At 47.4% G+C, this 72,089-nt stretch overlaps 1 long non-coding RNA gene across 1 annotated transcript; it reads right to left on the bottom strand.

Annotated features, from left to right (window-relative positions):
- Positions 1-17,766: 17,766 nt before the first annotated feature.
- On the bottom strand, positions 17,767-64,976 carry LOC119979039. The gene is made up of 3 exons (XR_005463626.1): positions 64,904-64,976; positions 18,282-18,389; positions 17,767-18,056 (listed from the first exon to the last, which is right to left on the bottom strand). It is a non-coding gene; the product is annotated as an uncharacterized LOC119979039 (long non-coding RNA).
- Positions 64,977-72,089: the final 7,113 nt, after the last annotated feature.

Genomic DNA, 72,089 nt, shown 5'->3' with positions numbered 1-72,089 from the left:
ACTAGGGGTACGGACACAGAAATAAGATCATCGCTCCCGGCGTCACAGACGACCACCGCTCCGATGTCACCAGCACCACTATGCAGGTCAAGCAGGACATTGAGGGCGCCCACTCGACTGATTGAATCAATGTGACCTACGGATGGACTTCTGGCTGCGGATGGACTCTTATGATTTTTTGTTCTTCAACTGTTAACCATTTTTCTCCCCCCCCCCCCCGATTATGCACAGTGTACATAGTTATTTCCCCGCTTCCTTTTCAACAAGGGATGAATGTGGTAGTATGACTAGGGGTACTACGGTACCTTCAGAGATGAGCTGCCATTGGTGCAGAGGACTCGCTGCCCATTGGCCCGGGTAAGCCATGTGCCTCTCAGCCGATTGGCTGAGAGGTAGGTAGCTCCACCTACAGGGCGGGATATAAGAACCCGTGTTCTCCTGCAGTCAGCCATTCTTCTGTACGTCTGCTGTCGGGCACACATCTTGTGTATGAAAGCCTTTTTTTTGGATCATATCTTCGCCTCGTGTCCAATTGACGGTGTATCAATACATCACACAGTAGACCCCATAAGATCATAAGACATAGGAGCAGAATTAGGCCACTCGGCCCATCGGGTCTGCTCCGCCATTCAATCATGGCTGATATTTTCTCATCCCCATTCTCCTGCCTTCTCCCCATAACCCCTGAACCCCAATCTATCTCTGTCTTAAAGACACTCAGTGATTTGGCCTCCACACCCTTCTGCGGCAAAGAGTTCCACAGATTCACCACCCTCTGGCTGAAGAAATTCCTCCTTATCTCTGTTTTAAAGGATTTCCCCTCGAGTCTGAGATGGTGTCCTCTGGGTCTAGTTTCTCCTACAAGTGGAAACATCCTCTCCATGTCCACTCTATCCAGGCCTCGCAGTATCCTGTAAGTTTCAATAAGATCCCCCTTCATCCTTCTAAACTCCAACGAGTACAGACCCAGAGTCCTCAAACGTTCCTCATATGACAAGTTCTTCATTCCAGAGATCATTCTTGTGAACCTCCTCTGGACCCTTTCCAACGCCAGCACATCCTTCCTTAGAAATGGGGCCCAAAACTGCTCACAATACTCCAAATGGGGTCTGACCACAGCCTTATACAGCCTCAGAAGTACCTCCCTGGTCTTGTATTCTAGCCCTCTAGACATGAATGCTAACGTTGCATTTGCCTTCTTAACTGCCGACTGAACCTGCACGTTAACCTTAAGAGAATCATGAAGGACTCCCAAGTCCCTTTGTGCTTCTGATTACCTAAGCGTTTCCCCATTTAGAAAATAGACTATGCCTAAATTGCTCCTTCCAAAGTGCATAACCTCACACTTTTCCACATTGTATTTCATTTGCCACTTCATTGCCCACTCTCCTAGCTTATCCGCATCCTTTTGCAACTGGATCTATCTTGCCAGTGTCTACGTGGCCGGCTTTATATCTTGTACAACTAGACATTGTTCAGAGATCACCTGCCCCCCTTAACGGGTGAGCTTGCATTCTGCAAGATTCACAGAGAAGTTGATTGTTCCCACCACATAAGGTACTTGACGGCTACAATATCCCTCCCGGCAGAGCCTGAGGAATCCTGTGACGTCTGTGGGGATGGAGGGCGCTGGACTCTCTTTGTGTCTGGATGGGTGTCACGTATCTAAGGTCCTGGATCAGGCGGTGTGACCTGGAAGGGAAACGTCACTTCCGAGTGGAACAGCGAGTTGATTACTCTACTGGTGGCTGCTGGAGTGCTGAATCCCCATTGGAGATTTCCGATGCTTGAGCCTCCATTTCTGATTCTGCGTCCACCACCTTAGTCATTTTGGTGTCTTGAACCCCGTGGGGCTCCGTTGCAGTTGCTGCAGCAACGGAGTCGGCTGGATGAGAACTGCACGCTCACGAGGAAACGTTCGAAGAATTAGTCACCCTGACTGAATGTGATCAAGGTGCATTCGCCTGATCCGACCTTGGGATTTATACTTGACAGGGAACTGGCCCTGTCTGGTGGAGGATATTCCCGGAGACCCACTGGGCGCCATCTGCAAAGTTTTGAATATACACCGAATCACCCGGTACAAAGCATCTGGGTGGTGGACGTCGAACAAGGCAATGTCCTTGCAGCTCCTGCTTGTGGTACACCTTCGCACCTATGTCAGGGAAAATCATACTAAGGTAGGTTCGAAGCTAACGCCCAATCAGGGTTTCAGCCGGGGCCACCCCGGTCACGGTGTGCGGAGTGGTCCTGTAGCAAATTAAGCATCGAGCCAGTCTGGTGTCCATCGAACCTGAAGACTGCTTCTTGAAGCCTCTTTTGAATGTCTGTCGCGCCCGCTCCGCTAAACCATTAGAAGCCAGGTGGTGTGGAGAGGTCCGAATGTGCTGTACCCCCATTCGCCCTCAAAAGCCTCGAGAACTCTTCACTTGTGAAGAGGGTCCTGTTGTCTGTAACAAGCACTTCAGGGATGCTGTAGGTGCAAAACGATAATCGCAACTTCTCAATGGTTCCCGGGAGGTGGTCGCCCCCCCATCCTGTGGATCTTCAGCCATTTTGAATGGGCGTCAATTATTCAGAGGGACATTGAACACTGAAATGGACCGGCAAAGACAGCACGTAATAATGCCCACGGCCGTCCTGGCTATTCGTGGTGAAGGAGCGAAGCTGGTGGGAGCTTCTGGTGCTCCTGACAGACAGAGCTTTGCTGGGCCATCTCCTCAATGACTGCATCCAGGCTTAGCACCAGGCACAACTGCATGCCAACATCTTCATTTTGGACACCCCTGGATGTCGATTGTGCAGGTCCTTCAATATCAACTTTTGGCTTTTTTCCGTAATGACAACGCACGTGCCCCATAGCACGTGCCCCATAGCACGTGCCCCATAGCACGTGCCCCATAGCACGTGCCCCATAGCACGTGCCCCATAGCCCGTGCCCCATAGCACGTGCCCCATAGCACGTGCCCCATAGCACGTGCCCCATAGCACATGCCCCATAGCACGTGCCCCATAGCACGTGCCCCATAGCACGTGCCCCATAGCGCGTGCCCCATAGCACGTGCCCCATAGCACGTGCCCCATAGCACATGCCCCATAGCACGTGCCCCATAGCACGTGCCCCATAGCACGTGCCCCATAGCACGTGCCCCATAGCACGTGCCCCATAGCACGTGCCCCATAGTCCTCCACACTAAATTCTGACAGTTTTGATGAAAACGCCCTGAACTCGCCTGGTAGCTGTTGATGTTAACCTACATGTAACAGAACATGCCGAACGTTTGTGAGAAATGGGTCTGTCCGAGTGCATTCATGGATCCGTGATGCCGTGACAGGCAGAGTCCATGATGTTTCGAGTGGTGACCACTTTGTCCGCGGTTACTTGCCCAACATTTCACTTAGGCCCCTGGATTCATCTGGAGGATGTACTGTTAACTCAACCAGTCATGTCCCAACAAACTGGGGCCTTGTCCCCTGACCATGAGAAGCGGGAAGCGCACCGATTGGTGACCATAAACCACCAAAGTCATGCAATGTCCAATGGTTCAGCGCTGCAGGTGGCCAAGTTAGCTTTGGTATTGGTTAGGACCAAATTTTGTATTCCTTGTTTAATGCAGTCGAACATACTTATCCCCACAATGGAAACCGTTGTGCCAGGGTCCAGCTGCATATCCAGCATATACCCGTTCACCTGCACTGTAACCATTATGGTGGCCACCTGAGACGCCGGCATGCATTTCAACTGCATACAGTCATCCTCTTCAGCCTCATCCAGGAGGAAGGTACGGCCTCTGGGCTGATGCCTACCTCTACCAGGGCACCTGGGTCTCTGGTCGGACTGCGCTCTCACCTGGGCTGGCGACCTCATGCCCCGCAACGACCCAGATCACCTTCAATGTCTGAGGAAGTTTCCCATCGGGATTATTCAACCTTCGCCCAATGGGGCGAGCCTTTATGGCTCTCAGTCCAGGGCAGGGTAGCGGTCTGGGGAGGGGTCCCGCACCGGGAGGGGCACACCCCAAGGCGTTCACTTCCATGCTTTGTATTGGCTGCACCCCTCACTCTGCGCTTTCCCGGGACAGTGAAATTTGTATAGTCTATTGTAGGTTAAAGGATGGTTCGGCCAATTGTTTCTATTGGGTAGCTGGATTGTTAGCACCGCAAACTAGACGGTCTCGCAACATTTCCTGCAGGGCAGTGCAATATTCACAACATTCAGCAATCTTGCACAACCTGGACAAATACTGAGCAACAGATTCACCTGAGGTTCTCTCCCTGATATTAAAAAGATAACATTCCACAACAATGGACGAAGTTAGGTTGAAGTGCTGCCTCACTTTGAAAAAAAACCAAAGAACAATACAGCACAGGAACAGGCCCCTTCGGCCCTCCAAGCCTGTACTGGTCATGATACTACCCTTGGCCAAAATCTTTGGCACTTCCTAGTGCCATATCCCTCTATACCCATCCTATCCATGTATTTGTCGAGATGCCTTTTGATCGTGCGTTAATGCATCTGCATCCACAACCTCCCCTGGCAGCGCATTCCAGGCACTCACCACCCTCTGTGTGAAAAACCTGCCTTGCACATCTCCTCAAAACTTTGCCCCATGGACCTTGAACCTACGCCCACTGGTGACTGCCCCCTCCACCCTGGGAAAGAGTGCCTGCCCATCCACTCTATCCATGCCCCTCACAATATTTTTTAATGGTTGGTTTAGCTCACTGGGCTAAATCGCTGGTTTTTAAAGCAGGCCAGCAGCACGGTTCGATTCCCGTACCAGCCTCCCTGGACAGGCGCCGGAATGTGGCGACTAGGGGCTTTTCACAGTAACTTCATTGAAGCCTACTCGTGACAATAAGCAATTTTTATTTCATTTCATATTGTAGACCTCTATCAGGTCACCTCTCAACCTCCTAATGAAAACAGTCCGAGTCTATTCAGCCTCTCCGCATAACTAACACCCTCCAGACCAGGCAACATCCTGGTAAACCTCTTCTGCACCCTCTCCAAAGCCTCCACATCTTTCTGGTAGTGTGGCGACCAGAATTGTGCGTAATATTCCAAGTGCAGCCTTACCAAGGTTCTATATAACCGTAGCATGCGGTTGCCAGTTTTTATATTTGATGCCCTGTCCAATGAAGGCAAGCATTCCACATGCTTTCTTGACTGCCTTGTCCACTTGTGTTTCCACTTTAAAAGATCTGTGGACCTATACGCCCAGATCTCTCTGACTTTCTATATTTCTAAGAGTTTTGCCATTTCCTGTATATTTCCCCTCTATGTTAGACCTACCAAAATGCATTACCTCACATTTGTCCGGATTAAACTCAATTTGCCATTTCTCTGCCGAAGTCTCTAACCTATCTATGTCCTGTTGTATCCTCTGGCAATCCTCAACACTATCTGCCACTCCACCAACCTTGGTGCCATCCTCGAACTTACTAATAAGACCAGCTACATTTTCCTCCAAAATGTTTATGTATGCTACAAACAACAGAGGCCCCAGACCAGATCCCTCTGGAACACCACTAGTCACAAACTTCCATTGAGAAAAACACCCTTCTACTGCTACCCTCTGTAATCGAGCCAGTTCTGTATCCATCTTGCCACCTCATCTCTGATCCCGTGTGACTTCACCTTTTGTACCAGTCTGCCATGAGGCACCTTGTCAAAGGCTTTATTGAAGTCCATGTAAACAACATCCACTGCCCTCCCCTCATCAATCATCTTTGTCACCTCCTCAAAAAACTCGATCAAGTTCGTTTGGCACTACCTCCCCTTCACAAAACCATGCTGTCTATCACTTATGAGTCCACTTGTTTCAAATGGGTATAAATCCTGACCCTGAGAATTCTCTCCAATAATTTACCTACTACCTACGTGAGGCTCACCGGCCTATAGTTTCCTGGATTATCCCTGCTACCCTTCTTAAACAGCGGTACCACATTAGCTATTCTCCACTTCTTAGGACTTCACCTGTAGCCAATGAGGATACAAAGATGTCAGTGATTAGTTGGTCCAAGTTTCTGTGTCTAAAACATAGAACATACAGTGCAGAAGGAGGCCATTTGGCCCATCGAGTCTGCACCGACCCACTTAAGCCCTCTCTATCCCCAGAACCCAATAACCCCTCCTCGCCTTTTTGGACACTGAGGGGAATTTATCATGGCCAATCTGTCTAACCTACACATCTTTGGACTGTGGGAGGAAACCGGAGCACCCGGAGGAAACCCACGCACACGCGGGGGGAACGTGCAGACTCCGCACAGACAGTGACCCAGCAGTGAATTGAACCAACGACCCTGGAGCTGTGAAGCCACCGTGCTAACCACTATGCTACCGTGCTGCCCAGTGGGTACTTGAGTCTCCATATCACTCCGAATATGTGTGCCCCACAGGTAGTCAGCAAGCTGAAAGTTTGGCGATCTTTCGCTGTGATATTGTTTACCCTGAAAAAGTCGCTCATTCGCTCCACATTCTGATTCCAGTCTTCCAAAGAGGTTAACCATCCGAACAGAGACATAATGAAGAGAAAATTCCAACCTTTATCCAACAGGGACCAGGAGGTGGATATTCCAATGGTGTAGCAGCATCGATAGCTATCCATTTTGACCCTCGTCGCCAGTTTATAAGGCCATGAAAGAGCCCACACCGAGTATCTCAAAGAAACTTATCTTATTTACAAGAACTATTATATACATCACACGGTAATCCCAACTGGGTCTGCCTTTCTCGTGCCTAACTGGCCGGATTTAAATGCTCTACAACCAGACATTGTTTAGAGGTCCCCCCGCACCTTTAGGGGGAAACTCATATTCTGCAAAGTTCCGGGAGAGGTTAATTGTTCCCACCTCGTAAGATACCTGTGGGTTATAACACCTGCAAACGTTTGGACTGTGGGAGGAAACTGGAGCACCCGGGGAAAATGTACAAACTCCACACATAGAGTCATCCAAGGCCGGAATTGAACCCAGGTCCCTGGCACTGTGAGGCAGCTGGGCTAACCACTGGGCCGCCATGCCACAGTTTTTAAAAAGTAACAAAATCAACCAAGGGAGAACAAAATCTTCACCTGAGGACTTGCAGCCATTGAAGATCCCATGAACTACTGAAGAAATCGAGTGGTTCTCCGACACAGCCATCTTGCATTTTACCTGGTGAGGTACAATATTTTAATCGTAGAGCCGAAAGAGAAAATTGAATGCATTTGCTACTCGACATTTTACTCAAAATCTAACACACCATTAGGAAAGTAACTTTAAGACCAAAGTGCTGCTCAAGTTTCTGGCAGTGTGTTGAATTCATTCTTTGTGCAATGTGTGTACACACACGTTCGATGACTTTCTAAATAAGCCACCACAGTTTGTTTAAGGCACAATTGATGAAGGCAACTAATTCCTCCTCGGTGTCATGACTAAAAGCTTGTAACCGTGGTGCAAGACACTCTCATCAATTTCACGCGCCCTCCTTTAAAATTGCAGACTGCCAATGCCAGATCCAGTACAACAAACAAGGAGATTAATAGCCGCTTTAAGCCTGTGTACCACAAAGCATTCTGCAAGCTACTGTTATTAATCGATTCTTGCTCACAATAACAGATTAGCTTAGGCTGTTCATTTTCTTTTTCTTCATTTGCTTGCTTGCCGTTTCCTGTGCATGGTGTTATCTTGGTGCCCTGAAACTGCTCCATGCTCTAATTTAACTCTCTCCTGCGCCTTCATCTCCCAGGCCACGTTCTGTTTGGCTGCTATTGCTCGATAAATTGTTTCTTCATTGCAGTGACTCATTTAAATATCAGTGAGCAGAGCTCTCATTTACCTTTTCCGTTTAATGTCCTGGGCAATGATTTTGAATGTCAGCAGTGGAGGAAAGCAGAGGATACCAGAGAGGTCACCCATCATATCTCTCCTCTAATTTTCATTGACTTCAAATGGGAATGAATGTTGGACTAAGAGACATTGATCCCTTGTTATCCACTCTGACCCAAAGCCAGAATTAACCCCAGCATCTTTGGTGGGAGGGACCATGAGGTGAATGTAGAGCAAAGTTCACCATACACTGGCCAAAAGATACATTTTGTCACCAATCTGTGAAAACACGTCTCGCCACACCAGTGGGACATCCCAAGGCCTCTCTGAGCTGAGAAATTCACCCCCCCCCCCTCCAAATTTATTCCCAGTGGCTTTACAAACGGACAGACATTGTTGCGAGTTGTTAGTGACCCCCTAACCCTGTCCCGGCTTCCAGCCCCCAATCAAGAGGCTTGAGGTCGGCCTGAAACTTGACCTGGAGCCTCATGAACATTTTGTGCCTCCTTCCACAGGCAGCTTATTCCTAATGCCGAATGTGAGGCCATTCATCTCACTGGCCCAAAGGCTAGGCCGGAGTACAAAGAACAAAGAACAATGCAGCTCAGGAACAGGCCCTTCAGCCCTCTAAGCCTGCATCAACCATGGTAACTGCCTAAACTAAAGCCGTCTGCACTTACGGAGTCCGTATCCTTCCAGTCACACCCTATTCATATATTTGTCTAGATGCCTCTTAAATGTCGCTATCGTACCTGCTCCCACCACCTCCCCAGGCAGCACGTTCCATATATTTACCACCCTCTGTGTAAAAAACTTGCCTCGCACATCAGTTCTAAACTTTTCCCCACGCACTTTAAACCTATGTCCCGTAGTACTTGACTCGCCTACCCGAGGAAAGAGCACCTGACTATCCGCCCTGTCCATGCCACTCATAATCTTGTAGACCTTTATCAGATCGCCTCCCAACCTCCATCGCTCCAGTGAGAACAGACCGGATTTATCTCACCTCTCCTCATAGCTAATGCTCTCCATAACAGGCAACATTGTGGTAAACCGCTTCTGTATCCTCTCTAAAGCATCCGCATCCTTCTGGTAGTGTGGCAACCAGAATTGTACACAATATTCCAAGTGAGGCCAAAGATTTGACCCTTAACCCTGCCTGGCTTCCAGCCCCCAGGCCTAAGAGAATGGAGTTGATTCTGAATGGAGAGAGGAGTGGTAGGTGACAAAATAACATTGGATAAAAGAAAATTACTGCAGATGCTGGAATCTGAAACGAAAGAGAAAATGCTGGAAAATCTCAGCAGGTCTGGCAGGATCTGTAAGGAGAGAAAAGAGCTAACGTTTCGAGTCCAATTTGACAAAGAGTCATTGGACTTGAAACATTAGCTCTTTCCTCTCCTCACACATGCTGACAGACCTGCTGAGATTTTCCAGCATTTTCTCTTTGAACAAAATAACATTATCCTTCTATTCCCCTGCCCCCTACCAAAGGCTGTTCTTAAGATTTTCTCAAGGATTATTTTTTGATTTCAGCAGGTACATTTTGGGTTTTATTCTGACCAATTCCTTTATTAGATGGTGCAGTTATTTAGTCACATTAACGTCTGTTGGCATGTGGTGTGTTTGGACTGACAGAGAAGCAGAATTAGAAGAATTAATCAATATCCTCGATAATAATAATTCCTCCAGTGAGCTTAAGGGAAAAGCATTCAAGGGAAACATTAATTTCTTTGGCACCACAGCATTTCAATTGGCACAAGTAAACAACAACAAGTTAGCAACAAAAGCTTTTTTTATTTCAAAATCACTCACACATATTCCTACACACAAAACCCATCGCCCAAACCCATGCCTTCTGCGGACTGGCGAGGTGGCACAGCTGATCCATTTTCGCTACACATGCACAAAGTGGGCAGGTTTTAATCAGCCAGTTACTTCTCCACCTCAGATCTCAATCTCTGATTTAAATGTAATAATTGATCGAGCATCAATTGCTGTTTATGGAAGAGACACCTCCAAACTTCTACCACCCTTTGTGGATGGAACTGTTTCCTAATCTCACTAACGTGGTTCTAATTTCTAGTGTTGCTCCCGAGTCCTAGACTCCCTAAAATTTGTTAATCATTCGCCATTTCCTTCATTACAAGAGTGACGTCACTTCCAAAATATTGTGTTCACCCTAAAGCACTCTGGGGTGTACTAAAGCCATAAAGAGCACTGTAAAAATTAAAGATATTCATTATTGTTTAGGCTGCATGTTTGTTTCTAACACAGCAACTTCAACTCAAATGATTCACAATACGTGAAAAACTGTGGGCTGTGATAACAGATATATGCAAATCGTTTTTATGACTTTGGGTGGAACGGTGGCGCAGTGGTTAGCACTGCTGCATCATAGCACCAAGGATCCAGGTTCGATCCCAACCCCCGGTCACAGTCCGTGTGGAGTTTGCACATTCTCCCTGTGTCTGCGTGGGTCTCATCCCCACAACCCAAAGGTCTGAAGGGTAGGTGGATTGGCCATGCTAAATTGCTCCTTAATTGGGGAAAAAAGGAATTGGGTACTCTAAAATGTTTTTTTTAATTGACATAAAACTTTTCAGTATTGAATTCTCGAATTAACAGTGTTCATTACTATAACATCCACTAAATGATCCCCCATACACGATCACTGGCTCCTGAACTTGTAGGCCTGAGGCCTGCAGGCCAGTAACTAATATTTTTTGCAACTTTTTACTTTTGCGTCTTATTTCTGCTTTTCTCCCGATGTTAAACTTTTAAAGTATTTCAAGTCATTTTGTATTACATCTTACTTGGTAAACTTGGGCTCATTTCAGCTCTGATTGTGATTTTGATTAATTAATCAATAATAGTCAGCAATGACCTGTGATGCCACACCTTGTCTCTTGTTCATACTGGTCATGTGTGGCTGGTATTTGTACGGCACCCCTGTTTTCCATTTTCAAACTCAAATACCAAAAACCGTTGCCCTTTGTGCATTAGAAGTCCTTTCTTACTGCATTCAGTGAGCCTTGGCCAGGACGCTGAGTACCCTTATGTGGGGTGGTCATCTGAAGCAGCAAAGGTTTGATTGACGAACATAACACCCAGTTGATGGTGGATGAGAAGACGCCACCAGAAGTTGAGTAGAAACATCTTAGATATTGTGAAGCCTGCACGGCCTTGCAGCTCTTGTGAGGACTGGTAAGAATTTAAATTTGTTTTCAGAAAGCCTGGAGCAGGCCTACGAAATCTGATTTAAGAGGGATGCGGTTTTGAGGGCTCGATGCTGCAGCCGTGCTGGAGAAAGGACCAGGGATAGAGAGGACAGAGTGACTGAGCACAGTATCCACCCACGTCAGAAAGTTACTCTTTTGTTTAATAAATTTAGAATACCCAATTATTTTCTTTTCAATTAAGGAGCAATTTAGCGCGGCCAATCCACCTACTCTGCACACCAATTATAATTGTCATATCATTATTATTGTTAGAATTTTAGTTCCACATTCAATAAAATTATTTAACACATTATTTGCCATAGTCGCTTATTCCTGTTACATCCAGACTACAGCTCCAAACCTGAATGAGACTCCAAAAGGGACTCTCTCAACTCCTTTCAAACTGATGCAGCCTTAACCTAGAGACTCCACATTTGGAAGGAATTCCTGACCTCAGGTACTTCAAGCTTTCCTGGATCACTATTAGCTGAATATTTATTTGTTGACATTTTAAAACTCTTAGTCGTCACAGCTTTCCCTACTGCAGTTTTCCCCCTTCAATTGCTAGGGGGCATAAGTTTAAGGTGCGAGGGGCAAGGTCTAGAGGAGATGTACGAGGCAAGTTTTTTTTTACACAGAGGGTAGTGGGTACCTGGAACTTGCTGCCGGAGGAGGTGGAGGAAGCAGGGACGATAGTGACATTTAAGGGGAATCTTGACAAATACATGAATAGGATGGGAATGTAGGGATACGGACCCCGGAAGTGTAGAAGATTTTAGTTTAGGTCGGCGCAGGCTTGGAGGGCTGAAGGGCCTGTTCCTGTGCTGTACTTTTCTTTGTTCTTTATTCTTGTTCTTTGCAGCCTCTCCTCCCCACACAGTCTCTCTCCCCTCACATCCTCTACCCCTCCATTTGTCGCCCACTTGCCCTCCCATTCAGTGCCTCCCCCTCCTTCAAAATCTGTTCCTCCTCCCATTCACACCCTGTTCCTCCTCTGCACTCCATTTCCCCCAACCTTACAGCCTCTCTCCACCGCAGCCGTTTTCTCACCTACCCTCCCTCTACCCATCCTGCAGCCTCTCTCACTGCTGCTGTTCACGCAACGCCCTCTGTGTTGTGAACACAGGGGAATGGGATATCCTGATTACAATGAATATGATGTTGGAACATCATTCCTGGTCCCAGAAATTTTTTTATTCACAATTTAAATATAGAAAAGACTTGCCTGCAATTGACGAATTCTGAGTGGGACAGTCAATAAGCTATGTGAGCGGCGAAGGGGAGGTAGAGGGTGTTAACATGGCCCCAGTTGACATATGAGCATGTTCCAATGCTTGCTGGAGGTGGCTGTGATAATGCCCATGAGGACCAAAAGGAAACCATCATTGATTTGGGCTGGCACAATGGTTAGCACTGCTGCCTCACAGGTCCAGGGACCCAGGTTCAATTCCGGCCTCGGCTGACTGTCTGTGTGGAGTTTGCACTTTCTCCCCTGCCCCTGTCTGCGAGGGTTTCCCCCGGGTGCTCCGGTTTCCTCCCACAGTCCAAAGATGTGCAGGTTAGGTGGATTGGCCATGCTAAATTGCCCCTTCGTGTCCAAAAGGTTTGGTCGGGTTACTGGGTTACGGGGATGGGGTGGAACTTAAGTGGGGTGCTCTGTGTAGTACGAGATTCCCAGATAGGGAGCAGAGGCCAATCTACCTGGAGCTCGTTATGAACTAAGATAAAAGCAGGCCCAAAACAGGGCCTGGTTAGTCCAGCCAGGATTGTACTGGGTATGTTGTACTGCCTTGAGCAGAACTTTGTAAGATTTACTGCCAGCTTCTTCTGAGTGACTCAAAGTGGCCATGCAGAGTGCCTGTAGTCAGCTGCATCAATAATGGTGGCAACTGAGAACAGATGCTCATTGGATATTGATCCCAGGTGCATGAAGAACAAAAGGATATGTCTGTGAGACAGAGGGCCGATGAGGCTCAATAACTAAATATTTCATGGTTCAATAGCCAAAAGGGTGTAATAATGGGGAGAGTAAAGAAACAATTGTGCGAATGGCTATATAGCAGCAACATAAAGGGATAAAGTGATAAAGCAGCCAGCAAAAAAGGTCATCGACCTGAAAAATTCCTTCTTTTTCTCTTCCCAGATGCTGCCTGAGCTGCTGAGTATTTCCAGCTTCTTTTTTGTTTTTATTTCGGAATTTCATCAGCTGCTATATTTCACTTTTGGGCTGGAGCCACAAATCAAGGCTTCAGTACTGAGGGAGCTGTGTACTGTTAAAGGTGACATCGAGCAGAGGATGCATTAAACTGAAGCCCCATTGGCCCCCTTTGGATGTGGGCTGAAAGGATGGAACATGACACTATTTCAGAAAAGCAGGGGAGCCCTTCCAACATTCTTCTCTCAACCAACGCCAATTAGTACTTTAATTGGTATTTATCTCATTGTTCTTGATGAGACCTCACTGTGTGAAAATCGAATGCTGCATTTCACGAAACCACCACTGGGAGCACACTTCAAATAAAGTCAATCGTGGAGCACTTGAGATGTCCCGAAGCCAAGAAACTGTACAAATGAAAACTCGTTTTTTTCTTCTTTTCATTGAATCACAGGATTCCTCCAGTGCAGGAGGAAGCCATTCGGCCCATTGAGTCTGAACCAACCCTCCAAAAGAACATTCTCCCCAGGCCCACTCCAATCCCACCCTATCCCCATTGTTGTAAATGGAGGCAAGGATTGCACAATAGGCCAGGCTGACACAACTCACTTTATTCCACAGTAGTAACAATATCCACTCCACTCCACTCCAATTAGGAGGGAGCTCCGCCCCCTAGTCAACTGAGTAGCTAATTCTCAGGTGTGTCGGAAGCAGATGTTATACAGCTCTGTCCCTGTAGGGGGTCGGAACACCCATGACCAGGTAACCTAATCTGCACATCTTTCGACACTAGGAGGCAATTTATCATGGCCAATCCACCTAACCGGCACATCTTTGGACAGTGAGGGGAAACGGGAGCACCCAGAGGAAACCCACGCAGACAAGGGGAGAACGTGCAGACTCTGCACAGACAGTCTCCCGAGGTCAGAGTCGAACCAGGATGCCGGACTGTGTGAGGCAGCAGTGCTAACTGCTGTGCCACTGTGTCAGCCCCCTCGGGAAGAACAAGAACAGCAGATACCTGATGGTGTCCAGGAAGATCTGGTGGTGGGGCCGGAGCTGGCAGGGCAGGTCACCCAACGTGTGATCCAGGCTGCATCACCCGAGACAACCACATCACCTCCCGATTTGCCAACTAGGAGGCCAGGTCAGTGACAGCTCCACCGCTCTGTTCCACCTTGTCCCACCCCCTCTCCCCCCCCCCCCCCCCCTTTCAAACCCCCTCACACACAAAATCCACCTTTCCTGAGCCCGGAATTGAACCCGGGTCCCTGATGCTGTGAGACAGCAGTGCTAACCGCTGTGCCACCATAACGCCCTAATCATACTTTATACTTTAGATCATACATTAAACAATATGATCTTACAAGGTGTCTCCCTAGTCAACCGTGACAAATATGGAAATTGTACTTCTAACTTAGTTTAAAAAGTATCTCGGTGTCATCAGTAATTGTCTCTCTCATGGCCTTTGATTGCTCCTGACAGCCCTGATAGATCTTCCAGTAAATTCATATGGAACTTATCTGTCAGACATTATATATTGTTTAATAAAGTATGCTATAATGAAAATTCATTTTATTCCCTGTGGCTATGTTTATGATTATTCTTATGGTGCATAGGAATCTCCTGCATTTCTTTGAAGAAATGAATTTACTTTTCAAACGTTCCCCCCATCAAATTGACGTACTACAGGATGCAACTTATTTCCACCTCTGTTCACTCCATGAATGCCCATGTCACATATTGCAGTGGATTAAGTACGGGATAAACCTCTTCCCCGTTAATGAACCTTGACGCCTTGGCTGACCCTCTCCAGCTTCAGTGTGGCATTCCCATTTCTCAAGCTAGGCATTCCCACGGCAACCAATTTAGTGCTGGATCATAGATCAGTGTGGACATTTGCCGATTAGAAGCCGTCTGATAATGCCACAAATTTGTTACATATATGGGGTCATTACAACCCAGAAGGAGCAGACGTTCCTCCCTACAAACTGGGACAGATTAAGGATAGATCTTAGAGGAGAAGAGGTAAGAGAAGAGTGAAATTGGTCTTCAGTAATAGTGGAAAAGGAGCAAAAGTGGAATTGATGGCCCTTTTTACACCTTGCTCCATATTTCTTTCCATTTGCCTATTTTGCACCTAAGGCCAATTTGAGCCTCATGTATATTTGTCTGAGCATGAGATGAACTGATTGGGTGCTCGTGGCAATGTATACAGTTATTCATGGCAATATAGATCATGAGCTAAATCAGGCTCTACTTGAATTCAGTTCTCAGATGTTAATGGTATTTTACTTACATTCCTAAGGTACACAGGTGAAGGGCGTTGCTTAATTAAGTACCTGAAGCACTTATAAAGAGAGACTGCCCCCGGTGTGGAGGGGGATGGGGAGAGAGGAGGGGGATGGGGAGAGAGGAGGGCCTACTTGTAAGCCAGCTCCTGGCCAAGTTGGTCATTTATAGGCCCAGGCAGCACGTGGTCGAGAAAGTCCTCTGACCCGACTGTTTGCCCGTCTACCATGGCTACGTTCACAGCGAAGTGGCTTTGGAGAGGGTGTACACGGTTTATGGTGTCCACCGGCATGACATGCTTCAGGCCTTCCATGACCAGTGTGCTGCGCGAGGGCTGGGGTGCACCATCACCCCCATCTCCACCCCCCCTCCCACTGGAACAATAGAACATAGAACAGAACAGGCCCTTCGGCCCTCGATGTTGTGCCGAGCAATGATCACCCTACTCAAACCCACGTATCTACCCTATACCCGTAACCCAACAACCGCCACCTAACCTTACTTTTTAGGACACTACGGGCAATTTATCATGGCCAATCCACCTAACCCGCACATCTTTGGACTGTGGGAGGAAACCGGAGCACCCGGAGGAAACCCACACACACACGGGGAGGACGTGCAGACTCCACACAGACAGTGACCCAGCCAGGAATCGAACCTGGGACCCTGGAGCTGTGAAGCATTTATGCTAACCACCATGCTACCATGCTGCCCAATATTATGCCCAAAACAATATTTTGGTTTAGTTAGATAGTTTTCTTTTGACGTTTTGTTTTAGTTACAATTTCACCCATTCTTTAATTTGTCGAGCTCATTGATTTTTGTTTGCTCAAAAAGTGTACAGAGAAAGCCTGAGGCGGCTCCCTGCTTAATTTAGTTATTTGTGTCCTCAACCAGGAGAACTCATCATCCAGGTAATTATAAAGAAAGACTGCTTGGACATGAGGGGAGAAGGCATGCATATGTAATGCTGCATTCTGTAAATAAACCTATTATTAAGGAAAGGTTTCATACATCACCATTTGGTTTGAGATTCAGTAACTTCACATTTTGGTCCATCCTTTGTTTTCAAAGGTGTTTTTTTTTTCTTGCAATACAGGGTTTCAATTAGCTATGCAATTATCTCCTGGAATATTTTGAGCCTGTTTTAAAGTGGGAAGTTATTTTAAATAGATTTAGAGTGCCCAATTATTTTTTTAGCCAATTAGGGGGCAATTTAGCATGGCCAATCCACCTAATCTGCACATCTTTGGGTTGTGGGGGTGAAGCCCACGCAGACACGGGGAGAATGTGCAAACCCCACATGGACAGTGACCCAGAGCTGGGATTTGAACCCGGGTCTTCAGCGCCGTGAGGCAACCATGCTAACCACTGCGCCAGCTTGCTGCCCTCCGGATTTGAACCCAGGTCCTCAGCGCCGCAGTCCCAGTGCTATCCACTGTGCCAGATGCTACCCTAAAGTGGGAAGTGAAAAGCTACATTATATGAGCAGCTTATTAAATAATCATACAGTTTAAAATATTTCCAAGGAGATAAATAATTTTTCATTTATAGAATCTCCTCCAGCTTTTTGCAATGCAAGTCTGGGAAGATATCATTTTCTAAAGGTATCTGGTGCATGATTCTTAATTGACTTTCAATCTTTATATTACATTTAATTAGAAGCAGCTAACCTCTGAAGGAATTGGGCCGATATAAATAATCAAGTTGAGGTCCACCGTGGAACAAAGTCTCCGCCTGGCCTACCAAGCAGTAATCAATACTGAGGCTGGTTTAGCACAGTGGGCTAAACAGCAGGCTTGTAATGCAGAACAAGGCCAGAAGCGTGGGTTAAATTCCCGTACCGGCCTCCCCCGAACAGGCGCCGGAATGTGGCGACTCGCGGCTTTTCACAGTAACTTCATTGAAGCCTACTTGTGACAATAAGCAATTATTATTATTCTTATTATTATTATTCTAACCCTCAAAATACGTAGAACATAGGAACAGGAGTGGGCGATTGAGCCTCTCATGTCTGTTCCACCATTCAGTGGAAACATCGCTGATCCGCTTCCTAACTCCATTTATACTCACCTTTGCCCAATATCGCTCAATATATTAGGTAAACAGAAATCAATCAATATCAACTTCAAAATTAGTCATTGATCTGGCATCGATTGCCATTTACGGAAGAGAATTCCAAACTTGCACAACTCTTCTGTGTAGAAGTGTTTCCTCATTTCATTCCTGAAATGATCTGGCTCAAATCTTTTGTTGATGTCCCCAAGCCCTCGTCTTCCCAACTGGTGGAAACGTTTGCTTCAAATGTACACTTCCTGATCCCCTTAGTACCTGGAAAACTTCAATCAAATGACTTAACCTTCTAAATTCCAGGGAATACAACCCTAAGTTGTTTCACCTATCCTCGTAGCTCAACCCTTGATGTCCAGGTATCTTCTGGTAAACCAAAGTATCCTTTGTGTGGTGTACAGATCACAGTAGTCCAGATGTATGAAGCTTTATGAAATGTAGCATACCGCTGCGGAGGATAATCAAATCCCAGATCAATCAATCTCTTCCCCCTCATCTAGTGCACACTGCAAGAATCACAAAGCAAGAATCAATGAAAAATAACAAGGAATGTTTGTTTTGAAACAAAACAGCAACACAGGCAAAATGGCTCTTTGCCTTTGAGGCAAGAATGAGCAAAAATCAATCATGCTATCTGAAAGATAATTGTTGAAGAATTAAAAGATAGCGATTTAAACATTTTTCTTATTGCAGAAGACAATTTATTGCAGAGAATGAAAGGACCGCCTTACCAGTGATGTTAACGCAAGGACGCTGAGATATTTTACACTCAGAGATATTACTCGGTCAATCCCCCACTTGATATTTGCTCAAGGCAAGGTGTGCTCCTGTCATGTCCTCTGTTTTATAGAATAGGAAATATTGATGGTTAATTCATGCTATTATTATTCAAACCAAACCAGAACAGCCATGGGGACCAAATTCGCACCTCAATATGCCAACATCTTCGTGCACAAGTTTGAACAAGACCTCATCACCACACAGGACCTTCAACCGACGTTATACACCAGATACATCAATTACATTTTTTCCCTTTGGCCCCACGGCGAAGAATTACTGAAACGACTACACGATGACATCAATAAGTTCCATCCCACCATCAGACTCACCATGGACTACTCTCCAAAATCATTTGCATTCTTGGACACACTCGGCTCCATCAAGGATGGTCACCTTAGTACTTCGCTTTACCGCAAGCCCATGGATAACCTCACGATGCTCCACTTCTCCAGCTTCCACCCTAAACACATTAAAGAAGCCATCCCCTATGGACAAGCCCTCCGTATACACAGGATCTGCTCAGACAAGGAGGAGCGTAACAGACATCTACAGACGCTGAAAGATGCCCTCGTACGAACGGGATATGGCGCTCGACTCATTGATCGACAATTCCAATGCACCACAGCAAAAAAACCGCACGACCTCCTCAGAAGACAAACACGGGACATAACCGACAGAGTACCCTTCGTCATCCAGTACTTTCCTGGAGCGGCAAAACTATGACATCTTCTTTGCAGCTTTCAACACATCATTGATAAAGATGAACATCTTACCAAGGCATCCGCAGATCTCCACTGCTTGCCTTCAAATAACCGCGCAACCTCAAACAAACCATTGTTTGCAGCAAACTACCCAGCCTTCAGAACAGCGACCACAGCACCACCCAACCTTGCCATGGCAATCTCTGCAAGACTTGCCAGATCATCGACATGGATACCACCATTACACGTGAGAACACCACCCACCAGGTACGCGGTACATACTCGTGCGACTCGGCCAACGTTGTCTACCTCATACGCTGCAGGAAAGGATGTCCCGAAGTGTGGTACGTTGGCGAGACCATGCAGGCGCTGCGACTACGGATGAACGAACATCAAGCAACAATCACCAGGCAGGAATGTTCCCTTCCAGTCGGGGAACACTTCAGCAGTCAAGGGCATTCAGCCTCTGATCTCCGGGTAAGCGTTCTCCAAGGCGGCCTTCAGGACGCACGACAACGCAGAATCACCGAGCAGAAACTTATAGCCAAGTTCCGCACACATGAGAACGGCCTCAACCAGGACCTGGGATTCATGTTGCATTATATTCATCCCCCACCATCTGATCTGGGCTTGCGAAATCATACCAACTGCTCTGGCTTGAGACAATTCACACCTCTTTAACCTGGGGTTACCCCATCTCTGGATCTGTAAAGATTTAATTATCTGCAAAAGCTGACATTCTAAGCATTGTCTGGCATCTTTGAATTTGTCTATATAGATGTTTCTGGTACATACCTCTTCATTCACCTGATGAAGGAGCAGTGCTCCGAAAGTTAGTGTTTGAAACAAAACTGTTGGACTTTAACCTGGTTGTAAAACTTCTTATTATTCCAATTTTATGTCTGTTGTCTCAAATTCTACTGAAGGCGGGGGAAAGCAAATCAAAAAGTGAAAACAGTTCTGGAATCAATCCCCTAACGGGTAACAGCATTACTGTGATGCCCTGTTAGTTTATTTTCCCCTGATGATACCCAACATATTGATCCAACATCAACAGTTTTCTCCCACATGCAATAACAACCTTAAAACTTGAAATGAGTTTAAACCTTAAGCATTCCTTGTTGCATGTTTGCCAGGTTTCCTGCTTCGGATTGTTAATGTTTGCCCAACATCAAGTTTCTTGAAATTCAATTTTGAGGACTTGCTATTTGGAGGGACCTGTGCAGAGGCCAGGAACTAGAAGGCCCCCCCCCCCCCCCCCCCCCCCGGATCTCTGCAGTGAGCAGAAGATGCGTCAGGGGCCTGACGCCGATTGAGGGTTGATAGCTGCAAAGGGAGAGGGACGGCCTGCATAGAGTTTGCCTCCTCCGGTCAAGAGTAGATTGAGAGGACGGAGCTTCAGCAGGAATGTGGGAATGGGCTGCCTTGTGCAGAGTAGCACTTGTGCCATGACGCTGTAACCAGTGCCATAACCAGTGCAAAGCATCTACAGGCAGCGGCCCTGCGACATGGACATATTGGAGTACCAGTTTCCCCACAGACTGTGCTTATTAATTTAGGATGTTGCTGACCAAATGGTATGTAGGAGGAGGAGTTGAGGTCACTTGGGTGTGGTGGGCACCCATTGACTGTGACAGTGAAGGGGGCAGTGGTTGTTTTGATGTAATGCTGCCCCCTGTCTTGTTGTGCACATGTGTCCGTGTGTACAGGTCGCCCACAGTGTTGTAAATCTCACCGCTATCTGATTGTCCATGCAGGGTAGTCACCACGCCAGCAAGCATACCACGCTCCGTACCGGCCCTGGATGGATCATTCAAGCGCTTCTGTCGTTGCTCCCAAGTTTATGCCACATTCGCTACTTTGACCACCTCCAGTCAGGTCACCTTTGTGAGGTTGACTGACTGCCTCTTCATCCTCGAGAGGTAGAAACACTTCCCTTTTCTCTGCACTGTTTGCAGGAACATCTCCGGGGAGACATCAATGAAGGGAGTACGCACACTTCTGAACACTCAGCACCCCCCCCCCCCCCCGCCCTCCCGCCTTCACCACCACCCTCCCCACCGACACGCTGCCATTTACAACACCCATTCTGCAGCCTTCTCTGTGTGCAGTCAGTATGAAGGCTGCAAACACCCTTAAAAATGGCTTATTGCACTCTGCCCGCCACTCTTTATTGGTCGAATCACCAACCACCCTTTGGGAACTCAAGCCGGTCAGCAAAATGCTCCCTACAGTGTCAGCTGTGGCTACATTTATCGCGCACCTTGGAGTCAGAAGGATGTGAATTTAAACCTTCAAACCTTTAAATAACAAAAGTCCCACTTCAACAAATATCAAGGGCAGTCAAAGAGAAAATTATAGGCCTGGTTAGAAGTTGAAGGGTTTCCCAGTCATTCCAGCTATTCCACCATGAAATGCAGGAGCTGAACCATCCTTTTGTGTAAGTTCCGAAGCAGCTTCCTGCTGAACATGTGTGGATGCACAAAGGAACTTCCAAAGTACCCAAGACGCCTATTGCCCGCACAGTTTTCTCAAGGAGCTGGGATCTAATGAGACATGGATTATTTAAATTGGTCTGCTCCCCAGATCCCCGACTCAACAGGCGCAACTATAGACCACATCCAATCGTTAGGGACGTTCCCAGCTCCAAATGATTGTTGCGCCGTGAGGACTTTTAAGGGCCTCCAGGGAGCCTCATCATTTTAGAGTTCTAATTAAAAGTATCTTCCAGCCATGTTGCCGAGCTGCTGAACACGCTCGTCCTATTTGCATTCTCATCTTTACATTCATCCGCAGGCTCTAGTTCAGCTCAATTTTCGCTTAGGCCGGAATAAAATCTCGGCTTTTGAGAATAATGGAGTTTAAAAAATAGTTTGCGGAGTTTGAGCGAATTAATTTGAAATAATTCCTCATGAAGCATCCTACGGATTTTCATTGACTTACAGCTCATACTGAGTGTTAATCATTCTGATTAATTAATCAATAATTTATCATAACTTTACAGCTCAACACATTCATGCAACTTTCCTTAAACTACAATCCAGGCACAAGTCTATGCTGGCTCCCTGTTTGCTTCATTCCCAAAGAGGCATTTGGTTTTTACAAAAGACAAAATTATTCTTGCAATGTCACACCAGTGACTGCACTTTGAAAATACTTCTTTGGTTATAAAGCCCTTTGGCTCATCCTCCGATTGGGAGAGGCGCTAGAGAAATGCAATTTTTAATCTTCTTCCCTTGCCTATTATTTTGCTGAGGTGTAAACCCAGTTAGAATAAATCGGGAAACCCGTACATTAAAATAACAAAGGACTGCTAATTTCAAACAGAAATCGGCTGCTTCCTCAGGGTTTCTTTTACCTTCAGAATCCCTCCATGTTTTGTGCCTCGTGGATCACCTTCAAAGCTGAGTACCGTCCCAGTCCATGCCTTTTATATTCCGCTTTCCCCTTCCTTTCTGCTTCATTTTCCCCAGTGTACCCCTGCTTCAAATGCCTCTCCCACACATCCATTAAGCAGATTGCAACACCCATGCAATATATAACTCACGCGCTCGTGTTCACTGAACTAGGCACCTTTTCCTATCTTTCGTCAGGGAAAATCCAAGATTATTTCCATTTTCCTTCTCTTTGTGGGACTAAGACTAGAGAACATCTTAATTTATATGCACCGCTCGCCTGGATGAGTGCAGCTCCAACATTCAAGCAGCTTGACACCATCCAGGACAAAGCAGCCCCGCTTGATTGTTCCGCCTTCCACAAACATTCACTCCCTCCACCACCGAAGCACAGTAGCAGCCGTGTGTACCATCTACAAGATGCACTGCAGCAACTCACCAAGGTTCCTAAAACGGCACCTTCCAAACCCGCAACCACTACCATAGAATCTCTATACTGCAGAAGGAGGCCATTCAGCCCATCGAGTCTGCACTGACCCTCCAAAAGAGCAGTCTACCGAGGCCCACACCCCCACCCTATTCCCGTAACCCCACGTATTGGTCATGGCCAATTCACTCAAGTGCAGATTTTCTTTGGATACTGACGTGCAATTTGGACTGTGGGAGGAAACCGGAGCGCCCGGAGGAAATCCAAACAGACACAGGGCGAATGTGCAAACTTCACATAGACAGTCACCCAAGGTCAGAATCGAAACTGGGTCCCCGATGCTGTGAGGCAGCGGTGCTAACCACTGCGCCAACATCTCGCCCCATCTAGAAGAACAAGAACAGCAGATACCTGATGGAGTCCAGGAAGATCCGGTGGTGGGGCCGGAGCTGGCCTGGCAGGCCGCCCAACGTGTGATCCAGGCTGCATCACACGGGGCAACATCACCATCCCCTGATTTGCCAACTAGGAGGCCAGGTCAGTGGCAGCTCCACCGCTCTGTCCCACCCGCATCCTCCCCCCCCTTCCCCCCACAGACAAAATGCACCTTCTCTGGGACTCTCACTCCTTTCCTCTCCCTCCAACCTTCCTACCCTTCTCTCTCCCTCAATCCTTCACTCTATCTTCCCCCCAGCCTTCCACCCCTTCCCACTACCAAAGCTCCCCATCCGAGGGTCGTACCATCATTACCATAGGGTGATGGGCCTGGGTTGACAGTGTCAGCAGATTTTGTTCACAGGATGGAGGACTGACTGTGAGATGAGCTCTGCTGTTCTTCATTGTCTGACAAAGTGACACCTGTTTTTCAGATAACATACCACCATCGAGCTGGATGATCCCTGCATATGTGCTGACAATTCCTTCCCTTCTGCCCAAAAATGTTGGGGGGCGGTTTGCAGCAGATTGTAAATGGTTGGGTCCACTCATTGGGGATGCAGTCACACTAGGTGGGGGTCACACTGCAGCCCCCATGCATTACCACTGCTCATTGAGGGCGTTCATGTGTCATGGGCGCCCTGCATGTACCCTCCCCAACCCCGGCCCACTTGCCCACCGCACAACACTCAGTCCCAACCCATCCTTCACGCCCAGGAGACAGAGGGTAGGGGAACGTCAGACTGGTGGTAGAAAAGTGGTTAATAGCGGGCATTTACAACTCGTGTTCCCTTTCCCCTTACTACCTTCTCTCTATTACACCCATGACAACTTAAGTGTCATCTATCTTTCTCACCTATTGTGGGCTACCGCATCTTCTGGGTGTTACCCCAGCAGCACATCAGAAGTGGAGGCAGCCTGCTGCTTATGTCGCCCTCTGCCCTGTGATGCCCTTAGAACATAGAATTTACAGTGCAGGAGGAGGCCATTCGGCCCATCGAGTCTGCCCCAGCTCTTGGAAACTTAGGCACACGCTGCCACCCTATCCCCGTAACCCAGTAACCCCACCTAACCTCATTTTTGTACACTAAGGGAAATTTATCATGGCCAATTCACCTAACCTGCACATCTTTGGACTGTGGGAGGAAACCGGAGCACCCGGAGGAAACCCACGCAGACACAGGGAGGATGTGCAGACTCCACACAGACAGTGATCCAAGCCGGAATCGAACCAGGGACCCTGGAGCTGTGAAGCAATTGTGCTATCCATAATGCTACCGTGCTACCTGCATCAGAGGTAGGCCGATCGATGAGGCGCCAACGGTATTGCGACTGCGCGTGGCTCGCTGCATGATGATGCTGGTTTGGAGGGGGCGGGGAATTAGAAACCGGTGGCAAATGGGCGCCGGTCCCGATTCCGATGTCGGAATCGATTCTCCGCCTGATCACCGAATACGATTTTGCCGTCGGGCAAAGGAGAATCCCACTCTATCGGCGTGATTTTCTGACCTTTCCCACTGGCAGGGTCGTCTGGTCCCACCGAAGGCGACTCCCCTGCGCTGGGTTCCCCAGGGACAGGGTGAGTGAGCCCCCATACCAAACGTCGTGGCTTTGAGCGGGGCCTGCCAGCGGCCATTGGCGAGCTGCCTGTGCCGCTGGGAAACCATGCTGCCCTCTGACTGGAATAGATGAACATCGCACTGTTTAGCACAGTATCCTCACTCTTGTGGCATCATGATTTCAGTATCAAGAGTGAGGAGCCTATTATGAACACACATATGAGGTTGGTTTGATGGTTGGCAAGGCGTGCGATCAGCATTCAGTGCTGAACCCCTCCGGAGGCAGTGAACTGCACAGTGGGCGGAGATCAGTGACAGATATTTCAAAAGGGTCGACTGATGTTAACAATCCTAAGCTTTTTGATTCTATTTTCCCTTTGTAAACTCTGAACTTAATAGAAACCCTTGAAACAATATCCCTCGGGCCGGACAAACTGTCCAAAAGCAAACAGGGAAGCAGACAGCAGTTGACAGCCCCCTTTGGCGTGACAACATTAACGTCTTCTGCAGTGAGGCACTGGACAAAAAGCCATCTCTGGTTTGCTGAGGAATTCTTGTCAAGAGTTTCATAAATTATAAATAAAAGCATTCCATTTATAAATATTTGTACCAAAGCCCATTTTTTAAACTTTAAAAAAAATTAATTGCATCACTTGAACATTTTGCGAAGCTCATAAATGAAAATGAAAATGAAAATCGCTCATTGTCACGAGTAGGCTTCAATGAAGTTACTGTGAAAAGCCCCTAGTCGCCACATTCCGGCGCCTGTTCGGGGAGGCTGGTACGGGAATGGAACCGTGCTGCTGGCCTGCCTTGGTCTGCTTTCAAAGCCAGCAATTTAGCCCAGTGAGCTAAACCAGCCCTTGGTTGGGTAAAGGAATTGTGCTTGGAAGTAGACTTTTATCTGTCACATCGACGGGTACATGAGGCAGAGTGCATGCACTGGGGGGTGATTTATTGTTGGATAAAGCCCCCTTGATCATTCATTGAGGCCCCACCCTTTGAGGAATCACGGAGACTCCGTGAGGCTTCCAAACTGGGGAGGGACCCAGATGCGGAATTCCTGCCCCCATTTCCAACATATCCGCCGCAGGATTCTCGGTTGGTGGGACCCGCCGCTTCGCGAACAACGCAGCCACGCCCACAGGTATCCTGACGGTGTGTGGTGGTCACAATGGGAAACCCCATTGGTAGGCTGCGGGAACAAGAAATCCTGCTGTTGGCGGGCTGCGCCATGCCAGTAAACGGGGCGAGCGGGACGGGGACCCTTTGGCAGTGAGGAAAAGGCGGCGGGGTATAATTCATGCACGAGAGATACCCAAGCACAGCTCAGTGCTGAGTTCAAACAGACCTCATCATGTCAGTTGCAAGGGCCTTAACTCGCCGTGTAGGAGCTCCCGTTTCTATGAAGTAGATGCTAAGGCTATTGTAGGTTGGATAACGTCTGTATAACTGTCATAATGTGGGGAAGGTTAAATCCCCATCCCCAGTCCTCTTAAAAATTAGAAAAACAGACTGCTGATGTTAGTGAGAGTTAAAAAAAAACATAATTTTTTTAATCTCACCATGACTCCTGATGTTTGCCCATGGTGCATGATGGGTGAGTTAGCATGAAGCGTAAGGGCCAAGGATGGTAGGTGGCTTGGCATGAGTTGGCATGGGGCCAAAGGGCATAACACATAATCAAACCACTGGGGCAAAATTCCAGTAAACTGAGTTAGGACTTTTAACCAGATCCTCCCATTTTTGGGTCCTTCTGTGGAGATGAGTGTTGGGGTGCAAAATTGGGTCAGGGCGTTCTTCAAGTGCTTGGGCCAGCCACGTAAACAGGTATAAGATGGCGGAGAGTGTGTCGGGCAAGGGAGAGTGCATCGGGCTCGAAATTCTCTAGCCGTTCACAGCAGCGGGATTCTCTGGTTCAACCGGCAGCCTTCCTGCGGGTTTCCAGGCTTCAATGGGAATTCCTATTGACGGCGGGGGGACCAGCGAACTGCGTGCTGCCTCCCCCTGCCGGGAAACACGTGGCTGGGAGACTGGGTGTGTGTGGGTGGGAGTCCTGGATGAGCCTCAGAGAGCGAGGATAATTGAAGGTATGTTTCCAGCCGGATGTGGGCTGGGATGAATTATCTCCCAGTGCCAAATCAACTGATTTCATCAGGTGACTGTCTCAATCAACAACCCCGTTCATCCTATGTAGCATGAACAGTCAAATCTGGGTTAAAAATAGCACCATATTGAATAGTCACAGATTGCAGTAAACTTAGAAATCATTCTCCCTATGACTCATGACTCTAGCCTGTCTCCATCTCTTTCCCCAGTGCACTCTGAAGTATTTTGGTACTTCTGTTTTAGACAGAAGTCTATTGAATATTTTTTTCTCCCAGCAACATTGACGGTCGCTGTTTGCTTGGCCCTGCATGTCACTCACCGTCTTGTCTTGGGAATCTATCACCGTTCCTTCACTGTCGCTGGGTTAACATCCTGGAACTCCCTCCCTAACAGCACTGTGGGTGTACCTACGCCAGAAGGGACTGCAGTGGTTCAAGAAGGCAGCTCACCACCACCTCCTCAAGGGGCAACTGGGGATGGACAACAAATGCTGGCCTAGCCAGCGACACTCACATTCCGTACGTAGGGCAGCACGGTGGCACAGTGGTTAGCACTGTTGCTTCACATCTCCAGGGTCCCAGGTTTGATTCCTGGCTTGGGTCAATGTCTGTGCGGAGTCTGCATGTTCTCCTGGATGTCTGCGTGGGTTCCGTTTCCTCCCACAAGTCCCGAAAGACGTGCTGTTGGGTGAATTAGACATTCTGTATTCTCCCTCTGCGCACCTGAACAGGCGCCGGAATGTGGCGACTAGGGGCTTTTCACAGTAACTGCATTGAAGTGTTAATGTAAGCCGACTTGTGACAATAAAGATTATTAAATTAAATCAAAAAAACTTCTTAATTCAGATCTTTCGATGAAGTAGGTTCCAACCATACCCCAAATGAACAGACCCTCTCCTTGTACTGAGAATGATGTTTCAGTCATTAAATTACTTCCAATTAACTCCGGCGTACGGTTCGGCAATGTCTGATATAGGAATACTAATAATACTCCTTTGTTGGTACAGAACTGGAGTATGACTGAAAAAGGGGACAATTTTTTGTCAAAATTCTTTGTCTTACACTCATCGGGGCATTCACAAGGAGACAACAAATTGTATTGAATTCCTTCACATTGTGTTCTTGAGGAAGGTCGCCCATTGTGTAATCGACCCGAATTGGGAAATCACCCTATGAACATAGCTGAAGATAGATTTTTGTTAGGTTTTGGTACCAAGGGTTATGGAGCAAAAGTGGGTAAACGTAGCTGAGATATGTGGTATTATCATGATACTACATTAACCCTTGCAATGCTGATAGTTGAGAGTAGCCACTAGAGGGAGCTACAGTTACAGCTATATAAGGCAGTGATGCTAGACCTTAGTGGAGGAGTGTATGCAGGAGACAGCTAGTGAAGGTCATAAGAGCAGATAGTGTGATTAAGGTTAGATTATAGTTTATTCCAGTAGTGAGATTAGCAGTAGATGAGTGTAGTTAGATGTTATTGATCAGTTGTGTATTCTTAAGGACTACGTGTCGAATCCCAGTTGAGTAATGAAAATAAAATCATAGCTTTGTTTAAGTTGAAGCTATTTTGTGGTCTTTGTGAACACTGCACCAACTGTCCTGAAATAAGCCACACAAAGAACACCACAAGATACAGATCAACAATGGTGGAATTTAATGGCAGGGGAGTTTCGAGGACTGAATGTCCTCATTACCTGTGAATATTATCTTCAGTTGGGATAGTGTCATGTGAGAGTAACTTCAAGAAATGGGTGTTTATAAAATAGCTATAGTGGATGTACCTTTCAGAAATGCATGTTTATCAAATAGCTGTAGTGGATGTGCCTTTAAGAAAGGGGTGTTTATCAAATAGCTGATGTCAGAGTGTGGGTGGAGCTGGGCTGTTTGTCTCCTTTTACTTTCATTTTTGAGCTGGCAGCTACAGTGTGCGTTTAGTTTTGTTTTCAGAGTTGGAGCTGCATCCAGCCAAACAAGGTGTAATTTTAATCTCTCTCTGCATGAAAAGAAAGTCTTCAGATCACTTGCTAATTTAAAAGTGATAACTGCTCTTAGTGGAGAATTTAAACCTGCTGTCTTTGTTAAAGAGGGTATTTGTCTTATGGATGTTGCTAGGAAAGATTAAGGGTTTCTTATAGAGTACTGTATTCTTTGGGGGAAGTATTTGAGTTGATAGTTGCAAAGATGTTTACTGTGTGTTTATAAAATGCTAACTGGATTCATAGAACAAAAATTGTTTTGTTTTAAAAGTACTTTAGATCTCTGTTGCATCAGACCTGTAGAGTGGGCCCGTGTGCTCCACACAACCAAATCTATTAAAAGTTGTGGGTCAGGTGAACTCCATGATACACTTTGGGGTTCTCTCAACCCTGGCTCGTAATAACAGGCTTTCCATTATTTTGTTCATACTGTTATCCTAAAATGAAGAAATTGCTTACCGAATGTCCCCAGGCAAATTGAGCCGTGTCCAACAATAGGCCTGCAATGCCCGCTGGTCAGAGAACGTTTCTGTGGTCATCCGGCCATGCGGCAAAGGGACAACCAATTTAATCAGCCATCGTTGGATCTGCACACGATAGGTTTTTGCTGGGCGCAGCAATTCCAATTCTCCTGGAGGCTCGAGGAGATTCCAGGAATGCAGATGAACCTCCAGGGCAAATCCGAAAACTATATTTTATGGCTGCAAATCAGGTGGGCTTCCCCACACAAATGTAAAATAAGGTGTGATGATGTTGGGTCAGCAATACCAGGACGCGAGGGTGGGAGCATCTGTTTGTTTTGTTTTCTGTCCTTTTGTTTTTATCTTTGGAGCTCACCAGAGGAATAAAGAGAGCTGGAGGGGGGCAGTCTGTAGCCATGAACAACCAACAACCTCTTGTTACTGGCATAACTTCCCTGCCACGTGACATCCTGGATTGAGCACAGAGTCATCTTTTCTCACTGCTAATTGGCTACGTTTCCAGCAGGTAAGCACTTTGGGGCCATCAGACCCTTGATTTGACAAGTAGCAATGGGGGGGGGGGGGGGGGGGGGGGGGTAGGAGGGGGGGGGGGCGGGGGGGTAGGGGTGGGAAACACGGCAGTGAGTGGACCACTTCGGTTCCAATCCACCTCCCTCACTCCAACATGAAATCCTGCCCAAGGATCCACGGCAGAAAAATCAGGCAAACAATTTCAAAAAATTGTCTGATTCTTTCCATTTTGTCTTTGAACATTTTAATTGCATGCCTATAAAAATAGAGGAGAGGGGACGAATAAGATGGTTCGTCCGGTCGTCAGGTACCATCCAACTGACCAATAAAATGTCCGTCTGCTTTCCGATGGGCGACCGGGACAACTGCGGACCAGAACGACAGGCGAATGGGGGTGGGGAGGAAGGGGGCTCAATTGGAGGAAGGCGATCACATGATGAAACCTCTCACAATCTGTCCAATCGGGTGCAGCAACCCGACCAAGAGCAGATCCACCAGGCATTCCTCCATCACCCTTAATCTTAACCAAGGTGATTGGTGGAGAGGTGCAGCTCAAAACTAAAGAGGGGCATCTTTAAATAATAACAGAGGAACCTCATGCTTGGCTATTGCACAAAAAATACAACAGATCATTTCATTCTGGCAATAGAAAGGACCTTTGGCAGCACACTGAAGAGATGGTCAATGTGCCACTTTACATTTTGAAAAGGGCTGGGCATATTTCCAATTAAAAACAATGAAGCTCGGATACAAACATCCAACCTAGAATTAGCAGCGAGCAAAGGATAGCAATGCTTCTTTTCTCAAAACAAAAGGCAATGAGAATTGCTCCAATTCTATTTTCAAAAATCTCTTAAAAGCCATCTTTTATTTCTATTCAGAAGAGCAGCATTTATTTGTTAATCTGAATTGCCTCTTGTAACAATTTCCCTTGGCACCAGCGTGCCTCTGAGGTTTAAGCTCAAGTAGCATTCTGAATCGTCGCTGCCAGTTGAACAGACTCACGATGGTGGCCAGATGCAATTCCGTCACCATTTCCAGAATTCTTTACCCGGTTGACTAAGAATCGGCTGGCCACTGGATGCTTGTGGGGGGAGGGGGAAATGGAGGGGTGGCGGGAGGAGGTGGGGCAATTTACAGAAGGCAGGCGGGCATGTAAGTGGTTGGCCCACCTTCCCACCCACCCTGAACCGCCCCCCCCCCCCCCAATTACATCACACTGGCATCAAGCCAACCAGCATGTCCGCCACCAGGGAATCCACCCGTGTGGGGATGGGTGGGGGGGGTGGGGGGGGGGGGGGGGGTGGGGGGGGGTGGTGGGGGGGGGGGGGGGAGAGAGGGTGGGGGGGGTCGCCTTCAGTGGCACTGGAAGATCCTACCAGTGGGAAAGGCCGGAATATTCAGCACTTTGTTTGTCTGCCAAAGAAGGATTGAAAATGGTGTTGGGAAAAAACAATTGCGGAATTTATTGGCAGACGGGATAAAATGAAGGAAGCTTCTGGAGCACAATGACCAGCATTGACCAGTTGGGCCGAATGGCCTGCTTGTGAGCCTTCGGTACTGTGTCATACTATGTATTGTTAAATACGTCTGCAATCAAAACATTGTTATTTCAGGGAAAACGTTTTTAATAATACAAATATATCGATGTTAACTTTCACCACTTGGTGGGAAAACCCACAGGCAGGCCTTTCAGATTAGATGGATCCTCAGGACAACAATGAAGAAGCCAAAATTGTCCTCCGGACCGGAATTAGGAAGAGTTGAGAAAAATTACATCAGTCACAGTTTCACTCATTGTAAAGGGCCTAATTGTCTCCAGTAAGCAGATCATTGTGCATCTGCTGTGACTTGGATCAGAGTCTGTATTACTGCTGGCCACAGTACAATGGAAACACAAAGCAACAGCTCATTTTCCCAATGATTAGATGTTCAAAGCGCTGTTCCACTGTCCAAATTTAAATTGGGAAATTGAAAAGACAACAATTTGAGTTGCAGCCGTTACCTCACAGGTCAGAGGAAGATTCACATTTAACCGGCGCCTCTCGTGACCAATGTCTCTTTACAGCCAGTGAAATACTTTTTTGAAGTGCTTTAGATCGGTAAATGTGGGCAGTGGTTTCACCCTGCTCATTATCTTTGGAGCGGAGAAGGCTGAGGGGGGCCCTGATTGATTATGAGGGACATCGATTTCGGGTAAGGGGCAGGAGATTTAGAGGGGATTTGAGGACAAGCTTTTTCACCCTGAAAGGGTGGTAGAGGCGGGAACCCTCGGAATATTTGAGAATTATTGAGATGAGCACTAGAAATGCCATAACAAATAAGGCCAAGGACCAAGTGCTGGAAAATGGGATTAGAATAGATAGGTGCTTGATGACCGGCACAAACACGATGGGCAGAAGGGCCTCGTTTTGTGCTGTAAAATCTCTATGACTAATAGGGAGATAACTTGAGTTACTTAGCTGCAGGCTGGTTGGGGGAGAGGGGGTGTGGAATGGTTACCTACCCATTACCCAGTAAGGTTGGGGGGGGGGGGTTGTTGAGTTACGGGTATAGGGTGGATACGTGGGTTTGAGTAGGGTGATCATTGCTCGGCACAACATCGAGGGCTGAAGGGCCTGTTCTGTGCTGTACTGTTCTATGTTCTATGTACCCACAGCAGCTTGTTAAGAAAATTGAAAGCTCAATTAAAGTCAACAATAAGGGACTGACTGAAACGTTCCAGTGGGTCCGTGGACCCTCCTGTGTCACTGGGAGCAAGGCCACTGACTAGAGGTGGCAGCCCAGGAGATGGGGTGTTTTCCAGGCTGCACGATGCCCTGCGGAGGAGCTTCCTCCTCCATATTGATCGTCCGGAAGCAGCTTTTCTCCAAATGTTTGAAAAGTGCCGAGAAGCCTCATCAATAGGGAGGAGCTCTCTCACCCTCTCCCTTACCTAAAACGTCAAGCTGCAGCTCCTTCAGTGCTGGAGGACCACCTCTTGGCCTCCAGCTTAGAGAGACCACCCGGCCATCCCCAATTGGACGTTGAGTGCGCAATATTGCCACTTATCATCTAATACAGGCAAAATTAATATAGGATTGTTGGTCCTGAAGCAGTGCTGGGTTTGCCTCCCCCCCACCACCACCTTTGACCCCAACATCGAGGTTCCTGACACAGCATGCAAAATGCAGCTCGTGGTAACCAAATTGCGCAGAGTAGGACCCATAAAAACAAAGTAACAATGACCAGATTACGTGATTTTTAGTGGTGTTAAGCTATAAACGTTAGTTCAAAGGTGGACCTCGCTTTAACATCGTATCTGGAAGATGGCACCTCTGGCAGTGCAGCACTCCCTCAGTACTGCACTCCCAGCCAAAGATTATTGGATGTGCTGAACATCTCTGGAGTAGGGGTGGTGCCAATGGCCTTCTGATACGGAGGTGGGGTTACCCACTGAGCCAACATCATTGGAACTGATGATCTTGTCATTATCACATGGGAGTGTGGGAGGGGGAGGGGGATTGCTGTGCAGAAAATAATTGCTGCACTTGCTACAATACAGTAGAGACTACACCCAATAACTCATTGACTGTAAAGTGTTTTGGGATGGTTTGAGTTTGGGAAAGGTTTTTACCAATTAGATAAGAACTAAATAAAAATGAAGGGAAAGATAAAGAGCAGCCGACACAAAGTTATCAATGATTTAGCATTTAATTAGCCTCTACAAATGATTAAATTCCAAGTCAGCTATGGGAAACGGGAGCTGGGCGGAAACGGCATGATTTGCTTGACAGCGCCCATTCTTGTCGTTCTCTATTGCTAATTAAAATAACTCTCAAACAGGCTTTAAATATTTCTTATCCCGCCGGGATGGACTACTCTATAAAATGCTTTTTAACTGAAAAAAAGATGCAGTAATTAAAATAGCTAGCTGAAACCACAAAAGTTAATGGTGTGAGGATATTAAGAACTAAAGCTTTGTGTTCAAGGAATTCTCCCTAGAGCACTGGCATTGTTGGGAACCAAGGGATGTGGGGATTGGATGGGAATGTGGAGATGAAGCAGAAGAACCAGCTATGCCATGGAATAGGCCCTACGTCCTACGTACGTTCTTATACACTGACTTTATATCCTTATAGACTGATTATTTTAGTTTGGCCTTATGCCTAGGCAAAGGATCGGCATTGGTGGCTAGGCACCGTTAGAAAGCATCACACATATTTTACCAGGCTGGTGGAACAGATGGAGGAGGAATTTAAAAGGTGGGACGTGGTGCCGCTATCGTTGGCAGGTAGAGTGCAGTCCGTCAAAATGACGGTTCTCCCGAGGTTCTTGTTCCTTTTTCAGTGTTTGCCCATCTTTATCCCTAGGGCCTTTTTTAGAAGGGTGACCAGCAGCATCATGAGCTTTGTTTGGGCGCATGGGACCCCGAGGGTGAAGAGGGTCTTCTTGGAGCGGGGTAGAGATGGGGGGGGGCTGGCGTTACCCAATCTCTCGGGGTATTATTGGGCGGGCCAATGTGTCGATGGTGCGCAAGTGGGTAATGGAGGGGGAGGGGGCAGCATGGAAATGGATGGAGAGGGCATCCTGTGGAGATACAAGCCTGGGGGCCCTGGTGACGGCGCCGTGGCCGCTCCCTCCTACGAGGTATACCACGAGTCCGGTGGCGGCGGCTACCCTCAAGATTTGGGGGAAGTGGAGGCGACATAGGGGAGAAGTGGGGGGTTCGATGGAGGCTCCGTTAAGGGGGAACCATCGGTTCGTCCCAGGGAACATTGATGGGGGGTTCCAGGGTTGGCACAGAGCGGGCATCAGACAGCTGAGGGACCTGTTTATTGATGGGAGGTTTGCGAGCCTGGGGGAGTTGGAGGAGAAATTTGGGCTCCCCCCGGGGAACATGTTCAGGTATCTGCAGGTAAAGGCATTTGCTAGGCGGCAGGTGGAGGGATTCCCTTCGCTTCCCGCGAGGGGGTGAGCGACAGGGTGCTTTTGGGGGTCTGGGTCGGAGAGGGGAAGATATCTGATATCTACAAGGTTATGCAGGAGATGGAGGAGGCGTCAGTAGAGGAGCTGAAAGCTAAGTGGGAGGGGGAACTGGGGGAACAGATTGAAGACGGGACATGGGCCTGGAGAGGGTTAATTCTTCCTCCTCGTGTGCGCGGCTTAGCCTCAACCAATTCAAGGTGCTGCACCGGGCCCACATGACTGGGACGAGGATGAGTAGGTTCTTTGGGGGTGAAGACAGGTGTGTCAGGTGCTCGGGGAGTCCAGCGAACCATGCCCATATGTTCTGGGCATGCCCGGCACTGGAGGAGTTTTGGAAGGGGGTGGCGAGGACGGTGTCGAGGGTGGTGAGATCCAGGGTCAAGCCAGGATGGGGACTCGCGATTTTTGGGGTTGGGGTGGAGCCGGGAGTGCAGGAGGCGAAAGAGGCCGGTGTGCTGGCCTTTGCGTCCCTAGTAGCCCGGCAAAGGATCTTGCTACAATGGAAGGATGCGAGGCCCCCAAGCGTGGAGACCTGGATCAATGACATGGCGGGTTTCATTAAGCTAGAGAAGATCAAATTCGCCCTGAGAGGGTCGGTACAAGGGTTCTTTAGGCGGTGGCAACCTTTTCTCGACTTTCTGGCTCAACGATAGGGTACGGGGACAGTAGCAGCAGCAACCTGGGGGGGAGGGGAGAGGGGAAAGGGGGGGGGGGGAGGGGGAGGGGAAAGGGGGGGGAAGGGGGAGGGGAAAAGGGGGGGAAAGGGGGGAAGGGGGAGGGGAAATGGGGGGGGAAGGGAGGGGAAAGGGGGGGAAGGGGGAGGGGAAAGGGAGGGGGGGGACGATGACTATGTTTGTTTATTTAATTTAAATTTATTTTTAAGTTCTTTTGTTGTTCATTGGGTTTGGGGAGGTGGGGGATGGGATACATGCGTTGATACGTTCTGGGGGGTGTTACAGTTATTGTGGGTTATTTTGTTGCATTTCATTGTTTGTCGTTACGTTTTATATTTTCTTGAAAAAATTCCAATAAAAATTATATTTGAAAAAAAAGAAAGCATCACACATATTGATTTTTACCGAGAACATTTCATCAGTGGGCATCCAGTTTGTTAGACAGCCCAGTGGCAGAAGGATTAACTTCCTCCAGAGGTTTGAACAAATCGCCATCATGCTTGGAGAGGCTGAGGACACTCTGATGGGGAAAGCCACTGGTTTTGTTTAAACCTGTTGAACCGCAGCACTCTACAGTAATCACGTTTTCCCACACCGCGATATCAAACTGAACAAAGCCATGGCGTTCAGAGATGCAACGTCTGTGTTTGAGATGTCGAGCAGTAATGGGTTTTGAAGAGCAACGAACAATAGCCGACAGAATATAGACACAAATGTGTTTGGAAGAATGTAGCCAGATCTAGCCAAATATCGAAGGGTTAAGGACTATCCGAAGCAACCCCAACTGATGTAAGCTGAATGAAGAAAGTTTGAAGAGGATTGACACTGCCAGGGCGGGCTGTTCTGAATGAAGGACCCAACATATATTTGGACATTTTACACCTAGATCAAATTCTACTTTGACTATGAGCCACTATCAGTATACTACCGTGTCCCTCCCTATGATTAGGAAGGAAAGAAACTGTTCAAGACACCTTCTGGGTGTCGTATTCTTTCTGTTTATTACAGGATGGTTGGCGTAGTGTTCACAAAGACCACAAAATAGCTTTAACTTAGCTATGATTTTATTTACACTACTAAACTGGGATATGACACTCAATCCTTAAGAATGCACAACTGATCAATAACATCTAACTACACTCATCTACTGCTAATCTCACTACTGGTATAAATTATAATCTAACCTTACTCACACTAACTGCTCGTATGACCTTCACTAGCTATCTCCTGCATACACTCCTCCCCTAAGGTCTAGCATCACTGCCTTATATAGTTGTATCTGTAGCTTCCTCTAGTGGCTACTCTCGATATTACATTAACCCTTGCAGTGCAGATAGTTATGGTAATACCACACTGGGTAACAATCGTAGTGAAGGAGTGAATTGGGCACTTACGAAAGAAAAACAATCAATGTGAAGTTGGCCACCCATAGGTGACTGTTGGCAATTTTTCTATGCCTTACATTAAAAATAATTTATTGTTCGTGCCAAGTAATCGTGCGCAGTGGAGTCTCAGTTCATGTTGCGTGTTTTGATATAATTTGAGTGAACCTAATAAAGTTGGGTAATGAATCCAGAAATTTGAGCCTATTCCATTATCTCTTTAATTCTCATCAGAATAAGTGGACTGAAAAGTTCAACAGAATCAATAATGAAATTATACAATATTCATGTCAGACAAAGATCTGCAAATTGTCTGAGAAGGCATTCACTGCTCAAAAGAACGTTTTGACAAAACATTTCATGAAACTTGCAATTGAAGCAGATTCAATAGTAGCTTTCCAATGGGGTTGGATAAATATGTGATAGATTGGGCCATAGGAAAAGAGTAGTGGAATGGGACTAATTAGATAGCTCAACCTAAGATCTAGAACAGGCATGATGGGCCAAATGGCCTCCTGCTGGCGCTCGCCCATTCAATGACTTTGTAATAACAACAGATAGGAAAGTGTTACTTACCCAATCATGACTGGTTATAATCATTCTCAGCTGCGGTGACACGCTGGAGATTGCATTATCATGGCAGTGAGGAGCGATAAATGTTGTAAAGCTGAAATGGGTGTGATACCTTCATGATTTACCTTACCATTCGAAAGTGCTGACTGTTCAGGCAAAAAGGATGTGTGAGGAATGGCCAGTGGGTAGTTACAAAATGGAGCCGAGCGGGCAATTGGAAAATGGAGGCTCTCCCTGCTATCAAGATAGATGATGTGTGTGTGGTGAATGTAATATATAGATGTACATATGATAATTCACACTGTCTTTGTAAGCGCAGTAGCGCTATCCTACCACTAGGGGGAGTAGCTGTGGGAGTACTCAGGAACTTGTACTGGGCTACACCCTTGGCTCCGCCCATGATTCCTCCCCCTAGTGCAGCTGTATAAATACCCTTGTCCAGAGTCAGCCTGAGTTCACTAAGAGTTCATCAACGGGTAACAGGCTGGCTCTCAAGTAAGTCGATTAAAGCCTAGATTCATATCGGAAACACGTGTCTGGTGAATTGATGGTTCCATCAGTGTGAGATTTCAAACTGCCACTTGACTGTTTTTTTTAAGCCAATAAATGTATGACTGGCACAGAACTGTGACACCTTTTGAACACCAAAGGCTTATCTGGTTCAATTTTCTGACACTCTTTTATAATAGGCCCCTCCCCCAACCCCAGATTTAAGTGATGGCTCTTTCAATGGTAAAACCTGACTCCTCCTACAACGGTTATAAGCCACAACTGCCATTTACATGTACAAACAAAAAGTGTGTGCTTTGCATGCTGAATGCTCTGAACACTGACCCTAAAAAATAAGCACAAAATCACCCTGGGAACTTTTTTGGCAGGGACTAACGGTGGGCTTGGAGCCCATGAGTGTGCCTCTTGGCACCTGTAACCATAGCAGCCTCCTGTTGGTCCGTTCCACGTCCCTCCGCACTGTACGATCGGCTCCCTCCCCACAACCTACCCTACTAATCGGCCTTGTAGGGAGACAGGGAAGGCTGATCTCCCACCTGCCAGCTCTGATGAACTGCAGATGGGTATGGCCTGGCTGCCGTCAGGTTAACTTCAAAGGATACCCAAATCTGAAGCCCTACAGGCTATGACAAACAGGAGAAGGCCCCGTGGGTCGTCCAGGCTGCCTGACATTATTGTGCTATGTCATGTGATGCAGGCCTCTCGACTGTGTCTCTGAACTGGCACTGCAGCATCTACTCAAATTGGAACAAAGTGAAAAATGCTGCCGTAACTAATAGTTGGAATTGTAAAGAGCTAAGAAAAATGTTGGACTCCCTAAACTTCATTTTGCATCCCAATGTCCTGTCACGGGCTATTTAGTTGATTCATAATGCTGGAATCAGGACAATTTATTCACGTTGATAGGCTGTTTCATGCTATGTACACTAGGAACTTGTTGAGACGGAAGAGGTCCATTTTATTTGCAGCCTTCACAAATACGAGAGTAGATTTTCATACGATGCGTCTGGGTTTGCGAGTCTAAAAATGAAAACAGTTCAGGCCGTCCGCACAGCCAGCTTCCATGGACCAGTTAAATTTTTTAAAGCTGAATTATTTAGAACCGTACATCTAATGATCAAGCATTTCATTTATCTGAATAATTGAAAAGGTACATGTTTTAATGGAAAAGTATCAGCCCTATTTTTCTCTCCAAGCCTAGATTACGAGTATATTGCTGGTCCTTAAATACCAGTGGTAACTGTTGTAATTTGAAAGACCAGTATTTATCCAATACCTTTCATGACCTGAGGATGATCCAAACTGCTTTCCAGCCAATTAAGTACTTAGCAAGTGTATCCGCTGTTGCAATGTAGGAAATGTGGCAGCCAATTTTCACACAGCAAGCTCCCACTAGCAGCGATGTGATAAAGACTAGATCATCTGTTTTAGTGGCGTTGTGGGATAAACATTTGCTAGGAGACTGGGGAGAGTTCCTTTACTCGATGTTGTCATAATATCCACTCATGTATATAATGAGATGCAGACAGGCAGTGATTGACACATAGAATGACCAATGAATGACCTTCTGCACTGTAAATTCTATGTAAATCTATGTAAATGAACACACAACACAGAACAACCAATCACCAGACAAGACACCACCACTATAAAGCCCACAGGGCATTAAGACTCCCGCTCTTTTCGGGACCCAGACACTGGGACAGTCAGAGTGCACAAGTCAGTGGACGTTATTGCCATGTGGTAGCTAGTAGGTCTGGTCGAGCCAGTAAGAGGTCGTCAGTTGGATTAGTAGAGTGTCAACCCACAGCTGAACATGTACAGCAGTTCATAGTTTAAATAAAACTGTGTTGGATCATCTCCGGTGTTAGACGTTTGTTTCTAGCCTCCCTGCATCCAGTTGCAGTCAACGTCGAAAAAACCCGCCCAACACATCAGAGGTGTTCAAATGACTGAGTGGAAACTCTCGGCTTTAGTAATTTAGAAACAAAGGGCACAATTTTGGGGGGCCCGTTACCTCCACTAAATCTTGCGAGAGGGCCATAACGTGTTTTGAGCCAATGATATCTCGGTTTGAGATCTTCCCCGTTCCACTGCTGGTGACATGATCAGGTTCATGCCAAGAGGGGGCTTTACGCCCGTATTTTCCAGCCCTGTATGGTGCTCCCCCCACCCCCGCCGGCTGAGTAACGTCACGCCAGCGCAATTCACAGCCGGTTTTCGAAACCAAAAACCAGTCGGGTTGACCACGCCAGAGTTGCGGAGGTGCCTGGTGACCCAAGGGTTGAATACCGAGACTGGGCAGTGCCCCAGTGCTGAAAGGGGGCACTAAGAGGGGGAAAGCCATTCTCCTTTGGGGGAGAGCAGGCTTCCCCTTATGTGTGGATGTGTGGTGGGGGGTGGGGGGGGGGGGGGGGGTGGAAGAGAGGTGCATGTCAGTGAAATTGCGGGGTGGGGGGATGCCCCCAATACACTTGAGGTGTGAGAGGGGTCATTCCGAGGTTTGTGGGGGGGTGGGATCCTCCATGGTCGTAGCGAGTTGGGAGAGAATTCAATTTTCTTGATGAATAAGCCCGGCTCTATCAGCACGCCCCCTCCCCGCCAGAATGATGGTGTAAAACATGGCCACGATGTGTCAGAAGATTTGGACAGAAAACCTGGCTGTGTTACTGGAGGGAAACCAATCGGTCAGAACCTGACATTCTTCTGGAAAATTTGGCCCAAAAGTATATGCGATTTCACACTGACATTTCACTGTCAACATATTTAATTTCTACTGTTACGCTCAAATTGTCACTTCAAAACAAATTCATGGGATGTAGGCATCGCTGGATGTGGTCAGCGTTTGTTACCCGTCTCTCATTGCCCTTGTGGAGATGAGCTGTCCTCTTGAGTCTATGTGCTGTAGGTGCACCCAACAGTGGTGTTGGGGTGGGAGTTGCAGGAATCACATCCCCAAATTGTTATGGTGCAGAAGGAGTCCACTTGGCCCATTGTGTGTGCACTGCATTTGGACCCAGCGACGGTGAAGGAACGACAATATTTTTCCAAGTCAGGATGGCGTGTGGCTTTATGGGGAACATCCAGGTGGTGGGGTTCTTGTGCATCTACTGCCATTGTCCTTCTAGATTGTAACAGTCAAGGGTTTGCAAGATGCTGTCTAAGAATCCTTGATAAGTTCCTGCGGTGTATCTTGCAGATGGTACACAAGGCTGCCACTGTGTGTCGGTGGTGGAGAGAGTGGATATTTGTGGAAAGGGTGCCAAATCCAATGGGCTGCTTTGGCTTGGATGGTGTCAAGCTTCTTGAGTGTTTTTGGAGCTGCACTCGTCCAAGTATGCAGAGGGGATTCCATCATAGTCCTGATTTGTGCCTTGTAGATGGTGAACAGGTTTTGGGGGCGTCAGGAGGTGAGTTACTCGCTGCAGACCTACTCTTGTAGCCACAGTATTTATATGGTGGTCCAGCTCAGTTTCTGGTCAATGATAACCCCGAGTAGAATCTCCAGCAGTAGCGCACTCCTCCCCAATGAACCCAATGCATTCTATGCTCGGTTCGAGCAGGAAGCCATCAAACCGTTGTCAATTGCCCCAGTAGCCTCGGACACCCATACCCACTCTCACAGCTTCCAAAGTCAGAGTGGCCTTCTTGAAGGTGAACCCTCGGAAAGGACTCCTGACAGGATCCCTGGTCGTGCACTCAGATCCTGCGTGGACCAACTGATGGACATCTTCAACCTCTCCCTACTCCTGTCCGAGGTTCCCACCTGCTTCAAGAAGACCATCATCACACCGGTGCTAAAGACGAATCAGGCAACGGGCCTCAATGACTATGTCCAGTGGCCTTGACATCGATTGTAATGAAGTGCTTCGAGAGGTTGGTCATGAGACACATCAAATCCATACTCCCAGAATGCCTAGCTCCACTGCAATTCGCATACCACTGCAACCGCTCCACAGCAGACACCATTTCCCTGGTCGTACACTCATTCCTGGAGCATCTCAACAGCAAGTCTTCTACGTTAGACTCCTATTTATTGACTATAGCTCCACTGTCAACATCATAATCCCAGCCAAGCTCATATCAAAGCTCCAAAACCTAGGACGGCTCCTCCCTCTACAACTGGATCCGCGACTTCCTGACCCACAATCAGTAAGGATAAACAACACCTCCATGATAATCCTCAATACCGGGGTCCCGCAAGACTGTGTACTTAGCCCCCTACTATACTCCCTATGCACACATGACTGTGTGGCAAAGTGTAGTTCCAATTCCATCTATAAGTTTGCTGATGACACGACCGTAGTGGGTCAGATCACGTACAACGATGAGTCAGAGTATAGGAGGGAGATAGAGAACCTAGTGGAGTGGTGTAACAACAACAATCTCTCCATCAATGTCAGCAAAATTAAAGAGCTGGTGATTGACTTCAGGAAGCAAAGTATCGTACACACCCCTGTCTGCATCAACGGAGCCGAGGTGGAGATGATTTACAGCTTCAAATTCCTAGGTGTGCACCAACAATCTGTCCTGGTCCACACACGTCAACGCCACAAACAAGAAAGTACAACAGGGCCTTTACTTTCTCAGGAAACTGAGGAAATTCATCATGTCCACATTGACACTTCCCAATTGATAATAGGTTTTGGGGGGGTATCAGGTTACCATTTTTTACAGATGCACCATAGAAAGCATCCTATCTGGCTGCATCACAGCCTGGCATGGCAACTGCTTAGCCCAAGACCGCATGAAATTTCAGAGAGTCGTGAACACAGCCCAGTCCATCACACAAACCCGCCTTCCATCCATTGACTCTATCTACACCTCCCGCTGCCTGGGGAAAGCGGGCAGCATAATCAAAGACCCCTCCCACCCGGCTTACTCACTCTTCCAACTTCTTCCATTGGGCAGGAGATACAGAAGTCTGAGAACATACACTAACAGATTCAATAAACAATAAACAAACCCAATCCAAACCAATCCTTAATTGGAAAAAAAATGATTTGGGTACTCTAAATTTATTTTTAAAAAATTTATGAGGAGAGATCATACAAATTAGGCCTGATTTCTCTAGAATTTAGAAGGTTAAGAGGTGATATGATTGAAGCCTTCAAGATATTAACTAGAAAAGACAGGGTAGATAACGATAACCTGTTTCTACTGGTTGGAGATTCTAAACCTAGGGGGCATAATCTCGAAATTAGGGCCAGACCGTTCAGGAAGCATTTTGACGCACAAAGGGTGGTAGAGGTTGGAACTCTCCCCCACAAACAGCAGTTGAAGTTAGATCAGTTGTTAATTTTAAATCTGAGAGATAAATCTTTGTTAAGCAAAGATATGAAGGGATGTGGGCCAAAGGCAGGTATATGGAGTTAGGCCGCAGAGCAGCCATGATCTCATTGAATGGGAAAGCAGGCTCGGTGAGGCTGTTCCGATGTTCCCATGTTCCTATCGTCCCTTCCAGACTACTAAACCATGCTACTGTGACACGATAGTTTAATGGAAGAAAGATGTCCGACCAAAAGAATGGGAAAAAGATGGTTGCCTCCTGTATAACAGCACATGAATGGCGACGGTAGCAAACGCAGCCTTCTGTGTAACTGGGGCTGGTTTAGCACACTGGGCTAAATCGCTGGCTTTGAAAGCAGACCAAGGCAGGCCAGCAGCACGGCTCAATTCCAATACCAGCCTCCCCGAACAGGCGCCGGAATGTGGCGACTAAGGGCTTTTCACAGTAACTTCATTGAAGCCTACTTGTGACAATAAGCGATTTTCATTTTATTTCATTTTTCAACTACCGTGCACTGGCTTGTTAGCATTTATAGCAGCATAAATTAACAAAATAGGAACCATTCATAAAGTGCATGTAAATATTAATCATGCATTTAAGAGTGAATTTTATTGTGACATGGTCTCACGCAGACCACATTTTTTCAGCAATGTTTGCTCAGGCATTTCACAAGGGATTATGTTGCAACATCAATAAAATGTGGTTACATTTGACTGGGAGGAGGTGGGGGACTGGCAGATGGTTAGTTAAGGAAAGACTAAATATGCACTATAATTATTTGGATACAGAAAAATGAAGGAAATTCCTAACCGGTTCCTTGAGCCAGCAGTTTCACAACGCCACAGGGTTTCAGATGTAGAAAGTTTTCACTAGTGTCGTGGACAGTATACTTTCATAAAGCTCAATGCGTATTACTGGGTAAGAGTGAAATGGAAACTATACTTGGCACCTGACCCTAAGTATGACTGGCTTTAATGTTCTCGCTCATTGGGAAACTGTTCCCACCCCAGAATTGAACAAATCAATGGGCGGCACAATGGTTAGCACTGTTGCTCCATAGCACCAGGGACCCGGGTTCGATTCTGGCTTGGGTCACTGTCTGAGCGGAGTCTGCACGTTCTTCCCGTGCCAGCGTGGGTTTCCCCGGAGGCTCCGGTTTCCTCCCACAGTCCAAAGACGTGCAGGTTAGGTGGATTGGCCATGCTAAATTGTCCCTAAGTGTCCAAAGGTTAGGTGGGGTTACGAGCAAGATTGGACCAAGGTGGACTGCTCTTTCAGAGGGTCGGTGCAGACTCGATGGGCTGAATGGCCTTCTTCTGCACTGTAAGGGTTCTGTGATTCTAATATCAATTTAATACTGTTTAATTCTCCCATTCCAAATTGTGGTCACTATGGAATGGCAGAAACATGTGGGTTCTCATTCCAATCCGAAGTGGGTGTTGTGACCATGTGCACTGGATCGGTCCATGATTCTGATTCACATTCTGCTGCAGTGGTTTTCCGCTGCCTTCTACAGTATAGCTGACCAGAAAACTCTCCCGTGTTTACAGCTGCCGCCAGGCGTCTTGGGAGGATTTGCTGGCTGATGATCAACCTTGTTCTGAATATGGCCATCAAGACCCAGATTGGAACTTGAAAATGGAGCTTCTGGCCCAGAGACAGGCACGTGACCAGTGAGCCAGACACCTAGGCCCACTCCACAAATATCTAGGCTGACATTCCAATGCAGCATTGAGGGAGTGCTACTCTGCAAGAGGTGCTGTGTTTTCAATAAGGTGTTAAAGGAAGGTCCGACTTGCCCTCTCAGGTGGATATTGACACTCCAATGGCGTGGTTGAAGATCAAGGGAGTTATCCTTGGCACCATGGTCAATACTCATGCATCAATCGACATCTCGGAATCACCTTATCCGGTGTTGATCACTTTGTTGTTCAGGGGGCATTACTATGCGCAAATTGACTGCCACATTTCCTGCATAGATTTCAAAAATACTTCATTGTCTATGAAGCACTTTGAGATATCCTGTGGCCATGATGGGTTCCACGCGAAGGCAAGGCTTTCTTTCTTTGTCGAGCTATTAAAATAGGCGTCCCCCGGCATGACTGAAGGTAATAAAAAGTCCTCCGGAGGTCAGTGGTGAATGACCATTTTCAGCTGTGCCTGACAAAGAGGAAATCAAAGTTGCCCCGTCTCTAAATCATCTCCTGCCAGCAAGGGGAATGGCAGCTGCCTCTAGCTGGTGTGCCAAGGAACTGCCAGGAGAAACATTTCCACGAGGGAGGAACTACACCTTGCCAACACCATCTTGCAGCTTGAATAAGGAACAATCAAATAGCACCAATATGAATGCATATTTTAGATTCTATTAGATGATTTCCTGAGGATATGCAAAATGAATATTTTAGACCTGCCCAACGATTCTTCTTAATATTAAAATTTAATCGGAAAATGCTGCTGACCAAATGTCCCCAATGCTTTTTATTTGGAGCTCACAATCTTCAAGGCAGTCAGCTCCCCAAGTTACACTCAGCCATTCTCTTCACCTTCATGCTGTGGCTCAGTAACTATCACCCTCACCTGTCCAGAACCCCACCGCAGAGGATCGAGAAGATAGAGAACATAGAACATAGAACACTACAGCGCAGTACGGGCCCTTCGGCCCTCGATGTTGCGCCGACCCGTGAAACCATCTGAAGCCTATCTGACCTACACTATTCCATTTTCATCCATTTGTCTATCCAGTGACCACTTAAATGCCCTTAAATTTGGCGAGTCTACTACTGTTGCAGGCAGGGCGTTCCACACCCCTACTACTCTCTGAATAAAGAAACTGCCTCTGACATCTGTCCTATATCTACCACCCCTCAATTTAAAGCTATGTCCCCTCGTGTTGGTCATCACCATCCGAGGAAAAAGACTCTCACTGTCCACCCTATCTAACCCTCTGACTATCTTATATGTATCTATTAAGTCACCTCTCAGCCTTCTCCTCTCTAACGAAAACAACCTCAAGTCCCTGAGCCTTTCCTCGTAAGACCTTCCCTCCATACCAGGCAACATCCTAGTAAATCTCCTCTGAACCCTTTCCAAAGCTTCCACATCCTTCCTATAATGTGGTGACCAGAACTGCACGCAGTACTCCAGGAGCGGCCGCACCAGAGTTTTGTACAGCTGCAGCATGACCTCGTGGCTCCGAAACTCAATCCCCCTACTGATAAAGGCTAGCACACCATATGCCTTCTTAACAGCCCTATTAACCTGGGTGGCAACTTTCAGGGATTTATGTACCTGGATGCCGAGATCTCTCTGTTCATCTACACTACCAAGAATCTTGCCATTAGCCCAGTACTCTGCATTCCTGTTACTCCTTCCAAAGTGAACCACCTCACACTTTTCCTCATTAAACTCCATCTGCCACCTCTCAGCCCAGCTCTGCAGCTTATCTATGTCCCTCTGTATCCTATAACATCCTTCAGCACTATCCACAATTCCACCGACCTTCGTGTCATCTGCAAATCTACTAACCCATCCTTCTACACCCTCTTCCAGGTCATTTATAAAAATGACAAACAGCAGTGGCCCCAAAACAGATCCTTGCGGTACACCACTAGTAACTGAACTCCAGGCTGAACATTTGCCATCAACCACCACCCTCTGTCTTCTTTCAGCTAGCCAATTACTGACCCAAACCGCTAAATCACCTTCAATCCCATACTTCCTTATTTTCTACAATAGCCTACCGTGAGGAAGATAATGCAAGTCGACACTCCGCCGACTACCTGAGGGTCGCTGCTGCGAGGCGGCTGGCCCAACTCATCCTCAGGGAATGGCCGAGGTGCCCCAGGAGGTCTCAGCTGATGTCCGCAGCTCGCCTTTTCCACGAGGATAACGCTGGACCATCTTCCAACCAGCAAAGTTACCGGGTTGACAGAGATGTACTGAGAACAGGTTGCAGATGTCACTGCACAGCGTGTAGCACCTAAGTATGGTAATTGCTAGCCTCGGGGAATGCAAGTTAAGATATACACTCTTGGTTCTCGAGGGATGCAGCCCAGTCTAGAGAACTCTGTTGCATCTCTTGACGGAAAAGTGGGCCAAGAAACATGTTGACAGCTCGCCTGTTTTATAATTATAACATAAAACGGGCGCACACTTGTCCAAGGTGGCAGCCATGTCTGGGGTGGGATGTGTGAGTGTGCACTGCCAACCATAATGGACATTTAGACATTTGGTTCCTTTGCAGATTCTTGAATAATTCAACATATCACACAGACCAATGAATAGAAGAATGGAAATTGTCTGTTATTAAAGGATGCCAGATCACGCTGGAAATTCAAATTGCCAAGAATCTGTCATTTCCAGTCGAATTCACACCCAGGACAGAATGTTGCATTTCTAAATCCGATAAAGGGGGGGGGGGGGGTGAAATTCAATAGCCACAGAGCAGTACGATGGCAGCAAAAACGATTCATTATCACTTGATTTCACACAGCCGGCTCAAAAACAGACACGGCACATATTGCTGTAAAGAGAGACAAATGGTCGAAGTTTTCCATCATGTACGGGTCAGGACAAATGCAAGGATGGCAAATTTCAAACGATCACAACGGGCTCGATTTAACGTAATAATGACGTTAAAAAAAATGTCCATTTGGGCAGGGTGTTTCTCGTGGCGTTCCCTCCACAACCGCATTATTGGTGAGATCGTATTGGGCTGGTTTAGCACAGTGGGTTAAACAGCTGGCTTGTAATGTGGAACAAGGCAGCAGCACGGGTTCAATTCCCGTACCGGCCTCCCCGAACTGGTGCCGGAATGTGGCGACTCGGGGTTTTTCACAATAACATCAGTGAAGCCTACTTGTGACAATAAGCGATTACTATTTAACGCTACTTATTGCCGGAACTGAGCCCCCACAAGCTTCTCGCCATTCTTGGCTGTCTCGCCTTCTGATTCGCCAGGCGTGCGCCCCAGCAGCTGGCTGCTAACAAGGGGCAGCTAATTTTAAACGCTCCCTTACCACTCACTCCCAGTGAACACATAAGCACAGCAGCGCGCAGACTGGCTCCTCGCTTTGACGATGTCGACCTGACCAGGTTTCTAGACGCAATGGTGGCGAGACGGGACATCCTGTTCCCCCGAGGGGGTTGGAGGCCTAGCAGCCTGGTGACCAACACCCCCCTTGGGAGGCAGTGGCAGCGGCTGTCAGCGCGTGCAGATCTCTGCTGGGCGCAACACAGCGATTAATTCACACCCAATAATTTATACGACAGAAGAAAACAGCGTTTAGCTCCCAGGTCATTCAAAAACAGTGCACGGTTTCAACACATCCTTCAGCTAGTGGGTGGTGAATCTGTGGAACTCTTTGCCGCAGAAGGCTGTGGAGACCAATTCACTGAGTGTCTTTAAGACAGAGATAGATCGACTCTTGATTAATAAAGGGATCAGGGGCTATGGGGAGAAGGCAGGAGAATGGGGATGAGAAAAATATCAGCTGTGATTGAATGGCGGAGCAGACCCGATGGGCCGAGTGGCCTAATTCTGCTCCTATGTCTTATGGCCTTTTGTTTGCAGAGAGTGGGTCTCTGTGTACGAATGTCACTTCTGGAAAGTGTAAATGAACCAATGGAACAATCTCAAGTGAGAAATATATCTGAATTATTTTCATTCTTAATTAATTTAGTGGACAGCACAGACGAGTGATCTGCACATGCTGAGACATTGGGCATGGCTGAGGGCAGGACAGCGGGCAATGGCAGCCCAAATGGCAGCTCTCTGGACAGGGAGTTCTGCTGCCGAGGACTCAGATGAGCATGTCGATGGGGGAAGGCTGCAGAATAATGTTGATGGGTTTGCAGAGCATAATGTTTGGTGCATTGGGAAGCTGGTACACAAGCCTGAGATCGATATCAAGGAGACTGGCAGAGTCCAGCACGAAGTTGGCACACGGCTTTGAACAGCGACTTTGCAGCCTATCCTTTCCACTGTGGGTCTGTCTGCCAAAGAAGGATGCCAGCTATCACTGGAAGTTCAAATCGTTCCCAGTCTACTTCACACAGAATATTGCAGTTCTAAATCACATGAAGGGGGCTGAATTTGACAGCACCAGTAAACAATTGTGGGGATGGTGATGGATCAGTACACGTTGATCACACTGTCTGTTTCTGCAGCACAAGTGGATAGCACTGTGGCTTCACAGCGCCAGGGTCCCAGGTTCGATTCCGGCTTGGGTCACTGTCTGTGTGGAGTCTGCACGTTCTTCCCGTGTCTGCGTGGGTTTCCTCCGGGTGCTCCGGATCCCTCCCACAGTCCAAAGACGTGCAGGGTAGGTGGATTGGCCATGCTAAATTGCCCCTTAGTGTCCAAAACAAAAGTTAGGAAGGGTTATTGGGTTACAAGGATAGGTTGGAAGTGAGGACTTGAGTGGGTCAGTGCAGACTCGAAAGGCCAAATGACCTCCTTCTGCATATATGTTCTATGTTGCTGTCAGCTTATTGCAGTGGCTTCAGCATTTAGACCGAATGCTTCTGATTGGCTGGAGGTGACAACTGGGGCCTAACATTGCGAAGGACCAGCACTGGTTAAGCATAGCCTGCCCTAATTGAAAGCCTGCATCTGTTAAAAGGGGAGTTGCTGTGGCTGGATGGGGGCTGGCTGTCTTTCAGGAGCTGAATTTGACCTGGTAAACAGATCAAACTGGCTCAACATGGGAAAATGTGGGTACAAAGTGTTCATACACTGCGCAGTGAGCCTCACGTGCGGAAATGAAATGGAGGAGAGTTACCTTGTATCCAAAGGGGTCAGAAGATATTGAGAACAGATAGTCATATGGATTAATGCCGGGACTTAAGCATTGAGGAACTGGACACAGTGTGGGAAGAATTTTGATAGCCTCACTTGAGCGATCAGAGTTGTGAACAAATGCCATATTCTGCCCACTGCATCACCACCCTCAGAAGCCTCTGAATTAGCCATCATTCACCTACATAAACAGTGCTGGATGGGGTCAGAAATCCTTCCTCCTGCTTAACCTGCGCTCGGCTGTGTGAAGTGAAGAAAGAGCATTGACTGGAATATAGAGACCTGGAATGATGCCGCTGGAGTTGATTCAACATTGCATCACAAATCTGCTGTGGATACTCTTGCTGGCTGTTTCTCACGCACACTAACTCACTCACCAGTATGACATCCAATCAGATTCATCCCAAAAGTGTGGACTTGGGCAGCAACACCATTTTTGACCTCGTTGAGCCTTGTACCATTCGAAAAGCCCGTGCATAATTAATCCTAATTCTGTCATCTAACGTGAACAAGCAGCATCCATCTTAGCTGCAATGACTTTCAACAAATTTATAACAATGTTTGAGCACAATGGGGCATTAATTCCAGCTTCGTTATGATAATTATGGGATGAAAGATTTGTTACCAACTCTAACATTTGTTGGTGAATTGCAGAAGCAGTCAAGCCCCTCCTATTTATTGCTCAGTCGGATAGTAGCTAACCTGAATCTCAACTCGATCTAACCACCTTTTTCTCCATGATCGGTGTTAACTTTACAGAACAAACATCTATCAATTTCAGCTCCAAAGGACCAAGCAGTCATGGGCCACTGCGTCCATTAGCCTTTCTGATTGTTCCTTTGTCTGTTCCTGTATGTGGGCATTTTGTGATTTGTTTACGTGGGCAGCTACATCTCTTTGGTCTTGCACAGATCCTGGTCTCTCACCATTAAGGAAGAAAACGGCCAGTGGTTAGCACTACTGCCTCACAGCGCCGAGGTCCCACTTTCGATCCCGGCCCTGGGTCACTGTCCTGTGGAGTTTGCACATTCTCCCCATGTTTGCGTGGGTTTCACCCCCACAACCCAAAGATAGGCACGGTAGGAGGATTGGCCGCGCTACATTGCCCCTTAATTGGGAAAAATGAATGAAAAATGAAAGAAAAAAAGAAAAAAAACAAAAGGAAGAAAATGACTATGGTCGGCCTTATACGTTGTCAGTGAAAGTGCAAATGGAAAGAGCCAGGCACCTTTTATGCGACAGTTAGTATTAAGAAGCATTCACCGCATGCACAGATGCTGCAAATGGTGGCACAATGGTTAGCACCGCAGCCGCAAGGCGACCGGGACCCAGGTTCAATTCCGGCTTTGGGTCACTGTGTGGAATTTCCACTTCCTCCCCGTGTCTGCGTGGGTTTCCTCCGGCTGCTCCGGTTTCCTCCCACAGTCCAAAGATGCGCAGGTTAGGTGGATAGGCCGTGCTAACTTGCCCCTTTTCATCGAAAGATGTGCAAATTAGGTGGATTATGGGGATGGGGAGGGGAGTGGGCCTTGGTAGGGTGCTCTTTCAGAGGGTTGGTGCAGACTCGATGGGCCAAATGGCCTCTTTCTGCACTGTAGGAATTCTATGTTACTCGATGTTGATACCTGGAAGTTATGTGTGGCCTGGACTTTCAGAGTGAGTTCGACCCACAGTTTACCCTTAACAAAATGATCCATCTATCAATGGCCACCAGAGCTATCATCGTTTGTATACCCTATGGTACAAACTCAAAGCAATACCCACGAAAAACAGGTACAAGTCCAGGAAATTATGGAGCAGTGATTTAAAACACCGTTTATACTTAACATCGGTAAGTGGATCACAAACACTACTTTTCTCATTTTTGTCCCTATGAGATTATTTCAGTTCATTTCTGGTGGATGTCTGGATTATATTTCGGCAGCATTAGGGCCAGGCACCTGCAGCAGTGCCCAGAGTAACGCAGCAGAGGATCCAATACATCTTTGATGAAGGCCTTCGAGGCCTACTGGATGCAGCACTGTGCAACTGGATTTTACGCCCTAAAACTACAACACTGCGCTGAAAATTCAAATGATTAACAAATTCCAAAGCTGAAGGACTGCAAAACCCTTTGCTCATGGTTCCCCAATGCTACATAATTGGACTGCGGTTTAGATGGCACTTGTGGGTGGGTACACAGGCATGTGGACCCATAAATTAGGGTGCTGTGCCATTGGTGGCATATCAGCTGCTGAACCACCCACCCCATCCTTCCATCGTCTTAGACGTGACTGATGTTTGGATTTTGAAATACAATCATCAGTAAGTGTACTACCTGGCTTCTCAACGTCATGTAACCTCTGCTACACGGGAATGTGATACGGACTGGAAACATTAAGGGGTGGATTATAACGGGGTTCCCAATCCAACAGAGAATCGGACATCGGACTAAACTCCTCATTTTAAAAGATTTCCTTGATTTAAAATGTTATTTGCCAGCTCCCCACCACATGATCTTCATTAAATATTCATACCTCGTTGGCATCACATCAGCGAGGTTTACAACAGGTTTGGCCAAGTGAGGACCAGTCGAGAGGACCCCTCCGGGGGGGGGGGGGGGGGTACAGAGGTACATATAGCCCTCAGGGGGGAGAGGGACTCCGCCTGGAACACCTGGCATTGCCATATTGGCACATTGCCATGTTGGCACAGTGCCAACCTGGCAGCACCAACCTATGCCAGGAGGGCAGTACCGGGGCGGGCCCTAGAGGGAGCCCCATGTGGGGTGGTTCATAGATGTGCGGTGGGGTGTGGAATGCTGGCGAAGATTGTTTGAAGGGGGGTGGAGATGAAGCTGGCAAGGAATGGGGGAGGGAGTGGGAACGTCTACAAGGATTGTCGGTGGGGCGGGGAGGGGAGGTGATGGGAGGGCCCCTGATATCTCCATGATGGGGACTGTCATGCTGCAGCGCTGATCAGGGTATCCTTTAAAGATGGCGCCCCTGTCTCTGTGGAGCCGGCCGCTGGCTCTATAATGCCCCCAACCCAACAGATGGCGTAAGCCAAGCTCATTCTTTCTTTCTTCAGAAAGGCTCAATATTTGGGGAGAAAACTGGCTTGTGCAACTGAAGCCTGACACTTTGCCAAACTCTAGTAAGATTCCACACTGTCTCCCTCGTCTTTTGTTTCTCTCCCTCTGGGGACTTTTGTTGCCCTTTCTCTTGGCGCATTTAGGATTACCAGACCAAGCTTTCGACTTGTGCCAGCTGAGATGACTGGAAGTTGGATCCCATCCACGACCGGGAACATTATATTTTATTCTTACCATTGTGTTGAGTTCTCAGACTGATTGGTTCTCTGTATTTGTATTGTGCCATCATGTGGCCTAAACTTTACTTTGAGGGTTTTGCTTTTGCTTCGGCACGTTGGGAAGGATACGTTGGCCTTGAAGGGAGTGCAATGTAGGTTTACAAAAATGATACCTGGATTACAGGGATTAAGTTAGGAGCAGAGATTACCCAAATTAGGCCTGTAACAGTCTGATTGCCATGTTGCAAAATAATTGTTTTGCCATCTATGCCTATGATCTTCCCTGAGTCTTTCCATTCATTAAAATTGTATCACTTATAGTATACTATGTCTCCTTGTTGAAAAATGGCATCTGATGGCCGTACATTATGCCTCAAAGCTCTGCGAATTCTTTCAGAGAATTCTGCTTCCAAAAAAGCTTTTCTACTGTTATGTAAATCATTTAAATGCTCAGCAAAGGTCGAGCTAATTGTAGTCCCTTCCCAAGCTGGAGGCTAGTCATCAAAAATGGATGGAATTTTAGGATTTCTACCAAACACTAATTGATAGGGACTGTAGCCCCCAACCATCTGCAACAAATTATTTGCAAGTACCGCCCATACCAAGGTTGAATTTAACTTGCAATTTGGTCTATCTGCCAAAATTTTCCAGAGCATGCCATCTATTACTGCATGGTTTCTTTCACACACACCATTACAAAATAGGCTTTCCGCAGCCGTATTCATAACTGTGATATTTAGGTTTTCACACTTTTCCCTAAACTCATCATTAGCAAATTCTCCCCCGCTGTCTGAAAGGAATTTTGCCGGTGGGCCCATTCCTGTCCCTATCCATTTTTCCACGATCTGATCCAGGATTACTCTTTTCTTTACTTCATACAATGGTTCATTGACTAAATATGGTTGCTAAATCTACAAAATGCAAAAGCTTTATCCCAGATCTTAAGGTCCATAGCCACAATGTTGTTAAAATCCCTGGCCAAAGATTGGGTTACTGTCGGTCGTGATGGTGTCCTTCTGTACTTCCTACAAACCTCACAGCGATTACTAACCTGTTCTATCAGCTTAGTATAGTCTTCATCCCTTACCCCTGCATCCTTTAATTAATTTTTCAGCCTCCAAGGAGACAGATGCCTATGCAGTTTTAATACAACAAGCTTTTTATCAGCTAAAGTCCCACTTCCAGCTGCCAATATCACATCCTTAACAACTGCACCTGAAATACTATTTGTCAGTAATGGAATACAATAGTGTCCCGACTGTGTAAATTGTAAGTCCACCGTCTTTCCAACAACTGTTTCCTTATCCTGTTCCATATCCAGTTTAATGTGTGCTTTCTTCATTGACGGTCTGCTAAGAACCAAAGGTATCTCACTTGATACAACATCCGTGCTAATGAAATGATTCACTCCGGCAATATTGCAAGGGATCACCACTCTTTTCAGTGACTTCAGAGTATTATCATCCCCAAACCTGAAACTTGTGGAACTTTCAAATTCCTTAACATTGTTACGATTTTCAGCATTCAAAGAGTCCAGGTAACATTTTAACCAGTCAATTCCCTACACAGTAGATGTGCAGACACTGTCCAATACAGCACAATTGAAGGATTCTGCAACCAATACCCTCATTATCGGAGTAAAACTTCTCGTTAATAGGACAATGCCTTCTTTCTGGTCACTATCTTTTTCCTCTTCTGACTCTTCCGTATCATGTGTCACTTCAAACACTATTATAACGTGTTGGACAGTTGAAAGCATAACGGTATTGAGAGTCACACTGAAAACATCGATTTATCATACCCCGGGCATTTCTGGGATTCATTTTCCTATTTGAAGTCTCCATGTCCCTCCTCCTACTATAGGTTTTAAATGGGTTTCTGTCCTCATAATTTCCAGGTCCCGATCTCCTTCCATGTTCTCGGAACGTGTTCGTAGCCATCCGATCTCGCCATCCTGTCAGTCGTGTGTCTTCCATAGTCTGCTTTATTGCTGACTGACCCATTTGTGACATAAGAGCCACAGGAGTTGAATGTTTCCCCAGAAACCTCTTTAAGGCCTCTATTATCTGATCAAATAATGTATCATTATCCGCAAACTTAACTCCTGTCAAAACCAGGAGCCTATCCATATTGGTCACTCTACCACAGTCCAGTAACATCAATGCCAACACAGACTGTGGAAATTCCAGGCGGTGTTTGTGCTGCCTTCTGTATAATCTCCTAAATTCCATTACGTAGTCCTCAATAGAGATATCCTCTGTTTTCTGGAATCTATCAAATTCTGACCAGGCTTCATTCGCACTTAACAAATCATCCTTTTGATAAATCTGATCCATAAAACATAATAGTGTCTCTAGACCTTCTTCTGAGTCTAATTGTTCCAATTCCAGCTCAGAAAACACTTTGTTTCGGATTTTACTGTCATAAGGTGGAGAAAGAGCCAATGCCATACCTTGCTTTCTCTTTCCCAAGGCAGTCCACATAACTACTGCACTTCTCCATTGGTCGTACGAGCCCATTTCAGAAAATACTGGTGGATGGTCATGTCTGGCCATCTATATCCTAGGTTCAGACATTTTTTTCTTTCTACCTTCTCACTCACTCTTTGGCTGATGCAGAATTATTTTTTTTTCTGAAAAAGTATCTTTCAACCCTTTATTTACACAGCAACCATCCTCGGCTACCACTGTTAGTCTCTGGCTGCTGTTGAGTAAAGAGTCAACAGATCTGCTCCTTTTCCCAAAAACCTTTATTTTTCTTTGAACACACTCGCACCAAACTCTATCATCACATCACATGCCTCAAAGGCCACCTGTAGCCTCTTTACATATCAGTGCCAATTATTGGATCAATGGGACATCAAATTGGAATGTTTCTTAAGCCATTCCTTAACACTATCCACCATTCCACCTTCCTACTCTTACCACAAATATCAGCATTGGGGTCTCCCTCCCCCAACAAACAGAACAGGAACCCCTCCCCAAATGCGGCTCCCAGAGGGCCCATTCCAACATTTACGCCTAGCATAGGTTGACACTGTCAGTTGGCCAGATTGGCACTGACATGAAGAAACTGTACGATTGAAAGATTATGTTTCAATCAAGAGCAGAAACTGACTATTAGAATGAATAGCTGTGAATGCATGGGAGAATTATAGAATTTACAGTGCAGAAGGAGGCCATTCGGCCCATCGAGTCTGCACCGGCTCTTAGAAAGAGCACCCTACCCAAGGTCAACACCTCCACCCTATCCCCATAACCCAGTAACCCCACCCAACACTAAGGGCAATTTTGGACACTAAGGGCAAGTGATCCAAGCCGGAATTGAACCTGGGACCCTGGAGCTGTGAAGCAATTGTGCTATCCACAATGCTACCGTGCTGCCCCTGCAAGAAGTAGGTATATAGTGGATAACTTGGGTAACTCACAATTACACATGATTGTGCATGCAATTTTGCCTTTGGATCACTGGAATAAGGAGGATGTGTGGATCTTTTGTTTGGTATAAAAAAAATGGGAGCTTGGGTTTGGAAATGCAATCCAAGTGTACCACTTGGCGTCCCATAGTAGTCATAAAGTCTGGGGGAAGCCATGGTACAAGCAGTTGAATAAGAACTTACTATGATGAAACACTGAAGAAGTTTAACTATCTTTAAACATGAACCAACCGGGGACACTTTGATAGAGTGGCCATCCATTGTCAATGAATGTGTACTAAAGGGCCTCATCCTGACACTGCTGTAATGGGCAGTCATTGAGGCTTGTGTCTAATGTGTAACCCAGCAGGTTTAACCCAGTGGGCTGCCGCTCAGCAAAAAGGGTTGTTGTGTCAATCGGAGGCCCCCCTCCAATAGTTTAGCATTCACCCTTTCCTCCCCACCCTTCCCATCATGCCCCACCCCCCCAGACCACTCCCCTTCTCCTCACCTTGCGGGGGCCTATCAGCCTATCCCCGCTGAGGTCTCAGACTTGACTGACTATCACGGCCCACTGCTCAATGCCACCTCCTTGGCCTACCTGCAGTACCTGCAGTGACCACCTCCCCTGCTTGGCGCTGCTGGTGTGAAAAACCACCAGTCTCCAGTTGGCCAGAAGCTCCACAAGGCAGGATGTCCTTAGTAGGTGGACACAGGTCCTTACATTAATTAGAGAGGAGTCACCTGAAAAATTAAAGCCGGGCTGAGTGGATGCAGGCTGCTCCCCCCCCCCCACTCACCCCCGCCCCCACTGCCCCGATATTAACCCTGGTGCCCTCCCCAGTGTAAAACCCAGCCAACAGATCTGCTGGACTGTTCAATCTGACAAAATGATAGTGAATATGATATATTCGAGGCAGAATATATTATTCGAGGCAGAAGGCCTTCATTGTAAGTCAATACAGGCTCACGTAGCCGAGAGAATCACCAGAAATGAATAAAGATATATTTATAATGTGCTCCTGCAATGTTCTGGAGGTCTTGTGGTGCGGTGGAGAGCATCCCTGCCTCTGAGCCAGGAACTCCCGGTTCGAGCCCCACATCGGGACTTGATGGCCAAGGAAGGTGCATTCATAACGGGAAAAAACAGGGTGAGTGTCAATCTGCCAAATCTTTCCAAACACGCCAATGGCTGATGGTATGGTGTGGGAGAGACTCCCGCTCAGCCACCCTTGATATGGAGTAGCGCACCTCAAGCTATAAGCCCCTCAAAGACAGATTAGTGACCTGTGCCAGGAAGAAAACCTTGCCGTGGGAACAGAAGACAGTCTGCCTCAATGCATTAAGAGGTGTGGGAAGAGAAATGACAACTGCTATGTTCTGAGTTATAATTGGTCTACTCTAGCCACTATGCTAATGGAATCATTCTATACCTGTGAGGAAGATTGGATAGTTATTGACAACAGGCCATAGAGCCTGAGTAATAGAATAACTGAGGAGAAACTCTTTCTGAGACAGGAGGGTCAGTATTTCAGAGGTTTAAGGTGGTTGAGGAAATTGGCAAATGAACCACAGGTTAGAAACCGGGACATGCCTTTGAAGCAAGTGAGTCATTGTGAACTGTAACACACTGCTCGAACACGATGGAAACAACTCTAATTGTAACATTCAAAAGAGAGTTAGGTAATATTTACAGTTGGTGTTATAACTGGATGGGAAAATCCCGGAATGGAACCCTGGCTCAAAAGACTAATTATTAAAATAAAACACGGAGGAACAGAGGCGTAGGAGTGTTAACTAGTTTGAACAACAAGAAAAAAAAATATTGATTGAACATGAAGGCTTTGGGCAGCACGGTAGCATAGGGGTTAGCACAAATGCTTCACAGCTCCAGGGTCCCAGGTTCGAATCCCGGCTTGGGTCACTGTCTGTGTGGAGTCTGCACGTTCTCCCCGTGTGTGTGTGGGTTTCCTCCGGGTGCTCCGGTTTCCTCCCACAGTCCAAAGATGTGCAGGTTAGGTGGATTGGCCATGCTAAATTGCCCTTAGTGTCCAAATTGCCCTCAGTGTTAGGTGGGGTTACTGGGTTATGGGGATAGGGTGGAGGTATGGGCTTGGGTAGGGTGCTCATTCCAAGAGCCGGTTCAGACTTGATGGGCCAAATGGCCTCCTTCTGCACTGTAAATTCTATGAAAATTCTATGGGAAGTTCGATTATAATAAACAATACGCACAGATTTTAAGATTGACACAGATTACAAAGTGCATCTTGAGCTGCAATGGTCTGATAAATACAAAGTCCCTTTCAAACACACAGATTGCCTGTGGTCAAGTTAACACACCCTGTTCTGAACCCAAGTGAATGTCTGTGGACCTATTCTTAGAATCCCCCCCCCCCCATCAAATGATTCTTGTACCATGAGACATCTTGAGCTGGATTCTCCGCCCCGCTGCGCCACATTTCTGTTTCAGCACGCCGGCGGGATGCTCCATTACGCCGGCAGGTCAATGGGATTTCCCATTGTGGGGCAGCCCCACGCCGTTGGGAAACCCCTGGGCAGCCGGCAAAGCGGAGCATCCCGGCGGCGAAGAATCCAGCCCCTGGTCTCCCTGAACTCACACTTCCGCGTGAGTGCTTTCAAAAGTCACAATTTCAAATGTTCTTTTCTGGATCACAAACCCTCCACTGACAAAGCTTCTGCTTTTGGTGGAGGAGAGGGATTGAATTGGCGAGGGTTTGGGAAAGAGGTGGGCAATTAAAGATCGGGGTGAGGGGGGTGGGTAGGTTCGGTGGGAATGGATGCAGAACGTCAGGGAAACGGAGCTACGTTCTAGACCGATTTCTAAGCTCATCGACAAAGGGAACAATGGTGACACGAGAAGAAATATTATTTTGCAGCAAGGGGTTTATATATGTAATTCTCTGCCAGAGAGTGTAGTGCAGGCAGATTCAATCGAGGCATTCAGGAAGGCCTTGGATTATCTGTTTTAAAATTCATTTTTACAGGATGTGGGTTTTGCCGGCCAGGCCAGCATTTATTGCCCATCCCTAGTTGCTCTTGAGAAGGTGGTGGTGAGCTGCCTTCTTGAACCGCTGCAGTCCGTGTGGTGTAGGCACACTCACTGTGCTGATAGGGAGGGAGTTCCAGGATTTTGGTCCAGTGACAGTGAAGGAACGCCGATATATTTCCAAGTCAGGATGGGGAGTGACTTGGAGGGGAACCTCCAGGTAGTAGGGTTCACCGGTATCTGCTACTCTGGTCCTTCTCGATGGTAGTGGTCGCGGGTTTGGAAGGTGCTGCCTAAAGATTATCGGTGGGTTCCTGTGCCATCTTGTAGATGGTACACACGGCTGCCACTGTGAGTCGGTGGTGGAGGAAGTGAATGTTTGTGGATGGGGTGCCGATCACGCAGGGCTGCTTTGTCCTGGATGGTGTCAAGTTTCTTGAGTGTTGTTGGAGCTGCACTCACTCAGGCAAGTGGAGAGTATTCCATCACCCTCCTGACTTGTGCCTTGTAGATGGTGGACAGGCTTTGGGGGGGGGGGTCGGGAGGTGAGTTACTCGCTGAAGGATTACGAGCCTTTGACCTGCTCTTGTAACCACAGTATTTATATGGTGAATCCAGTTCAGTTCCTGGTCAATGGTAACCTCCAAGATGTTGATAGTGGGGGATTCAGCGATGGTAACGCCATTGAACGTAAAACAGGGATTTTGGTTTGATTCTCTCTCATTGAAGATAGTCATTGCCTGGCATGTGTGTGGCGCGAATGTTACTTGCAAAGGAAGAATGTGCAGGGCTGTGGGCCGAAGGTGAGGGAATGGCAACCTGTGTGCGTTGCCCACTCAGAGAGCTGGCGCACACAGGACAGGCCGAATGGCCTCCTTCAGTGTCGTGACAATTCTGGGAAACTCTGTGGACGTTGCAACCATTGCTGTGGCTGCCGTCTGTGTATTGTTAAAAATAAACATTCAACCTTCAAATTGGCCAAATGAGACGGAGAGCTGGAACCTGGGACAGGGCAGAGAAACGTTATTAAAATTGCATCATTGCGGAATGGATTTTCTTCAAAACATGCAGGTTTTTCCATCAGATAAAACCATTACTTCACTGCCAACCCGGTTGCCAACAGGCTGGAGTTGTTCAGCTTTACACACCACCCAACTGCCGCACGCACCCCTGACAATTTCAGCACCTTAGAAATCAAGCTCTTCAGAAACTGCTTAATTACCAAAATCTACCCAATTAATGGGGCAGTCGGCACCTTTCTCCCGCACCTCCCCTCTCTCTCCTCCTGACCTTGCAGTAATCAGCAGAGCCGGGAACAGAGCACGATACCCTAACACAAGGCGTCGGAGTCATTTGATTTTGATTGTCTGCCTCCCTGTTGTCCTGATTCAGCCCGTGACAGTCCAGCTCTCGGTGATTGGAGCTTGTTCAAAGTGATTGCAGACCATTTGGACAGGCTGTAATGATTAACGAGTGAATTACAGCTTCTCTCTCATCATGGCAGTTTAGCTATATCACACGGCTCTTGATTTTTAACGTGTTACACAGTCATTCATTCAGGAAATTCAATTTGGTACACTGGGTCACGTCGGTTTGGTGAAGTGCCGCAATGCCAGTGCATCCACCAGGTGGAGTGCTGGCCAGCACTGCAAAGAGTGTGGAATCGTTTTTATATCCCGACTACAGAGCGGCGACTAAAACCCAGGGCCGGATTTGTGAGGAAGCCAGAGGTTAGCTCAGATACGATTGAGAGATGGCCCTTGTGATGAATGGTATCAGTAGCTGCTGGAACAGTACCTTACCTTTAATGCATTGGCCCTTTAAGACCGGGCTTGGAACCCTGGGGGACTCCGCATCTGGCTCCGCCCCCAGGAAACGGTATATAAGATGAGGTCACTCGGCAGCATGTGATGAGCACACTTCTCGGCTGCTGTTCAGTTCTCAGATGATTAAAGCCTTTGAATTACCAATCTTCTCTCCTGTGTCGTAATTGAGGGTTTCTCAATTTAATCATCAGACGCATCAAGATGGAAAGCGCTCTAAAGCCGGAGTAACTCAACCTGGACGCTCGGTCGCTTGAAGCCCCGGAAATGTTTAAATATTGGCTGCGGTGTTTTGAGGACTATATTGACTCCTCAGCGACTGATATCGACGGTGCTCGCAAGCTGTGTTTACTACATGTGGGTTACCGACTCTCCTCCGCAATCGAGAACGCTGCAAATTATGAAGCTGCGGTCGAGATACTGAAGAAACGCTTTGTGAAGCCGATTAACGAGGTACACGCCAGACATTTGCTCTCAACCTGCAGCCAGCGTTCCGGGGAAACTCTGGACAAGTACGTGGAGAGACTCACTGCGCTCGAGAGGAACTGCAACCATAAAACAGTGACGGCAGAAGCCCACATGAACTTGCATATTCGCGATGCTTTTGTGTCCGGTATCAGGTCCTCGTACATCCGGGAGCGGCTCCTAGAAGACGGGGCAAAGGATCTCCAAGGCACGGTAACGCTCGCCTCTTCTCTAGAAACGGCCCACCGTAACCTCTGTACATACTCCGCGGACCTTGCAAACCCCTCTCGATCCCCTCCAGACTCGGCCACGCTACAGGCCTGCGCCGCGTGGTGATCCGCTCACTCCGGGGGTTCCCCGTGATATTTCTGTGGGCAAGGCCAGCACCCACGGCAACGTTTCCCGGCCCGCTCCGGGATCTGCAACGACTGCGGGAAGGAAGGGCACTTTGCTAAAGTCTGCCTGGCTGGACCCAAAGGCCACAAACAAAAGCCTCACCAGGCCCAGAAATCAAGCTCCCGGCCTCACAGGGCCCGCATGGCGGCCGGACACGGCCACTTCCGAAGCATCATCGACCTCGTGTGAGTCATGGGGTGGCCATCTTGGCGGCGGCCATCTTCGAACCCCGACATGTGCGACCGACGGCGGTCCCCATTTTGTGACTCCATGCGGCCATTTTGTGAGTCCGTTCTAGCCGAGGACTCTGACTACCCGCAACTAGGAGCGATCACGCTCGATCAATCGCGGCCGAAACACCTGTGGAACTCAATGATGCGGGTGCGAATCAACGGCCATGACACTCCCTGCCTATTCGACTCCGGGAGCACGGAGAGCTTTATCCATCCAGACATGGTAAGGCGCTGCTCCCTGCGCACCCACCCCGCCTCCCAAACTATCGCCCTCGCCTCTGGGTCCCATTCAGTACAAATCACGGGGTATTGTGTCACTGACCTCGCAATTCAAGGTGCTAAATACTCCCGTTTTAAACTTTACAACTTTCCTCAACTCTGCGCCCCCCTGCTGCTCGGTCTGGACTTTCAGTGCAGCCACCGGAGCCTGACACTGCAGTTCGGCGGACCCCTGCCCCCACTTACGGTATGCAGCCTGGCAACACTCAAAGTTGCGCCACCCCCCCCTTCGCGAACCTCACTCCCGACTGTAAGCCCGTCGCCACCAAGAGTCGCCGGTACAGTACCCAAGACATGACTTTTATCAAGTCAGAGGTTCAGTGGCTACTAAAAGAGGGGGTCATAGAGGCCAGCAACAGCCCTTGGAAGGCTCAAGGATTGGTAGTCCGCTCCGGGGAAAAGCAACGAATGGTAGTGGATTATAGCCAGACCATAAACCGCTTTACGCAACTCGATGCGACCCACTTTCCCGCATAGCAGAAATGGTGACTCACATCGCCCAGTATCGGGTATTCGCCACGGTCGACCTAAAATCGGCCTACCATCAACTCCCTATCCGCTCAGAGGACCGCCCCTACACGGCTTTTGAAGCAGCCGGTCAGCTGTCTCACTTCCTCAAGGTCCCTTTTGGTGTCACAAACGGAGTCTCCGTTTTCCAGAGGGCGATGGATCAAATGGTGGACCAGTACGGCTTATGGGCTACCTTCCCGTACTTGGACAACGTCACCATCTGCAGCCATGACCAGCAGGACCACGTGCAAACCTGAGGAAGTTCCTCCAGACTGCCCGGGCCCTCAACCTCACCTACAACAAAGAGAAATGCGTGTTCCACACAACCCGGCTAGCCATCCTCGGCTACGTTGTGGAAAACGGGGTCCTAGGCCCGGACCCCGACCGCATGCATCCCCTTAAGGAACTCCCCCTCCCCCATAGCCTCAAGGCACTCAAACGGTGCTTGGGGCTTTTCTCCTATTACGCCCAGTGGGTCCCCAGATATGTGGACAAAGCCCGGCCACTCATTAAGACCACGGTTTTTCCTCTGACGGATGAGGCCCAGTCGACTTTCAGCCGTATCAAGGCCGACATCATCAAGGCTGCCATGCACGCGGTGGACGAAGCCATCCCCTTCCAAGTAGAAAGCGACGCATCAGACGTCGCCCTGGCTGCTACCCTCAACCAAGCGGGCAGACCAGTAGCGTTCTTCTCCTGAACCCTCAACGCCTCGGAAATTCGACACTCTGCAGTCGAGAAGGAGGCACAAGCCATAGTGGAGGCCGTGCGACACTGGAGGCACTACCTAGCCGGTAGGAGGTTCACCCTCATCACCGACCAACGGTCGGTCGCCTTTATGTCGATAACGCACAACGAGGCAAAATAAAGAACGACAAGATTCTGAGGTGGAGCATAGAGCTCTCCACCTATACGTACGATATTAAATATCGCCCGGGGAAGCTCAACGAGCCGCCGGATGCCCTGTCCCGCGGCACGTGCGCCAACGCGCAAAAAGACCGCCTGAGAGCCATCCACGATGACCTCTGCCACCCGGGGGTCACCCGGCTTGCCCACTTCATCAAGTCCTGCAACCTACCTTACTCCACAGAGGAGGTCAAGGCCATGACTAAGGCATGCCAGATCTGTGCGGAGTGCAAACCGCAATTCTACCGACCAGACAGGGCCCGCCTGATAAAGGCCTCTGGGCCCTTTGAGCGACTAAGTGTGGACTTCAAAGGGCCCCTCCCATCCACCAATCGCAACATCTATTTCCTCACCGTTATGGATGAGTTCTCCCGCCCCAGAGTCCAGTCAAAGGTAACAGCTGTTGATGCAAAGCCAGCAGAGAGAAGAGCAAAGCTAATCAAATAAACTCACCGAAGGAAAGCCAGAGCTGCGGATAAAAACAAAATAACCCATTAAATCTTCCTTAATCCACCTTCCTCACAGAATGGAAATGGTCACTTCTTAAACTCGTTCTCGTGTTTACATTGAAAAGCTACTTACCGTCAGCAATTATGTGGTCCAATTAACTGTTGACCAATTTCCACGCGTTTCGCTGACATGTTCCCCTAATAATGCTTAACACACTCTGCAAAGTTGGTTCAGACTCTCACACGGCAGGGAATTACTGACTGAAGCCCTGTTGCTCTCGTGAATCATTCATAAATTCATTTTCATTGACGCCAGTGGCTATACCCTCGCTGATAAAGAGCATGTTGGGAGGATTTCAATTTTGACACTGAAGTGCAGTCTGTTTAGATAATCAAAGCTCCCTTCACCAGGGTTTTCATGCCCGCTCTTTCCTTTATGTATAATACATGGAAAATGAACAGGATGCAGGTATGTAAGCCTCATGGATCACCAGACTGCGACAGGGCAAACCTGACAGCAGCACGGCTAAAGCTGAGTTGGCTAATGGCACTCGAATTAAATTGGGTAGTGTGCAAATTGGGTGAAGTGTCTCGATATGGCCGCTCTGCAGGGGCAAGCTACATTTGGCAAGCAGAGCATCAAATACACCAAGGCTCGATGAATTTGAGAGCCTCTGTCACCAGCCGTTGTGCTCCTGTGAAACAGTTTCAGATGTGCATCATTGAAAAAAGGGTTAGTGCTTCAAAATATGTTTGTAAGATGGTTATGTTTTGGGACTGTGTTCGATTCAAGATAAAATGGAATTGTGAAGGGGTCCATGCATCCTGCCCAAAAACAAGCTTGGGTTGTTAAAGGAAGAGCAGGAGTTGGGAGGTTGGGGATAGTGAGCTGGGGATGAAGAAAGAGTACAAGATATTAACGCCTGTAGACAATGGGAAGAGCATTTGTGCTTGCTTTGTTAGACTGCAAGTGTCACAGAGAGATGTGAGAAATGCCGGGATTTATAAATGGTTGTATTTCAAACTGCCTATCTAATTCTAAGACAGAATGGAGCTGGAGGCTTTGAAGCTAGTTGATCAGCATTCTTTCCTGGATAGAAGGCCCATGTGATTCACAGTGCCATGAAATTTGAGTGGGGACCAAACCATGGAAATCCATTATAATATGGTCTACAGGGTTTTCTTAAGATATTAGGTAGGTCAGTCTACAAGAATGTATGTGTGTGCGTGAGAAAGAGACAGAGATAGTAGCAGCCAGTGTTGACTATTCGTCATGCTCATGGAGGTGAGAGCTCATACTTGGGTTGAAGAAGCCAAGTTTGCGAGGATTTAAATGAGGCTGGAGGATTCACCTAGCTTTGGCTGGATGCAGGAATAACTTCACTATGAAAGTCATTTCAGGAATTAAAGTTGCTGGAAAAGGGAAGTGGATGCAAGAAAGCAGGAACTGAGAACAGCTTTAGACCGGACCCTGGGAAATGAAGTGTCCATTTAAGGGACTGAGTAAAGTAGCACCATGAAGGGGAATTTTCAGTCATTTTAAAACTTATCGAGGGGAAATTTCCTATTATTTAAAGTATTAGTTACCAGAAGGAGTAAATGAGGCTGAGCAGGATGGGGACCACCCTGGACCTAAACTCCCAAAGTGATTCAAGTATGTGAGGAGGAGCTCACTGGGGATGAAGGGCAGGATGTCTGATAATGTTACCGTCTGCACTGAGTCAACCGACAGCACTGCCCTACTCACGGTCAGCTCTTTGACCATGGCCAGGTACACCACCTGCTCGGACATCAGGACCTCTTTGCCATACATCCGCGAGGCTTCGACTCTGGCTGAGGGGCCAACCCCAGCTATAGCCTTCATGCAGCCATAATGGTCATTTCAGGGTGGGTATAGCACTTTATTCTGTGACTCGGCCGAAGGGCGATGGGGTCGCAAGAGCAGAAGGAGCCTCAGAAGCAGATTCTCCTGCATATGTTCTTGTGGAGGGTCCCACCTGTGATGGTTTTCTGTCAGTGTACAAGCTATACCCAACCCAAACCCTTGTGTTGGTTGACAGTATTATATACTGGAGGCAGAGGCAGAATAATGTAACCTCCCAGTGTTGAGTAGGGAGGAGGGGAAAGAAAGAAGGAAATGGGCAGGGAGACATGAAAGGAAATGGAAACTGTGCAGAGTGGGTGGTTATCTTTGGGTGACAGGTGGGGGGGGGGGGTGTCTCTATCCTTTTCTTCTGAGGGGCTGGACGATATCTTCATCAAACAGCTGGTACTGCTTGGCACACAAATATTCTCCTCTTTTCCACCAGGTAGCACTAGCTACCTGGACTTGAGCATGAAGGAAGGGAGAGGATGAATATGGTCTTACACACACACACATGCCTCCCCTTCTCCCAAGTCTTTTAAATTATCTTTTCTTCCTCCTCCTTCAAGGCGCACACAGTTCTTCAGAACCCCCCCCCCCCCCCCCCCCCCACCCCACCTCCCACCCACAACACCACAAAAGGTCCAGAAACCCACCTCCTGGTGTTATAATTGTGAAGTATTTTTTCTCCCAGTCTCCCAGTTTTCTGGCTCCTCTCTCTCCCTCTTGCCTCCAACTCCTCAGGCCTTTAGGCCTTAGGTTCCAGGCTCCTGCAACCCCAGCAACAGAAAATCCTTAATCAGGCTGCTGCTGGAGTAGGCCTCAGTCCCACAGCAGGTTGAAACAAGACCACAAAGTAGGGTAGTGCATTCTCCCAGGTCCTTCTATCAAGTAAGGAAACAGCAACAGGAAATAGAACAGGCTTCTAACAGAACGGCGTGAGTGTGTCTCTGCTGAAAACAAACGTGAACCCAAACTGGATCACATGACATGTTTTCATTCTAGTAATGGCAGTTGGGGGATTTGGTTTCATGTCACATCTGAAGAATGTACATACAACAATTTAGCAACCCTTCAGTGATGCCCTGGACTGTCAGCCTAGTTAATGCACTATGGTCTTTGAGTATGTACAGAGCTACACCACATTCTGGTTTGAAGGTAAGAGTTTGACCAACAGGGCCAAAGCAAAGGCTGTGTGAGTCCTCCTCAGCCTCTGATTCCAGTGGCAGGTCACGCAATGAATATAACTTCAAATAAGAATGGTAGGTAATTTCTTCACACAATGAGCGATTTGAGACTGAATGCACTGCCTGGAAGTCTGGTGGAGGTAGGTTCAATCAACGCATCAGGAGGGCATTTGATAGGCAGCACGGTGGCACAGTGGTTAGCACTGCTACCTCATGGCGCCAAGCTCCCAGGTTCAATCCCGGCTCTGGGTCATTCTCCGTGTGGGGTTTGCACATTCGCCCCACAACCCAAAGGTGTGCAGGGTAGGTAGATTGGCCCCACTAAATTGCCCCTTAATTGGAAAAAATGAATTGGGTACTCCAAATTTATTTTCAAAGAGAAGGGCATTTGATGGCTATTTGAATAGAAACAATGAGCAAGGGTACTTGGAAAAGGCAGGGGAATAGCACAAAGTCATGATTCCCGTTTGGAGAGCCCGTGCAGACTCGATGGGCCGAATGGCCTCCTTCTGCACTGTAACAATTCTGTGATTATGTAACACAGAATCATACAATCCCTACAGTGCATTAATTTATTAATTAATTAATTAATTAATTAATTTATGCAGAACTTTACAGTGCCATTCAGCCCATCGAGTCTGCACCAGCCCTTGGAAAGAGCACCCTACTTAAGCCCGCACCTTCACCCTATTCCTGTAATCCAGTCATCCCACCTAACGTTTTGGACACTAACGGGAATTTAGCATGGCCAATCCACCTAATTTACACATCTTTGGACCATGGGAGGAAACCGGAGCATCTGGAGAAAACCCACGCAGACACGGGGAGAAAGTGCAGACTCCACACAGTCACTTGTTGACCCCTTAAGGCAATATGGCCCCAATTTTATCAGTGTTAGCGTCTTCAAGCTTGCTTCAGTTGCCTTCATTACGTTTTCTACAGTTAAATTTCAATTCCTGAAGCTACAAACTATATGCTCAAACACATGAACAAAATATTTGCAACATTGCAAAGAACAATGGAATATATTACAGCTGTGAAAGCCACTCTATGTCAGCGGTGACTCAGTTGGTAGCATCCCCCATTCGAGCCACATGGCTCTGGGCTCAAGTCCCACTCCAGGAGCTGAACACAGAAATCAACGCAGACACTCCAGTGAGGTGCTGCACCTTCTGAGGTGGCACCTCTTGGGTGAGAAGTTGAATTGAGGCCCCGTCTGCCTCCTCTGGTCAATATAAAGGATAGCATGCCACTATTTTATAGAAGAGGAGGTGATTTATCCCTGATGGTGATTTATCCTTCAATCCACGTCACAGAAAAAAAACAAATTCTCTGATCAAAATCACATTGGTGTTGTGGGAGCTTGCTCTGCACAAATTGGTTGCTGTATTTCCCCCATTAAAACAGCGACGACACTTCAAAAAAGAACATTAGTATAATGCTTTGGGACAGTGAGTAGTTGTGACAGATACTGTATGAAGGCGGACACTTCTTCCTTCATAGAAAATGCAAGTCCTTTATTTCTTCATGGTGTGGATGCCAGCAACACACAGATAAGTCAATAAACGCTGTCATAAACCCCTGGCGTGAGAAGCAGGGCCAGGAAACAGAATATGGATGAATACTTGGGATCAAGGCTCGGAGATACCGGGCAGCATGGTAGCACAGTGGTTAGCACAGTTGCTTCACAGCTCCAGGGTCTCAGGTTCGATTCCCGTCTGGGTCACTGTCCGTGTGGAGTCTGCACGTTCTCCCCATGTCTGTGCAGGTTTCCTCCGGCTGCTCCGATTTCCTCCCATAGTCCAAAAGATGTGCGGGTTAGGTGGATTGGCCATGCTAAATTGCCCTTTGTGTCCAAAACAAAAATGGGGGTTACTGGGTTACGGGGATAGGGTAGATAGGGCTTGAGTAGGGTGCTCTTTGTAAGGGCCAGTGCAGGCTCGATGGACCGAATGGCCCTCTTCTGCACTGTAGATTCTATGATTCTATGATAAAGTAAAGTCTCTCGGTGAGCTTGCTCACATTGTCAAATATTTCGCCTGAGGGTTGACACCTTAATAATGGCAACCTAGGACTCTAACCACATGGGGAGCCAATGGGACAATTATTTCAAGTTCAGAGCATTTAGGAATTTGGCCTGCCATTTCCTATTGACCCAAAACAAATATAATGTCATCAGAAGCTGCCACGTTAAACTATTGCTTCCCTTGGAAGCAGCACAGGGCCCACAAAATGGAAGGAGAGGCCGGGGACGCAAGGAAACTAGTTTCCTCGGCTTGCAATCGATGCCGATAAAAAGTAAAACAGCTTTCATTTGCAACTAAGTGGCAGAGGGCTGCTCACGGAAGTATTTTCAGTGCCAGTTCCTCAGCATAAATTAGCACCTATATTGCTGCTGCCATTCAGCCTGAGATGAGGAGGAGAGGATGTTTGAAAGGATATGAGTGATAATTAAATAAGAAAAAAAAATGTGCACGCATGTCTGGAACTCATAATCGAAATATTGATTAATCAGTCACAAAATCATTATCCCTTTAATCACCTTAGCTTCCTCTTGACAAGTGCCCTCATTCCTCTTAATTCCCATGCGCGTAATTAATAATAAGGATTTCTGATCAGCCTGGAGTGACTCAGACAGACAGATCTGAGCCTGAAGAAACGCCGGGGTCTGTTGAGATGGTAGCAAAGTCAAGCGCGGATGTGTGTCTGGGCAGAACTCCCAGTCACGCAGGGAGCCAGTTGTCACATTGGATGGGGGGGTTTAGCAAGGGCATTCTGTGAAGCAGACACTCACAGCTGGACCACAAAGAGAAGCTGGTGCCTTGGCAATGCCCGACTATCAAGCTCCTTGAAACGCTCACAACATCAACATCACTGGGGTTAGCATGCAAACATTATTAACACCCCGCCATGATGTATACGAAAGACACTCAGATTTTCAATTTGTTGCCATCACGCTCCAAAGATAAAGAATTTGGTTCTGGGGCTTCCATGTTCCGCCTGTGGTATATGAAGAAATTCCTCAGAGCTTCATAACAATTTCTGACCACTGTTGGTTGCCCCAAAGGGACTTCTAACTTCATAGGTTCATAAGATATAGGAGCAGAATTAGGCCATTTGACCCATTGAGTCTTGTCCGCCATTCAATCATGGCTGATCTCAACCTGGCCTCAACTCCTCCGTCCTGCCCGTCCTCCATAACCCTGAAACCCATCACTAATTAAAAATCTCTCTAACTCCTCCTTAAATTTACTCACTGTCCCAGCATCCACCGCACTCTGGGGTAGCGAATTCCACAGATTCACAACCCTTCGGGAGAAGTAGTTTCTCCGCAACTCTGTTTTAAATTTGCTGCCTCTTATCTTGACACTATGACCTCGCGTTCTAGACTGCCCCACAATAGGAAGCATCCGCTCCATGTCTACTTTATCCGTACCGTTTATCTTCTTGTATACCTCAATTAGATCTCCTCTCATTCTTCCAAACTCCAGAGAGTATAGCTCTAAACTGCTCAATCTCTCTTCATACGACAAACCCCTCATCTCTGGAATCAGCCTAGTGAACCTCCTCTGAACTGCCTCCAAAGCCACTACTTCCTTCCTCAAATAAGGGGATCAAAACTGTGCACAATACTCCAGGCGCAGACTCATCAATGCCTTGTACAGTTGCAACAACACTTCCATATCTTTATACTCTATTCTTTAGCTATAAATGCTAACATTCCATTCTTTGTTATCTACTCCCCTGGGGTGCTAGTTTTCTGTGACGCATGCACAGGGACACCCAGATCCCACCCCAAAATCTCTTCCCATTTAGATAATAAGCTGCCTTCCAGTTTTTCAATCCAAAATGCATGACCACACACTTATCCACGTTAAACTCCATCTGCCACATTTTGGCCCACTCTCCTGCTAACCTGTATAAATAGTTTGCTGCCGTAGGCAGGCTTGATGTGACCTTAAAACCTACGTTCACCTTACCGTTCGACCTCCTGGGTCTTAATCGTAGCGATGAGGGGAAAAGACCATCCGCACTCCGATACTGGACTCCCAGCCACCCCGGGAAATTGCCAGAAACAAGTGGAACTAACTTTTACATATGCTACTTTTCGGGTGACTGGAGGAATTTGAGAGAGTCTG

Source organism: Scyliorhinus canicula, chromosome 15 (genome assembly GCF_902713615.1).
Source record: "Scyliorhinus canicula chromosome 15, sScyCan1.1, whole genome shotgun sequence".
Classification (NCBI taxonomy): domain Eukaryota; kingdom Metazoa; phylum Chordata; class Chondrichthyes; order Carcharhiniformes; family Scyliorhinidae; genus Scyliorhinus; species Scyliorhinus canicula.
Note: the sequence above shows the minus strand (reverse complement) of the source record. Positions and strands in the feature narration are given on the sequence as shown.